Raw genomic sequence first — 67,037 nt, 5'->3', positions numbered from 1 at the left:
GCGTTCATCTACAACATCACCTTCCTGGGTAGTATTTTGGTCTAGAACGCGAAGAGCAGGGACAGAGGCCTTGAGGCTCTGAATGCGCGCGTTAAGATTTGTACGGTAACGGCGCTCGATAGTTGTATGACTAGTCTTTGGGCGGCTAATGACAGCAGCACCTGCCATCTGAGTATTAGATGCGGATGATCCAGAGTCGGAAGTGGGAGTAGTCGGACCGGGGGAAGGGGAGGATGACGCCGAAGATGAGAGATAAGGTTGAGATTCCGGCTTGTGTTTTGGTGGTTTGGAGGAAGGTAATGCCGGAATAGAGGATATGAGCCGGGGTATGGGCAATTTTGCCTGCATAATCACCCCAGAGAAGGGGTCTGTGATATTCCATGCATAAAAAAACAGCTAGTGAAAAGAAAAAAAATAGACCACGCATACCTGTACCCGAGCTAATCGGTACCATGACCGGGGACACGGACGTACCGGATGAGATGCCCATCCGGGGTGATTTCTCATCCGCCGAGCTGGAAGAAGCTGAGGCAGAGCTGAGGGTAGGTGATGAGAAAGTGAACGGAAAAGAGGAAAGTAAATCTTGGGGCTGGATATGAAGAGAATTCATGTCGAACATAGTCTGTGGAGATGTGTTATGATAGTGCAATGTACTTGGGTCGACAGCCATGGACAATGCAGCATTGAGATCAAGGTCCATAGGAAAAGAGAAGTTGAAAGAGCCGCCAAGATCAGGAAATTTGGAATTCTGGTCAGAATTCAAGTCCAAGGGCTGTTGCGGCCAGAGAGAGGAAAGCTGAGCCCAGTCTGGTGGAGATGATGCTTGGGACGAGGAGGTTTCTGAATCTGACAGATTATTTAAGAGCATGGTGAGCGAGTTACTGAGCTCATCGTTTGAAACGTCGTCAACGTGGAGTTCGCCGTCCATATTCATTGCTGCGCTACTGCCGGTAGGAGAGCAAAAGACTCACGGCACGCAACGTTCGGGCCAGTTATAAGAGCGTATTGTAATCGTGCCACTTTTCTGAATCACCAGTCGCACCATTTCTAAATTATTCCCAACTTAGGAAGTTTATTCTCACCGCACGGTTGACCGGCAATTACATATATAGATTGATATGACGTCAATTGCTATGTCTGTACATACTACCTGTTGCCCTCGAGCTCCTTTTTTGGTCTGGTCTTGGCCTTTCATAGTGCCCAACGCCTCGCAGAATCTCGCTCTGTAGTGCATACTATACGACCAAGAATAACGTCCTTCCTAACACTGGGTTTGAGGCAGACTTTATGCTTACGATGTGCAGCCTGAGGATGGGTGATCGTGAGTCCATTTATTTGTGCAGGTATTGATAGAATTACACAGCAACAGGCCTAACGTAATCACGAGTCTCACTTTGAAGCGGTCCCCTGAGAACATACGAGGTTCGTCCGAATCATCTACCAACTTGGTGCATCTGCGATTCATTTGATCGTATTTTTCGATGATGTTTTAGTGCGCACCTTGAGGATACGTGTTAGCTTCTGTCCTTGCTCTGTAACGATGCCTGACGTCTCGTGGACTCTCTGTCAGAATGTTATGTGGGCAAATACTGCCCCTGACTTGAAGACGCCGAACGAATTCTCGTCAATCAGTCTTCCCTGACCGTCGTGGACGAGTGGAGGGACGTCCCTCTTCTGGTAGTGTCGTCTCTTGGACTCATCATCGACGCAGTCAATGCATGTGTTGTTCCCCACTCAACTCGACAATAAATGCTTCGTATTTCCAGCCCCTCGATGCATGTATCTTTGAGTGCCTCAGGATCCGTGGCGGAAAATTCAGGGTTGATTCACCATGGCAGATCACGAACACCCCACTTATGTCAACTCGCCAAGTTGATTCTTAGCTCAATAGTAAGGTAAGAACCGTAGGTGTTCGAGTGGATGGCCAATATTAACGCACATGAATTGAGCAGGTCATGGACAGCACGGTTGATGCCCGACTTGAAGAGGATGCACTTTTTAGGTGTATCGCATTCACGATAGTATTGCCAAATATCCGCACCACCCCTAATACTCTCGCAGGTCCTTCAGACAAGGTTGGCTTGAGGTTGGTCTATCATTACAGCGAATATGACGATCTGCTACAGCTTCATCTGATCTGGTAGCCAACTAGCGGTCAATGGTGCAAAAAAAGCAAACATGTTTTGTCCACTTACTTCCCGCAGAGATGTTGTGCAGCATCCTTAAGGCTGCACTGGACAATATGGTCGAAGATGACATAAAAATAACTCCTCAAGCCGAACATGGGTGCTGCACTGCTGGGGCCGGCCTACCGTTTCCCTACACCACGGCATTAGTGTGGAGACATTGGTGAGATATCGCGTCTTCTGCATCCGAGTTGTTGATAGCATTTGTCACATCGGCAGTCACAAGCACAAATGGTGGCACTAACATGACGACCTCGCCGCATAATTTCTCTGGCTTCTTCTCTAGAGGTGTCAGAAAGGCGAATGCCTGGACAAATACGGCCGTAGGAAGGTCAAAGTGCTTCCCGCACTCCGAAGTGTTGTCAACCCATCGGCTTTCCAAGGCCACCTACTAGAAACAGCGATCGCCGCTGTCAAAAGTGTATCATCAAGCAAACGCGTTCACGCATCTTCAAACCAAGCGTCTACTAGTAGTCACTCGGAAGAAATCGAAGCTGCATCCAATTGACTGCAGCAAGCTGCAGTGGTGCAGCATTAAATATTAATCCACTGTCAGCTGGTCCTTAGAAACGGTGATTGTTTTTGCAGGGTCGATGCTCGCGTCGCGTTTTTCATAATATTCCCGGCATCTGCGGGTTAATCACGTTACCCTGCAGTCCCACTCAACCTCCACTTTCCCTAGTGTTGCTATAAAGCTTGTTTATCGATTATTTGAAACTGAGAAAGGTAGAGATTCGAAGCTAGGGAGGAGAGCCCTAGTTATCATGGGTCCTGTTGAACATCATTCGACGTCATGTGACCTGATACTTTCACAATGAATGGAATTTGAAAGTCTCAAATGCAATTGTCCCTAAAAGGAAATCAATTGACCTTCAAGAAATCGCGGTTTCGGTTGCTCAGCTTCGTGTTTTTCTTTCGTGCTCGACGTTTATCGAGAATTTCGGTTGTTGACAAGTCGTTGACTTGAGCTCGTTGCAACTGAAGTCAGTTCATTCACCTTCACTATATTGGCTGGTAAATTTGATTGTTGCAAGCACATCATATCCCAGGTACCGCTTTTCTCCTGCTGCTTACCGCATTCAAACTCTGCTCACATCCACTCAAGTTTCATCTTTTGTTGCGTTGACAGGCAAACAACGCATGGCCTTTGTCTGGTTCAAAGGCTAGATTTTGAACTCACTGCAGGAACCCAGTGATCTTTACTCCTTTTCGCCTTGACGCAGCGGCCGTCCTATTCATTTACTTCGAACTCTCTTTTACATTAACATGTCACACACAATCCCCCAAGTCCGCAGACGTCCCACGAAGCTCAGGCCGTCCGGAGTAAGACCAGATTCTAGTGTCGTTCGCGCGTCAGTTTTCGAGACTGCCCTTGAGCTTGGGATTCACAATTCCACCGTCGCGAATTGGATATTCAATAGCCCCTTGCCTGAGGAGGCAGAGGAACTGGAGGATATCCCTCCTGACACGGAGGTAGAAGAAGTACGTCGTCACCATCTCAGATATGGCTGAACGCTCAATCAAGTTCTTTTGCTCACTTCATCATTGCTGCGTTCACTCGCGCAGATTTTGACTGCCCTCACTTTTGGCTCGCATACTGCGAGCGACGAGTCGTCAATGACGTCCTCCCCGCAAAACAACGTTGCATCCGCAAGGCAAATACACATGCACAAGCCGAGCGTATTCGAACCTCTCCACGTGCACTTCAATGACTTTGCTTCCGCGCAGCTGACGCTATCATTGCCTCCGCTGAGTACGCCAGTCAATGAGAGGGAGAGGCTCGGAAGCATGTCCAATTCGTCTGGGAAGCCGTCAAATAATGTGGGACACCAATCAAGTGAGGATATCACACGTCAGACCGACCGCAAATGTGCCACACCGAATTCCGCAAAGTCTGAAGCGGGGTATGTGAGCGACGGTCAATATCTTTCTGACAGTGCTGGTCTCAAAAAGTCTGGCAAACTGAAAGGAAAAGGCAAGAAAGGAAAGCCGCCAGCCTTGGACTTGCGTTCCGGTTTTGATGAAGCGCCCGGCTATTCTTCGGATGGAGGTTATCTCTCTGCGTCATCAAGCAAGTCGCAAGGGAAGTCAAGTAAGGGTAAATCTCGCGCAATGGCCTTCTTTCGGAGGAAGCCAAAGAAGCAGCGAGCCAGCGATGAAGAAGATGATAACTACATACCACCAGTCCCTGCGATGCCTCCAATGGCCGTTCCTTCGAGTCCAAGACCTTTGAAGCATCTTGTCGCAACACCTTCATCCCCTTCACGATCTGGCTTCACTCCTCTGAAGCTGAACTTTAACACCTCAACTCGAGCGTCAAGTCCTGTCTTACACTCAAGAAAAGACCGCGCTAGTCCCCCACTTGCTCGAGTAGCAACACCATCCCCCACTCCCACTCCTCCTCGACCATCCGAGCAGACAGTAAATTCGATGCCGTCGCCTTCGCCTTCGCCTGTGCCTTCGTCTACGCCTGCTCCCGCTCTTCCATCCACGCCGATATCTCACGCACCAACTCCCAGTACGCCCCTTATTGTGGTATCACCTACTATCTCCCAGGCTCCTGCAACCCCCATTCGTTCATCCCCGATCACCTCTCCCCGGCATATCACTATTCGACCCGCGGCTCCTCCACCTACGCAGCCATTGCCACAGCCACCTCCAATTCCCATGCCATCCACGCCGTCACAAAGGGCTCCTGGACCACCACTTATGCAAGCACTGCCTCCGGTTCCAGTGCGTCCACTTCCCGTGCCACCATCTACGCCGACGACGCCCTCGCGGAAACTGCCACCTTTCCGACCGGTTGCAGTGGTATCTGGCTCTACAGCTCCATTAGTTCCTCGTCGGCATCCACAAACTCAGCCCCGCATTCTATTTTCGCCTCGCCCACAGCCGTCACATAGTGCATCTGACTCGGTTGTCCCGCAATACAAGCATGACAATGGTGAGGCATCACCGAGGAGGTACCAGAGCCACAGCGTTATTCCCAGTGATGACAGCTCTAAGACCCATCCTCCCGGACATGGCGGTACGGTACGGAGAAAGCATTCAGAGATATCACCACCTCCATTTCTTCAACGGCGCATGCATGGCATGCAGGGATCCCCGCGGCATCCACCCCCAGATTCACCTCTCCCACAAGTTCCGAATGCACGCCCTATGCATCCTCCAGCGTTCCCCTCGAAATTCCATGAACACTTTTCGTCCGTGTCGTCAGTAAGTCATACTTCGCCTGCTCTGCGCAGTACGAGTGGGTCTGGCTCCTCATCTGGCCCGTCTGTTCGCTCCTCCAACGCCCCGTCGGTATCTACTTCTGACAGTCACGGCAGCTCGAGTCATCACTCAGAAGGCGTCGTAAACATGCGTTCAGATACACGATCTTCCTCGCGGTCAGAGTCTGGCTACGGGAAGCAAATCACGGACAGCATCGCTTACTCACACTCACATTCGTCCATACTCGATACCCGGAGCGACATCAGTGCCAGCGTCTACAATGAGCGTTCGAGCACATATGACGAAGAGGGGGGGAAAGATCCCAAGGGCACACAAGCTGACGACGAGGACGAGGATGAGGCATCGATCTATCCCTCAGATGAGAAGACGGCTGGTAGGCGTACGATGTACCTGGTCGAAAATGGCCAGGCTCTGGATGAGGACGGAGATGTGTTCCCGCCCCCATTACCACCCCCGGTAGGAAGATACTTTTGACTGACGTTGGGGTATCAGTGACCGTTCGCTTTAATTTATCTGCTGTTTTTGGCTTTTTTGTAGTCGCTCTTTCGCTCGTTTTTTTTTTCGTCCGATGGTTGGCTTTTTTGATAATTTTGATGGCGCAAGCACTCGAGACATCTGCTCGATGCAGCTGTGGTAGTAGTAGATACGATCTTGATGTTATGGTAATAGGTTAATGGCCTAGCACTACTAGTATTTTCCATCAATGCATCACGCTGCAGGCTGGTAGAATGCAAGTAATTTAATTCAGCTCGTCATTGGCCCGGGGTCCGCCTTCACGCCTACTCTCACACTTTTGTCAGCGTTGACATCTCAGATCTCATGCATCATCTCCAGTACCGTACACCTTGCGGTATCTATACACTCACTGTAAACTCCTGGAACTCTCGTATGTCCTCCTCCGCTCCCGTTTGGGTCACTCGGGTGGCCTATCACCATTTCATCCGCAGTTCTTCTACCAACAGAGGCATATTCGGCCGCGGCTGCCTCCTGCCCTATGCCATGTACACCGTCACGACTTGAGAGTCCTTGTATCGTTATCCACACAAGCACTAGAGTCCTCCGGTACCAGTGCATCAGTAAACCGGTGAGTTCTTGCTGGGGATTATGCTGATTATGGTGCTTTTACATGGTCATATATTGCTTTATATCACTTTATATTACAATGTGACGAAAACCTTTCCTATATATTCCGATATATAACGATATATGACGATATCTTCTTCTCACAGGTTCTCTGATGGTGAATCTCAGGTTGCTCATTCCACCATCTACACTGACGATGCCCTTGCAGAAACTTCGATCGTTCCGACTGATTGTAGTGGTGCCTGCCAACCAGTAGCCAAATAGCTCAACTAGTTACTCGCAGGATTTCATCGGCGTGTACTATTTTGTCCCTGCGAGACCATCACTGAAATTCACTTAGCTCGGTATGACAATAATTAAATAAGTAGTACGTAGCGCCAGCTAAAGTGGCAAAGCCCGCTGCCCTGACTTGCCGAGGTGTATTAGTCATACGTTTGCCGTCAAGTCTTTTCATACTCCGTCCGAAGGCCACAGTGGACGTCTTATGTCCGTTGCATTTTCTCCAGATGGAGGTCGCGTCGTTTCGAATTTGTGCGACCAAACAGTCTCGGTGTGGGATGTGAAGCCCAGTGAAAATCGGTCCTAGCGATATCTACGGCAAACGATGATGATATAAAATATATGCCAGGAATATTGTAATAACTACGCAAATCGATAAATGTAAACAATATGTCAACAACGCTCGATCAATTATCAAATGGGTTTCAAATACACATTTGACAATGCACTCAGTAAATGTTGAACATGTTGAAATTCTTTCAACTTTGACTTGACTTTGCTCAATATTTCAACGTTTGAACATTCTTGCGCATCAGCTGTGCACGCACCATCACTTCACGCAATGACGTCAATGAGTCATATGCAGTGGACCAATATTGGGACATTCCATCCCTACTCGCTTCATCTCAGCTTTCTTCTTCCCCTCCATCATCTCGTCTTCCTCTCAGCAAAACCTTGCCGTTGACCTCAACCATCCTGGCATCATCTGACACATAACTTTCTCATGGCCACTAACAAGATAAGTATTAGGCTTTTTCATGGCTCAATCCATTTGCTGATCCCACCCACTCGACTGTCAGCCATTCTTGTGACAAGTATTACAGCGCTATTCACGGTGCATATATGCACATATTTTGAACATTGTGAGTTATTTGGCATTGTCAGGTTCATTCACTGACTGTTTTACATCATCGCTAGCTCAATACCATTGTCCTGATGATCGACACATCCAGCGGCTTCAACAGATACACTGTTACAAGACAGTCAATTGGTGAGTTCCATTAAAAGCTACCTAATGTACTTTAACTGATATCTATTGCTGTAGAATGAGGCAGCTGCCATCATTGTAAGTACTGTCTACTTGCCTGGCAAGTATACTCTGACAATGATTTGTTTCAGGTCAAGGACTCCCATGTGCCAGAAGCTAGTGGACTACGTCATCCTGATGCGCGGGTGGGGGTGCTATGGTATATAGAGTATTGTATTTGTAATTTTTCATAATACAATTATTTTTGGTTGATTTGCGTTGATGAGCAAATATGCACAAGTCAATTGGGAGCTATGGGAATATACTAGAATCTATGGTACACAAACACAATCGATGATACAATATCTCGCTCAATGCGAGTCACTAAAAATCGACTATAAGTCTCATTTTTCTCCGAAAATTGACGTGAATATTGTCACAATATTTCTGTCAGTTTTCCGGAGATATGGCTACGACCGTTTCTCACTGGGTGTGAAGATTGGCGAGGCATCAGTATTTCTTTTCCAACGCCACACTGACTGGCTTTGGTTTGTCGTAATCTCATTAAGTCCCAATATTTGGATGTGTGTTTATTTAGATTTGGCTTTCTTTGTCTCAACTTTATCTTTGACATTGCATCAGACTTACACTACTCGATATTGTATCGTACATTAGCGGTCCTCAAAGTTAAAATCAGTAGAAATTTCAAGAGGTAAGAAATTTGCGACTTGCCGATAATTAGAACTCCAACGATGACAAATCAAGCTCATATCTTACCACTGCCCATCATCATCGTACCTTACTGTGACCATCATATTGATAACATTCTGCAACGACATCGGAAGATGCCTCGAGAATCGGATCGCAAAAAACTACTTCGTAGTCTGAAGCAAACGACAAATGACCTTACGGTCGCGCAATACATGGAGTTGATTGAATTTATGGTGGATCAGCTCCTCGAGGAGGGCTCTGACAATAGCTCTGATAAGGGATTGGATGGTGATAGTGGGTCAGATGTCAGCATACGGACCGCATCGCCAACATGGCCAGAGTCCCTGACGTCATCCATCATATCCACGTTGTCCATCAGCTCTCTAGTAACCTCGCTTTCAACAGCGTATTCTGATGTCCTATCACTCGATATCCCGGACATGTGCAATCAAGTGTTTACGCACTTTATTTATGCGATTGGGGCACTGCATGATGAAGTGGAGAAGTGTCGGGTACTTGATGTGCATCCATCTCTGACTTGCGCACCGCAGTTACACCTGCTGCAAGAATGGGCACTGCTCTCACCTGAAAAGTTTCGCCGCAAGCTTCGTGTTGATGCAGAGGTATTCAACAAACTCACGACATTAATCCAAGCCCACCCCATTTTCCATAATAACTCGAATAATCCACAACTTCCTGTTGCTGTCCAGCTTGCAATCTTTCTCAATGGTGTCGGCCATTATGGCAATGCTGTGACTACCGAAGACATATCCGATTGGGCTGGAGTGTCCGTAGGGACCATCTACAACTGCTACAAGCGAGTCATGATCGCGATCTTGCAACTGCATGATCGCGCCATACATTTTGATCCACTCGATCGTGAGGACCAGATTGAGCGAGAGCGGGCAAAAGCGTATGTGGAGCAGAAGACATGTTGTGAGTGGCGCGGCGGTTTCCTTTGTGTAGATGGGACTCCGTCCCCTCTACACGAGAAGCCTGGTTGGCACGGCGAAGGGTTCTTTGACAAGAACTCTGACTACTCTCTAACAGCCCAGGTAAGTATCTACTATCGGCTCAGTGTGCAGCGCAGCGACTTACAATCCAAAAGGTTGTCATATTCCCTCATAATCTGCGTATCGTTGACTACGTCATTGGCGTACCTGGGAGTCTTCACGACTTGAACATATTTGCACGAACGAGGGTCTCCTGGCATCCTGAGTCGTTTTTTGGTGCGGGAGAGTGGTTGTGGGCGGACTCGGCGTATGCTGCATGAATTTGGTGTGTGCTGCCGTACAAACGGCCAGCGGGAGGGTCTTTGACGGCCGAGCAAAGGACATTCAATTATAACCTGTCAACAGTGAGCATCAGTACTAATATACTTTTGTTGTCCTCACTCAGTGTCTAGGTCCGCGTTCGTTCAGAGCACTTCTTCGGCTCTATCAAGGGCCGGTTCCAATCACTGCGGGAGCTTCGCATCCCAATCCAAAGCCAGAAGGACCTCGACTATGCGAACATGTAAATCCATTCGTGCTTCATTCTGCACAACTTAATTGTTGAAATTGAGGAAATAGAAAACCACGAAGACTCAAACATATGCTTCTATCAGCAAACTCGGAGATTGAGGCGAGCTGACGGTGATGGAGGAGAGGATGATCAGCAACAGGGTGGTGCAGTAGGTGATCAGACTTACATTGGAACTGTTGGGCAGGATTTTTGTAACACGTTAAAGATGCGATTGCTTTCGTTGTTGGAGCAAAGGTAGTTAGTATTATATTAAATGTAGTTGTACCTATACATATTCCTTTTGGCTCACAAGGTCATGCTTGAGATTTTCTCGAGAAAGGAGTGTTTTAGTGAGCTCTAGGAGGGGTCAGTAGCGCTTGAGATTTTCTCGAGAAAGGAGCATTTTGGTGAGCTCTAGGAGGGGTCAGTTGTGCTTGAGATTTTCTCAAGAAAGGAGCATTTTGGTGAGCTCTAGGAGGGGTCAGTTGTGCTTGAGATTTGCTCGAGAAAGGAGCATTTTAGTGAGCTCTCTGAGTTGGCACCATCGAGTACAACATGGAATGCATTTCCTGAAAACCTGTTACATGACAACATAGTGCAAACCTACTTAGTTTTGATCAAGACTGCGCTCCAAAGCAATACGATGAATTCGAGCCTCCTCCTCCTCCCGACATGCACGAGATAGCTCAATCTCAATTCTTGCAAATTCCATCTGTTGAGTCATCCTGCTGATGATCTTGGTCAGATAGATGCATCGCATGCTCCCGCTCATCACGAGCACTGCGGGCCTTGAGATCACGAGCCCAAATTTCGGTCTCAAGTTTCATGCGTTTATAGCATTTGTGCTCCACATGATCCTCACGTTTGCTGTTAAGGTGCGTCATTAGGGAATCTGCCGTCTGAGACATCCTATCTGCAGCAGCAGAGGTCTGATCGAGAGTGCTGCCACCAGGGCATTTGCATGATGAAGAGGGGGGGCGACTAGATTGAGGTGAAGCACTCTGAGTAGGTGCACGTGCACGAGACTGCTTTGTAGAAAGAGAGGGTGAACTTGCGCGACTTCCTTTGAGTGAGCTGACACGAAGAGACTGCAGCGCTCAGCTAGCACCAATGTCCGAATCTTCCGAGTCATTGGGTGTGGATTGAGGGCTAGCTGATGACTCCTTGAGATCAGAAAAGAAAGGTGAATTGTGGGTGGTGCTTTGATTGGGTACTGGTGAGCGCTCAGGAGAGTTCAGCAATATCATGCCGTGTGTGTTGGAAGTTGTGATGGGAGGAGGTTGGGGTCGTTGGTACCAGTGTGGTAATGGAGCGAGTGAGAATGAGTTGGGCATGTCGCTAGGACCATGGTCCGAAAATAACAGTGGGGATGGTGCTGACAATGGTGATTTGAATGACTCCATGGAGGGGGGCTGGTCAACCATCATATCATCTGGCGCATCTATAATGCCAGCATCACCTGTAGTATGAGCGCTGATCTCAACTATTTCTCCGTCCTCAGCATCCTCATCTGTGTGAGTGTCATTGTCGCCTGCGGCCGGTGCTTGTGGTTGCTTTGAGATAGCGAAATGTTCTAATGCAGTGGACGCAAAATCTTGCCCTGTATCCGCCAGTAGAGAAGGCGTAATTGAAAGCTGGGTTTGTGCGCCACCAGCCATGAAGCTCAGGCCACCAGGGAAATTTTTCGAGCTTTGTATCTAACAGAGATATGATTAAGACATGTGCAGTTCAACAGCGGCTAAAACTTACCAATCAACGACTTCATCGTTGGATCCTCTTGCAGCTCTGCATACGTCTTTCCGGCTCCTGACTGCTTGAGCTCCTTGTTGAACTCGTTATATTTTTTCTTGAGCCTAAAACATCTGATCAGTGATTCTAGTGGGAGGAGGGACAATGCAGGAACGGGATACATACGTGCCGAAACGAGTTGAAACTGGCTTGATAAATGCCTTTGGGTCCTCCTTGAAAAGTCGTTGGACCTCCGGATTCTCATCATTCGAAAATACGGCTTGTGCGACCTGTGAATAAAAGGTATCTCTCGAAGTTCCGCTCTGTTTCTTCTTCCAACCTTGCTCCTTTGCATCCTTTGCGGAATCGGAGAACAGCTTGATGCGTGCGTCTTCATTTTCCTTGCACCAGGCAAGGAGACGTTCCATACGAGCGCTACGAACCCCCTCCCAATGGATAGTGCATTTCTTCCCAGTGTCCATACTGGCGGACACACCGGCTCGAATTCCACCACCTTGACCTCTCTGTCCAGAGTGTGACATGATTCAGGGCATTTATTATGACAATGATTGATGATCAGATTGAATCTTTGGCACTGTCGATGCCAGTAATGACGATGTCGAGTGACAGGGCAGGGCGGAGTTTGAACATGCCATACCGGCAACACAAAATCTTGCTGTGAATTTTTTTCTATGTTCGACTTTGAGAACCGTTATTGCTCGCTGTTTGGTTCGGACCACATCTCAGCTTTCTCGTTCCTCATTCTTGTCTTCCCCTTTTTCCTAGTTGCACACTTGCCATCAGCGTCCGACACCCACAAATTGGAGGTCGACGAGCTTCCACTATTATCAAATCCATTAGGTTGCAAGCTCAACGGTTCCATCTCCAATTTCAAGGCATCTAATACACGAATGGTGTGTCCTGTTTAGCTGATATACCTAGTCATTATTTAGTTCAGCTGATTTATTTGTTGTGTAATGTGTAGCTGGACTTACTCGACGTTCTTTCCTAATTGAAGGCGTGGAGGGTCGCCCTGATCATGACCAGGGTTCCACACTTAAGGCTCATGTACCAGTCCTGAGGTGGGATCAATTCATTCTCCACATTTCTGATATCAAGCTGACGGAGTTTCACGTTGATATGCTGAAACAGGACACCACTCACTTTATTGTAACCCAAGATAGCGCTCAAGAACGACTTCATGTACAGATCAAACAACCTTGCAGCCACTACAGGATTGCGAGCAACCAAAATAGATTGTTGCCAAAAGTCAGGCACATCGTCAGGCAACATATCATTGACGTCAATTTCACCGCCTGCCAAAAACTTGACAATAGGATTGTATACATCTGCAGGATTGATTGTGATGTAAAAATTCGGCAAGCCTTTGTCAAACATTAAGCCTCTGATTTGACTACGCATCACAGCACGTGCAGAACCAGATCCCGGGACATGTGATGTCACACTGTTCACTTCCTTCAATAATCGGCACACTTTTTGTTCTTCTGGAGTATAAGCTGTAACAAAATCACCCTTCACAACTCGTTCAGCAACCGTATGAACCGCTGCTGATGACACAGACACAAAACTTTGTGACACTGTACCAAATGAAGTCCGTTTGAATTTTAAACTGGTATGTAAGAGCGATTTTCTACGTTGCAAAATGTTAAACACAATAAACAAAAAGGAGTAATGCTCCTGGAAACACCTATCAGCCAGACTAAAGAGAAGCTTCACATGGCTTTTAAACGATACTGGACTTGTACGATGAGGATGCTCAAACCCCCCAACTCCATACTGGAAACAGAGTGGGATAAACCTTTGGGAGTAACTCAGGATTAACATATTCGTTCATAGGATTCAGCCCATGCGGGACTTGTATAAAACCACCACACTGTTCTTTCACATGGCGAAGTGCAGCTGCATGCAATTCATGACCTGGAGCATTGCCATCCACATCAGTGACAACGACATGTTGAAAGACATCCTCAGCGGATGATGCTGTACTTGAGTCTGCAACCTTGTCACTAAAAATAGGTTCTTTGTCAAACAATGAATTTGCATCGCAATTATGATCGCCATCATATCAGTGAGGTCAATGCATCTTCGGCGCGTGCATCATCCTCAGGCACAGTTTCAATATGAACTGGCAAAATATCTTCCTCACTCATCAAATCCAAACAGTCATGATCGATGAGCATGTCGCTATAGAGTACGTTATGTTCACACAACCACACTAATGCTGACTGGACTTTCTCTTTATGCACGATCAACGGTTTAGCATGCTTGCGCAACCAATTGGTAGTTGGTGGAGATGAACCAACAAATAAAACCCATATCGGTGTTAATACATCTTCAATCGATGGAGGAAGTGTCTCCAACACTTTCGAAGGACGTTGCGGGAAAATGATCACATTGCCTTTCAAGCCTCTTTGAGCATTCGGTATATTGCACGACTCCTCTCGCAAATGTAGAATAAAACATTTGGCTCTGCACAGCGCAATCATCATCTCTTCTGCAACACTAAGGTCCTGCAACTCAAGAGGGAGAGGGCTGATGAAATTATGGTTTGCCACAGCCAATGCAGGAGACTTACTTTTTTTCAACAATGAAGTGCATCCCTTACAGCAATGTACACCAATAGGACGGTCAGACTGCATAGAATCAAACACCAAGCCTCGGCATTCATACATCACATTGTCAAGGAACTCCTGCACCAATAGTCGAGTCCACCGAGGCTTTATTGATATAACCCTCATCAACAACACGCCCTTTATGCAGGCGCACATCAGGGCGATTTAGAAGAGTAACATCGAAATCATCAAAAGACAGCTCTTGCCTCTCTTTGCAATTATACTCAGCAGCACAAGCAAAACAAACAAAGGTAGCTAGCGCTTCAGAACAAGTTTGTTCATGAAAAATCTCAATCACGCGCTTTTTCCGCTCCTCAGACACCATACGAGGCCATTCTGAAGTACATCGAGTCTTTTCCATCTCCATCGCAACATACTGATTCTGTTTACGAACATGAAAAGCTTGCACTCATTTCCCTTTCTGGAGGACACCAATGTATGATTTCAGACATTTTCTCAGCTGTGAAAGACTGTCACTGCCATCATGATCCACTTTATGGCAACACAATAAACACAGCAATGGCTTGCGTGCAATGGTTTTTCTCAATGAGCTTAAAAGATTGATCTGCACATCCATCATCTGCGAGCTTGAATCACCATTGCCATCCATGGCAACATCAGTGCTGACATCACATTGTCCTCCACTATCAACGGAGCACTCATCAACAATATGAGAACATGCCAATCAATGATCCTGTGCATTCAACACACATGTTCCCTTGGAAGTGTGATCAAAAATCCTATTGAGCAACTGATCTTTCGTACCCACATAGCACAAACCATGCCAAGACGCTATGGCCTCCAATGAGGACTTAGACATGCGTTCAACCTCAGCAAACAGTGACAGCAAAGACTTAGAAACAGCCTCATAGACCAAACGGTTATGAAAGGAATTCAATATGCAAATAGCTTTTCGCCTATGATGTTCTAGTGGCACACGTACATGGTCCAAATCACTGCAAATACTCCGAGCGACAATCCAAAGATGATCACCTGATATTGCAGATGCATGCGTCTCTGTCAATGCGCCAAGAATACAGTCAACCATATCTGAAGGCCCACCAAATCCTGCAGCAATTTCATGACAAGCAGTATAATCACCGTGCCGTAAATGGGCAGCTGGAACCACACACTCTCCATTAAGGAAATGTCGCAACAACAGATCGCGCAGCTCAGCCAGTGTATGAAAGTTCGTAAGATCTAAACCATGCAAGGCGCATGCATCAGAAAGCAACGTGACTTCAACAGAAAAAGGACTAATGCGAATACCAGCACGATACGACCCCAAAAATATGTCACGAATTATCAACTCTGAACATCTACGAGACGATGAAACCGCCCCGGCGAAGGACGAAGACTGACATGAATTGGACACCATATCAACAGGCGCAATATAATTGGTGCGAGTCGCAACCATACACTGAGATTCTTAAAACAAAAGTCAACGTAGTAGACTTCAAAATCAAAATTTCATCACCTTGTAAATAAGTACAGGAGCTAGATTCTGGGTCAGAAATCACGTCTTCAAGTCCAACATGGCGCCAGGCAGCGATCCAATTCATCCCAACAACCACATCAGAATCAAGAGCACACGTGACCACAAACTCGGCATTGGTGGTGAGCGAGCAACCTTCATAGGATGCCATGAGAACTTCGGAAAAAACTGAGCCCACACCCGAATGACTGAGCGAGCATGCAATCGAAGCAGAAACAAGACAACAACGCGATTCCAGGTTGAAAACAACAGATACGGGCAAGCAGCCGAGAAACGACATTGATGATTCGGGAGTTTGAAGAGAATATGAGATAACGAACAGGAAGAGGCTAGGTCTGTGATTGATCGATGAGCACAGCCCATTACTATATCAAGCGAAAAAGATAGGGTTGCCAGGAATGGACAAATTTACCGCCAAAACGTGAAAATCAAAACTGACAAGACCCACTCCCTAACGGTGTCTTGTTACTTAAGGGTCTTATATGAAAGTTGTGTATAATGACAACACAATTATACACGGTGAAGACTTCTTGCCAGTCCTTAAGTCCACGGTCTCCGACTTTTCTACTTCGTGGGAGGTAACATGGTGAGTTCTTGGGAGGATTTAGTTTGTTGTCCTCTTCTTGTGTAGTCTTATATGAAGTTGTTGTGGAATGTTCTGTGTTCTGGATAAATTTGTTAGGTTTGTTTCAGCCTAGTAGGTTGTGTTTCAACCTATGAAAGTCTGTTTCAACTTTGTCGTCCTTAGATGTGTCTCACTTTCCGTTGAAAGAGTGAGTCTTATGAATACACGTAAAGCTTAGAATGAGAGCTGTTCAATGGTTATATAGTCAACCCCTGTAAGGTAGTATATAACCTAAAGTAGAATAATGATAACGAAAGTTATATAGTCAACCCCTGTAAGGTAGTATACAACTTAGAGTAGATAATGATATCTTAGATTACCTCAAGGCACTTATGTTGGCCTGCACTTTAAGTCTTAGTGGTCTCACACGGTTTGAGATAAGAGTCAAGTGGGAGGATTGTATTTCATGGGTGAAAATGGGGTCCTTTTATACCTTTTGGGGACCCCCTTACTAAGCATGATTAATCAGATGGATTGGTAAGAATGTGGCTTACAAACCAGGTGATGAATCAGCTTATTACTAAGTACATTACAAATACAGTGTAATCTTACAAAGAAATTACAAACCATGACAAACCATGAGTGAACATGTTGAGTCATGTTAAATGTTGTTACAAAGCATGACCAATCATGACTAAACATGTTGAGTCAGCTTAAATAATGTTACAAACCAGATTATTTCCCAGTCACATGATGTGATGACAAATAAAATCTGGTGGCTGAAAGAAGCCAAATAAAAATAAACAGTCAGAAATAAATAGAGATACAAAACTTGGTGGCTGAAAGAAGCCAAATAACAATAAACAATGAGAAATAAACAGAAGGTCACATGCTTGATGCAAATACAAGTTAAAAATAAGTCTGAAAAGTGAGAAATAAAATACAAGACAATAAATCAAAGGAAAAATGGAGAAGTAACTCAGTGACAGAGGGCTAGACACTCTCTCATATCTTCCTTATCACTCTATATATATCTGACATGGTATGAATCACATACCATGCATGACAATGGTAGCGGGAATTATAATTTTAACCAATTTTGTTTGGTCATGGTAACATAGTACAATGGAATATAACAGTATATCAAGCACGTGTAATATTAGTGGGAATCAGAGTAGAGTTCTAAACTCGCTAGAGCACTCAGTAAAACACCGGCTAAGCACTCTAGCACAGCCAACAATGAAGAGTTGGCCAGCATGAAGTCGGAGTCCTAAATAACCATGCCTGCTGTCCGCCAATGTGTCCGCCGTTCTGCAAGGCTTCAAGCAAATGGTCGTACTCGCCCAAAGGCGATGGAGTTGCCCCCAAATCCATCTACATCCTGTGGAAGAGGGAAATCTCGAGGATGTGGGTCCAATCCCACTCGTAATCAGCCTCCTAAGGCTGCCGGACCAAAGATAATCGTCCATTGGACTAGGGCCCAAGATCTCCACCGCACAGACACTCTCGTGACCCACCTTACCACTAATCCTTCCGACGCATGCACTCTTTTCTACAAGGGGAAAAAGACTGCCAGTTCTAGCACTGAGGAGCATCCCTCTGGCAGGGACAAAGGGGACATTCATCGAATTTTGTCAAAGCTGATCTTCGAGAAGGACTCCGAATATTCAGCATTATATGCTGAGGACCCGAAAAAATTGACGTCAGTGAGCAACCTGCTGCACTGTGTAAGTGGCCTCCTTTATTCAGATTTGTTGCCACTAATTTAAATATTTAAAGTCTTAGGAAGTTGTTTAGGGATTGCCACAATAAGTTCAACAAGACTGGTGCTGGCATCACCCCGCTTGACGAACATGTGGCCGTCAATCTTCACAGTGAGCTTTTTGTCATTGTTTTTATATTTGTTTGATTTATTTGATTTAAAGAACAAGTATTACTTGAATTCCCTTGGTATGACCAGCTCCACCCATTCCTCTTCTCCAATCCAACAATCAGCGTGAAGATTTTCACCTCCCGGCTGGGAGTCGACCATGCCACAGATTACTACTCACTCATTCGTCCACATGGGGGGGCTGGTCCCTCCACGAATCTACCTGGTCCTCAGCTCCCTCAACCAGACCCTCAGCTCCCTCAGCTCCATCCTAAAAACCCTCAGCCCCCTCCCCCAGACCCCCAGCTGCTTCCCCCAGACCCTCAGCTCCCTCTCTGGAGCCCACCTGACACTAGCGCTCAGAGCACTCCTCCAAGCATTCAGCCCAGTCCCATGGGCGCTCAGCATACCCCTCCAAGTACTCTGCATCCCCCCCCTTCACAGCATCCCCCTCCTCATTTTCCTGGCACTGAGGGCAGTCCAATCGACGATCCAGATGGGGACCTCAACAACGACCCCCATGCCGACGACAACGATCCTTTTTTTGCCCCCCTTGGCAACACGCTGGGTATGTTGGGTGGGGGGGACGTTGACATGGACGATGACAATGGGATGGAGCTTGACTCCTCCTGTCATCATGTCATCAGCCTTGATAGTCCCCCCAGGTTGGTGGGACAGAAGCGGCCATACACGGCTTCCCCTTCTCCCCCTCCCATGGAAAAAAACACCTTCCTTCTCCCACAGAAGCCCCAGACGCCAACATACCACAGTCGCGAGGTGTTTGGCTCTGCCTCCCCTGGTGGCCAGGTGCCATGTAAACCTTCCTTGTTTGCATCGTCATTGGGGATATCGCACAGCCGTTCCACTCCCTCGTCCACAGCATCTTCGTCCTTTGTATCAACCAACTATCGTGTTTCACCAACGGCATCCCAGACATCACTGTCTGGGAAGCCGCAGAGCTCGGCCAACTTGAAGAAGAAGCGAGCCTCTGCAGCGGACATGGAGGACAACCTCAACATGCTCAACAAAGATATCTGGAGCATGCAGACTGACATCTCCGAGTGCTGGGAGTCGAGGAATGAGCACTATGCCATCAAGATGAATTATCAAGCCCAGAAGAAGGATCTTCAGTGGCACTGTGAAAATCTTTCACACAAAGTCCTCATTTCGGCCACCACGCATCAACACGAGCAGGAGGCCAAGGACAAGGAGATCCTGCGCCTTCAGGCTGCAGCTGCCCTCCAGGAAAGGGAGGCTGAGACCTGGCACCTTAAGATCCAATATGAGATGATGATCCATTCCAGCAGGTGCCAGTCCCTCATCCTCGTCACCATCAGTCTGAATATGTGTTGTGATTTTCAGCATTTTTTTTCATTGTTGTTGTCATGTTAACTTTAGCTGCTTGATTGTTTTTTTACATACATCTGTTGTTACATCTGTTAATCTCTTGTAGTAGTACATGTACCTTATGGTTGCCAATATGATTCTGGTCCTTTCAAGCTACCCTTCCCTGTGTTGAGCTCTTGAGTGAGGACTGTCAAACAATTGATCCATCATCCTCAAATGTGAAGCTTGCCCCAGAGTACCCTTATATGACCTATCACCCACACCTTCATCTCCATCAGGATCTTCCATCTCTTGAGCTGCAAATTCTCTGGCCTCCCTTTCAGCCCACCTCTGAGAACAAGGGAATTTCACATTCTGCTGGCAATGGTGTGCTTCAAATCGAATGATCATGTTGTGCAAGATGATGCAACACATAATCCAATGAACAGCAATCTGAAGCTCTCTTTCTGTGTGAATATTGAGGCGAAGCTCTCAGAGGGATTGAAACCGCCCCTTAAGAGCAGCAAATGCATGCTCAACACGTACATGAACCTAATAAAAATAAAAATCAGTCACCAAACCATCACAAAAAATCACAAAAAATATGAGCACACTATGGAAAGATGATAATTAAATGTCTTCTGGTCCTTAGTCAACCTTCCATTACGGGGCTTCTTGAAAGGGACTATGCACCACTTCTCAAGTGGGTATGCACTGTCAGCCCAAATCCAATGGTCATCTGGCAAAAGGGCTTCGTGCTGTTGATAGAGATGAGTTGATCGGAAAGCATAGGCATTGTGATGCTTCCAGGATGACCAAGAGCATAATCAACAATGATAAGGTTATGAGGCATAACAGCTGCCTAAAAATATTTAATTGTTGACCATGAGGGGAGGGGGGGGAAATACCTGACAGCCAAGGGAATAGTTAGATTTCCTGTCATATAATGTCTCACCAAAATGAGCAGGTTTGGCATAGAGATTAATTGTGGTGCCATCAACAGCTAGAATGCCATTGCGCCACTCAGGACAAGTCTTGGACTCTGCATATTGCCAAGCAAGCTCAGCATCCTCTGAATGATGGTGTGGGAAACCAACAAAATTATCATGCTGGTCAAGCAGTGCAATCATCACACGATTCGTGCAATTCACAACTGACCCAACACTTATACCTGCCCATTGGGCAACATCCTCGAGATAAATCACATTGCCATAGTGGCCAGCATGATTAAGGAAGATAGCAAGCTGGATGGAAATGGGAAGCTGGGGATTATTGGATTGGTTGAAAAATATGTGATGATCAGAGATTTGATCGAGGATATCGTCAAAAATGATAGGGTCGACACGTAGCTTCTGGCAAAATAAATAAGGGCGGTGTTTATCGTGATGAACAAGCATGTGCAGCTGGGGAGCTCGTGGGGGAGGTTCATCTGGCTTGTTAAGGACGTGAGCCCTTGCGACCTCATCACAGAGCATCGCAATTTGGTGCTGAAGATGATTATAATGTGTAGTGATATCATCAGAGTCATTGGACTCATCAGAAAATTCACTAGTGCTATTGGAGGAAAGGGTGAGTGAGGAGGTGATGTCCATGGTAGAATCAGAGTTGGAATCAGAGTCGGAATTGGAGCTGGAGTCAGAGTTTGACTCCTGAGCTTCCAACACCTGCTGATATTGGATTTTGGCTAATGACAGTGCAGCTTTATCAACTGTGCCAAGAAGATCTTGCCTGGTGGATGGGTGAGGCATGGTGAGAGCTCAAGATTGAGAGATGATTGCCTTATCATCCCCCCTAACTGATGTGCGATGATAAGTGGAGTTTGAATCGGAGTTTGAAATTTTACCACGGTCAGCGTGCTAAGTCTAGCTCATCTTGCATGACAGCGAGCAACCTACCATCCCCACTGTGCTGCCCATTGCCCTCAACAACTCCAGATATGAGGATGCCCCTCCCAGATCTTTCCCTGCTTTTTTATCATCCTATACCTCCTGATGGCCCAGCTCTTTCCCTGCTTCTTCATCATCCTATACGTTCTGATGGCACTGCAGATTTCCATGTACTTCCAGATCTTTCCCTGCATCTTCATCATCCTATACCTCCTGATGGCGCTGCAGATTTCTCTGCGCTTGTTCGTCCATGTGGGGGGGCTGGTCCCTCCATGAATCTACCTGGTCCTCAGCTCCCTCCCCAAAACCATCAGCCGCTTCCCCCAGACCCTCAGCTCCCTCTCTGGAGCCCACCTGACACTAGCGCTCAGCGCGCTCCTCCAAGCACTCTGCATCCCCCCCTTCCCAGCACCCCCCTCCTCATTTTCTGGCACTGGGGGCAGTCCAATCAATGATCCAGATGGGGACATCGACAACGACCCCCATGCCGATGACAACGGTCCTTTTTTGCCCCCCTTGGCAACGCGCTTGGTATGTTGAGTGGGGGGGATGTTGACATGGACAATGACAATGGGATGGAGCTTGACCCCTCCTGTCATTGTGTCATCAGCCTTGACAGTCCCCCTAGGGACAGAAGCAGCCATACACGGCTTCCCCTTCTCCCCCTCCCATGGAAAAAAATACCTTCCTTCTCCCGCGGAAGCCCCAGATGCTAACATACCACAGTTGCGGTGTTTGGCTCTGCTCCCTTCCCCTCTCCTCATGACACTTGTTCACTCGTGCAATTGTGGGATGGGTCCCGGTGCTCGTTCGTTGTTTGGAGGCTGACAGACTAATTACTTCAACATAGCTACGTATATCTACATATATCTACGTTCTCTATCATGCGCACTACCCCCAATATCTTCCATTATCTCTCAGAAATGCACAAGTATTGTTTTGAACTCCAATCTGTGCCGGCCATCTATGGCCGAGTTTTTTCAAAGTTTACCGAGTCTTAGTTATGTTTTAGTGAGTTTAAAAAATCTACTCTGAGTTCCACTATTATCACCCCTTGATAATTTTTGCCTTGATGCGACACTTGATATGCCATCATAAAGGTGTATCAAATGATACACAGATGCTTAGATTTTTACCATTCTTAGTCTAAACGGTTTCACAGTATCATTTCCTGCTCATTGGATAGTCTCATTAGATATGCAATATCAGGTAAGCATAAAACTGCACAAAGTTTATATCTTACTAGCAACAATGATCATGATTGTAGTGTCCACACACAAATTATCGCGAGCTATATCCATTATATGATAGATACAGATATGTTCTAGGATGTAGTGCCGTCTGCCTAAGTCCATCATGGGGCTTAGGAGATATAATGTCATACAATGACTTATAGCCGAATTCAATCATGTTAACTAGCACCAGACAACAAAATCAATTGTTGAGCAGCTAAGGAGTGTGGGATTTGAGCCCATCCAACTGTTAGTAGAATGTGGAAACGCTAGGCATTTCCAAACCAAATGGTGCGCTTACGGTTGGGTGCGGTTGAATGGAAAGGTGCTTGCAGAAGTTGGGAGGGGTGTTGAGTTTGAGTTAAATGTGGCTTGGCAGTGCTTACTTACTAGTAGGATGCTTCATAGGCTCAGCGTTCAAACATAACATTCTGATTTTGGGTGCCTATGTACTAGCAAATAAATGGACAGTAGGAGGAAGGATAATAATCATTAAAATTTGAATGCAGGTCCATCATCCTCAGAGTCCAAGTGGTTGCCATCATCATCCAAGTCATCAACATCACTGTCGCAATCTTCAGGAATCAATTCATCTTCATCTTCGTCTGCGGAGTCGTCCTGGTTGAAATCATTGTGTTCATCATCCAGGTCTCTATCACATTCATCTTCATGCCAACTTTCATCTCCGAGGTTAACATTAGCGTTGTCAAGCCCCTCCATGTCGGCTTCAAGGCCATCATCATCCAAGACTTCTCCATGACCAATGCTGGTACTTCTGCTCCCTACTGCACAATTGGGCTGGACAATATTCAATGAGTCATATTGAACTTCATGACTAACACCTATGCCTGTGAAATGACAAAACATGTCTGTCAGCAAAACTACACGAAGTTATGGTAAGGATATGAGTATATAGCAAGACAAAATCTCACATATTGACATAAAATGAAGCCCAGTCGTCAATCTCTCTAGGTAGTCTTGCCACAGAGGGACCATGTTTGAGAAGCTCATACGTGCAATGGTCAGTGAAAGCAGGGATAAGGTGGCATGCCCTGATCACTAGCGATGGATCAAGAAACCCGAAGGCAGCAGGTGAGTCAGGAATGAATCCAATTTTTGGGAGGTGGCCTTCTTGGAAGCCCCAATGGTACCATGGTACGACACCTAACCATTGCACCCACAAGACCTCTATGGACTGAGGTGAGTGGTTACCAGTGTTTGGGCCAACATGAAGAACATTAATACAAAACGCGCCCAATACCCATGCATACCAAAAAGGATGTGCACCCACACTGCTTTCTTGCGACAACACCATCACCATAGAGCCATGTCCAGGTCTGAGCATGTCTTGATCCCTACAGATATCATACATTGTATAGTTAATTTGGAAGTGTTTAGGTTGGAAAACAGTGTTCAGATGCATCTGTGAAGTCTCATTCGTCACCATCATATTCTAAACCTAGCAACCAGGAAAGGATATGGTCTTTCATTTTCAGAATGAAGTCCTGTCAGGTAGTATCATTAAATATGTCAGAACAGTCGCACAAGAACATATTTACTGCAACAGCTGGGTCACCTCGATGCTGCTCAAGATAAGAAGCTAAATTGATGGTAATGCCTGGATAGCTTGATAAACAATGGTGCGCTTCTGGCGGTAGTGAGTTTCCGGCAGGTTGGTTGTTGCTGGTGTTGCCAGATTCTTGCATACATCTGATACAAGTGCATCTCCTTTCTTGCTTAGCTAATTGCTTTGAAGGTTCTTGTTTATTTGTATTCCGGTAAAACATTTTCAAGAGCTTGTGTGTGACCTCGCCCTAGAAATTCAAAAAATCAAGTTGTTTACTTGTCATTCCACAAAGAACGTGCACATACTATTTGAGTAGTGTACAAGTCTGTGGTTCCGAACATTTTGATAGAGCTTACATAGTCACCAAGTGCATGTAACTTATAAGTTCGAATATTGAAGGCCTTGGGATGCACCCCAGATGACCCTGTTCCTGCAGACGTTGAGTTGAGATTAGCACTCTTCCTCTGACGGGAAGCTATTTCCTCTGGGAGCTCCACAGTGTGAAACACTGAGCAAGTGGAGTCCTGAAATTTTCGAAGCTGCTGTCCTAGATGTCTAAGAGCTTGACCAAGTAGGTCAAGAGAGTTGTCTGTGTGCAATCGAAGCTTTGCAATGGCGTGCCATTCAGCCAGACAAAAGAGGAGTACATGGACAACTTCATCATGCGAGTCTGGGAATAGACCCTCAAATGCCAGAATTGCACACTGGTCGATAATCAGATTATGATAATTCAAGAACAGTAGAGATCAAACTCACCTGTAAGATATCCTCAAAATGTTGTGCAGCTCTTTGCTTCATATAGGACACATCTGAAGGGAAACATCAGATAGCACCTTTTCCAAATGACGGAATTAAGCGAAAACTTAATATTGAGGGATTGTCAATGCCAGATGAGGCTGCTATGCTAATTAATACATACCATTCATTCAGTAAAGCTACTGATTCATGATTGATGGCATAAACAGCCTTATAAGATGCTTGAGGACGGATTTGAACACTCTGAGCTCAAATTCATGCAAGAGATTGACAACGAGTATAGGAAAGAAGTCAAGGCCTACAGGCCCAAGTCGCTCAGTGAAGGCATTCTAAGCGAAAAGTATACTTAAATCATTCAAAAGGTCCTATAGATAAGTGCACTCACTAATGTTGGTATCAGTGAGAATGATTTCAGAAGACGCTCGGCCGCAGCACCTTTGATTGGAGCACCTAGCATGTATATAGCCTCATGTGCCACAACAATCTTGTCTCTGAGGTATAAGTGCACACTATTGATGCGCGCCAACATATCAGCCTTGAGACCAAGCCAATTGAAGCATTATTTTGGCACAAAACACCAGGGACATGGGCAATCTCCTTTGTTGCGAATAACAGCAAGAAGTACTCTATTTGAAGGTTGTTAGTTAATGTGTGGAAGTTGAGGGGATAAATGAGCTCACTTCTCTGGATAATCCGCAGAGTAAGTAAAATCCTTGGAAAAACTTGTTGAAACACTCCATCGTGGCATTTAATCATGATCCCATTCCTATATGCATCTACAAATTCATCATCTAATAAAATGCGCCAAAGCGCATGGAACAATTCCTGTTTGCAATGGGCGAGAACGTCTTTGATGCTCTTGTTGTTGATAAATTTGTGGATGAAACCCACAATAGATTCTGGTAGCTAGAGACAAATCGTGTTAGGGTACTCACTGGTCTTCCAATGGGATGAGTACTTACAGAAGGGATAAATGCGATGGGGTAACAAGCATTGGTAGTCAGACAGGCACGGGCATATTTCAATCAGTTTCCAAAAAAAAGATAGATTGGCCATGCAGAAGCATTCCCAAACTGAGTCAGGTGTGTCGCATCAGACCAGAACATGAGTCCAGCAATCACCCATTCCAGTTTACACCCATTGTCCCTCTTTTGTTTCTGCAGCTCATTGTATACATGTTGTTCTTGGCCGGTCAATGGCGATTTCCAAAAGTGTTTGAAAGGGGTGAGGTGAAACCAGCGTGATGATGCCTCTGAGAAGGCTGCACGAATAACAGCCACAAGTGGCCAATGATGAAAACCTGGGACAGTAAATGATTGCCCATTCCCATCTGCATTTCTCTCCCTGGTTGGCACTAGTATTTCTGCTGTTGATTCCCTCCAGCTGTCTCTTCGAAAGATATCGTCAGGGTCCAGTGTTGCTTCAGAGGCAATAAAGCGCATCATTTCTGTATGCATATTGAAATCATCGGGCACATCATCCAGACTAAAATCCTTGGCCTTCAATACTTTGCAAATGAGGCAGGTTACTTGCGTTTCAGACGTCAGACTGCTATTACTAGTCATCTTCCAAGACATCAAGCGCCATATACTCATATTTCTCCATGGCCAAGGGGGTGACTGCGATGGAGGTGGGCTCCCAGAATGATTAGCTTGCTCATTGAGGGGAGGGGATCAGACACGATATTAGATAGCTGGTCAGCGGAGACAAAGGCATCTGGGTCATATGATGGTTGGTGGTGATAGTCCCTTCCAATCCCGAATTTATTAAGAGATGTACGAAAAGAATCGAAGACATAAAGAACTACCCGACGAATGGGTGCTGGAGGTGGTTCTGGAATGGCAGGTGGGGCTACTGGAAGTTCATCCCTGAATCATAAAGGCAGCCGATGCGATCAAGAGGGACAGCCAGCTCCACTTTCTGGCTGCACCTCCAGGTTTGGAATGCAAGTTGATGCATGCTGCTCCTCTTGTGGGATGTCAAATGCGGATGTGTTAGATGAGGACGCTACTGGATCATGGATGTTGGAGGGAGATACAGGAATATTGGATGAATCAGATGACATGGTGTTCATCGGTGGAGAGCTTGAGGCAGAAGTTGGCTAATATCCAAATGAGCAGAGATCAGGATATGGTTTACAATGAATGCACTTACTTGGGTACTAAGTTTTACTTTCTTCACAGCAGGAGCTTCCGAGTCTTGCAGAGATGCAGAGATGCGTTTGAAGTGTTGTGACTGTACCTGCTTCTGCCAGTGCTTGCAGTCCTGACGGTGACGGGTCAAAGTTCTTGGTGCTGAGAATGATCGGCTGCATTTGCCCCCACATCTGAGGGACATACTGATAAAAGCAATGAGTAGCAGAAAGGCCGTCAGATCCTTGAGAGTATAAATAAATTTCTTTGCCTCTTAATATGCGCCAGAGGGATTGGCGAACATTAAGTGCAACGGACATCAACAAAACACAATAACAGTGTTAACACCCGTAAGAAAAACTAGTCACGTGATTCCTTCGCACGTTCAAATGTTCAAGGCTAATAGCAGGTCACCCCTTGCGAAGTAGTAGTGTGACTATGAGTAAGTAACAAATGATAGTAGTGAAAAAATAAAACACAAGAGCTTGTTAGTAGACTTAGGATAGCACATACAGCTGTTAAATGATGCATCAATGAGCCCTTGTAGTTTTTAGAAATTAGAACTGAGCATCATCATTCAGGAAAATGCTGGTGACATACATTTGTCCAAATTGGGATGTATTTATGATACACAATAATTCAAACAATGAAGGTAAGCATTAACTCATTCTCAATTCAATTTTGAATCTACCAGTAGCTCTAGTACAATAATGAACAACTACACTAATGCTAATGGGGGTGGGAATTGAGATGGGGATGGAGACGGAAACCAAGGTCGCCAGGTATGTCAAGGAAGTTCTAATTACTACTAACATTCTACAGATCCCAGAGCACCTTCTGCGAGTTGCGCTGAGGCCTCACAACGTGACATTTATGTTGACTGAAAGGCAAATCGTAAGTAGCGACTCGTTTAGCAATTAAAATTCTAACATATCTGAAGGAAATGATGTATGTGAGATGGGACGCTGCGCAAATCCACATGCACCAACAAATATACAACCCCCACTTACCATTTCAACCCTACCCTCTGCCTCCAAACTGGACAGATGAGGCACGTGCAATGATGGTCCTTTGGATCACTAGGGAACACCAGATGTTTGAGCTGGAGATGCAAGAGTTGGAATATCTGCTGGGACTTAGAGGTGCACATTAGCGCTTCCAGGTGAGCCAGCAACTACAGTGGCTCAAAAAAGTGTCCCAATGTTTGTAGCTTTTCATGTAATTGCTATACCATGTGTCAAGACGTGGGAATATGACTAAGCTATATGGAGGTGTTGGAAAGGTCTGCTTCTCAGCTTTATTTCGGTTTCCTATACCGTGGGAAAATAATGACATTATGTGAAGATATGATCATTTTAATTTGATGACTCATTGGGACACTTTTTTGACTTTGAGTTTCACTAATGTAATCCTTAAAATTCTAGTACTTTGTGTAACCTCCTTCTGCCCCAATCACTTCTGCCACTCTTCTAGACATATTCTCTATCAATTTTGGGTATTCCTCTTTGGTATTTCCATCATACTCTGCTGTAACACTGTCTCATAGTTGGAATAGCCCCTATGGTGAATCTTGATATGCTACAAGCAATTTCTTGAGTGATTCTCAGAGGTATTCAATAGGGTTGATGTCTTGGGTCTATGCTGAACATGATAGAATAGTAATATCATGGTCTTTAAGTTATTTGGTAGCCAATCTAGAAGGTTGCTCTATAAGACTTAAGATCTCTTAATCACTATATTCTAATTGGAAAGGCCACTGATGCTAATAAAGTGACCAAATTGATTATTTCCATTATTTTTATGATTATCTCTACTCAAATAGTCAGACAGACTCTCAAGACAGCCCATCTTAAAGCTATAATCAAGAAAAACAGATTCTTCTGTCTCCAACCTATAAAAAGAAAAGACAAGATGCTACTTTCAAGTACAAATATTGGACTGCTAATAGCTGAAAGAGGTTTATCTAGTTAGATAAGCTTACAATCAATAGGATGAGATCATATGGCAAGGAATTTGTATTAAAATAGATAGGACAACCATTAAGATAAAGAAATTTTGAATAAACACTTAAGTTTCAAGACGAAAACTTGATGGTATAGGACTATATGAGATAAAATGGAGTGGGAATTTTCTATGAAGCAAAGGGGAGGATGAATACAGAATAGTAAATACTCATTTGAAAGGAGTGTCTGCTAAGAAGCATGCAGGAGTTATGAGTTAATGAAGAAGATACTGTTTTGTGATAAGACAATGATCCTAAGTATACCTCTAAATCAGCCACCAATAGCTTGCAGACCATGATATTACTATTCTATCATGTTCAGCATAGACCCAAGACATCAACCCTATTGAATACCCCTGAGAATCACTCAAGAAATTGCTTGTAAGATAGGCCTCAAGCAGTTTCCGCAAACATCACATGACAAAGTGTGATGAAACATGACAAAAGCAATGAATGTGTATAGGATGTCCGTGGCGACAAGGTATAAAAAAACGGAAACGGAAGAGTTGTAGTATACGTACTTTTCGACAAATCATCTGTTCCAGAATTACCATTTGTGTGAAATTGAAGGAGGAGATGGCAACACAAGCAAGATTTAAGGCATACATTGTACATAAAGCCCCCAAACACTCTGGACTCCGCTTCACCTACCATCGGCCTGATACTGAAACCTGCCAAAATGCCAAAACGGTCACGAAAAGTCCGGTCTGCGATCGAGAACCTAGGGAGTCAGGCAAAAAAGCGGAAAATATCAGTAGATAAAGAAAATGTGAGTTTTCAATTGTACTCACTTTTGAAATCAATGCTCATGCCTGTGCAGAGTCATCCAGTAGACATAGCTTCGAGTTCTGTAGTAGCTTCAGGCTGTGAAACCACTTTTCCATTCAATTCTACACCTTCGAAGTCTAAGCTCCCAGTTGAGATTTTTCTGTTAGCCTCAGGTCAGGTTTTTGTGCAACTCAAGAACAATGGTGCCGCTATGGACTCGGAGCGCAGCCACACTGCCGCTATGGTCTCAGAGCGCAGCCACACTACCGCTATGGACTCAGAGCACAACCACACAGCTACTATGGACTCGGAGCACAGTACCCACCTTCATTCATGGATGCTTATTATAAAGGACTTAATGGCAAACAAGCTGCCTGGGCTGCAAAGCAATACCGAGGCCATCGTGTACTCCCTTCAGCAATAATGTCAGAATTCGAGAGTGCACACTTAAATTAAACATAGTCTTCATATTAACATGTACCTACTAATTTTATTACATACTGTAAATCCTGCAAGTTTGTTCTGTATCACCGCTGCAGCGCTGCCAGTATGCTTCTGGAGTCCCGGTACCAAATGCAGTAATCACAAGTAGAGTCACAGCAAGTCACATCACGTGATGTTTGCGGAAACTGCTTGAGGCCTATCTTAGCATATCAAGATTCACCATAGGGGCTATTCCAACTATGAGACAGTGTTACAGCAGAGTATGATGGAAATACCAAAGAGGAATACCCAAAATTGATATAGAATATGTCTAGAAGAGTGGCAGAAGTGATTGGGGCAGAAGGAGGTTACACAAAGTACTAGAATTTTAAGGATTACATTAGTGAAACTCAAAGTCAAAAAAGTGTCCCAATGAGTCATCAAATTAAAATGATCATATCTTCACATAATGTCATTATTTTCCCACGGTATAGGAAACCGAAATAAAGCTGAGAAGCAGACCTTTCCAACACCTCCATATAGCTTAGTCATATTCCCACGTCTTGACACATGGTATAGCAATTACATGAAAAGCTACAAACATTGGGACACTTTTTTGAGCCACTGTATAAAATTCTGCATTGACTTACGAATGTTCGGTCATACACTGTCTTCTTAGATAGATGATCTATAGATAAACACCTATAAAAACAAATATCTCCATGGTCAGCGATTCAGACAAATACCAATGACTGATAACGTGGTCGTTCGTGGGTGGCTAGTTGTATACTACCCAAGGTATGTTCAGCTAAGGATACTTCTGCAAGATCAGTAATACGATGGTCAATCCAATCTTTGGACTTGACAGGAAAACAAACAAACAAACAATGGTCAGCCCGACAGTATGGCGATGACCAAAAGAATATACGGGTTTCTTCCTCAAGTTCCCTTTCAACAACAGTGCCTCGTGCCAACTATACTCCAAAAGAAATGGTGCGGAATTACAATGATAAACTCCCTCAGCACAAAACAGGTAGAATCAAAGGTCAAGACTAGTCAAATGCTTTATTGTAGAACTCTTAGCTCGATATTGAACCTGCTGTCAAGGAACTCTTCTTTGAGTATTCAAACAGACTCAGGAACGGACGTCCTTGGGTTTACTACCAAGTCCCCTCTTCAATGGCTAAAGCCTAGCAGGCACAGAATATCTTGGCTCAGTATCACTACTCAGATGAGTGAGGTCAAGCTTCACTATCAATTCCTAAAGTCTCCCCACTATGCTACTACTGAGTCTTAGGTGGACGTAGAGACAACACGAATATTTTGGATCAGTATTTTTTGGACAAAGAACACCAAAGGTCAGTGAAAGTAAAAGAAAAGAAAAAGAATAATAGAAATCAGAATAAAAGTGTGGCTGTACCTTGCTTGCTGGTTGTTGCACACAGTGAGCTCACAGCGGGTCATTCAGTATGATGGGCTTGCAGTATTACTGTCTCTTGAGAGTGTTCCTCTCAGTCTTGAAACAGTTCTTGACACTGGTACTGACACTTATCACACCTTACTTCACAACTTAGTGTTAGTTGGGCTGAGAAACACCCTACTACCTGCTGGTATCTGCTTTTTATTATTTCGAAAACTGAGGTCATTATATACACAATAAATGTGGCTGTGCTACTAGTGTATTCAAGAGTCATCAAGAGTCATAATGAGTCATATGTGCAAGGTGAGTCATAGTGAGTCATAGTAAGTATCTAGAGTGAGTCATAGTGAGTCATTGGGTATTTGCTAAGTCATGTGACCTGTCCAACCCCTGATGACAAATCCAGAAGGAGAGTAAGAAGTGTCACATGATATGAATCCTGTGTGTGGCTGTCTTTGCTTTGCTTTGTTTGAAGGGTGAGAATGACGCGAGCCTAGTATTTAGGGGTTTACTAATGTTTTTCCAGGACAACATATGTGGGAAATATTTTTCACAGTCACCTGACATGTGTGGGATTTTGTCTGAGTCATCACCATGGCTGACTAAGCAAAACTCATCGCAGAATTAAATGTACTAAAATATTCAGGCTGCTGGCATATAGACTTGAAAAATAAAAAAAATAAAAAGAAAAGCAAAAAATATTCCCTTAGCCTCAGTCCAACTTCAGATAAAAGGGAAAAGGGTTTCATAGTGGTATTTCAGGGTATATGACTCATGAGAGAGTATTGGTCGTCTATGCACCAAACCGGTTTGGTGCAGGTCAACGCATGAAGAGGCTGAGAATGAGGTTTTGTCATATCCCATATTCCAGACCTACATCCAACAATATTCCCACGCTTCATCCGGACCTTCGGACACCTTATCCATGTCTCCAGTCCTCTACCCATCCGGATCCCTGCACCTCTGCACATCCACATCTGCACATCCACATCTAGATCCCTTTACCTCCGTACATCAGACCTACATACCTCCACAGCTAGCCTGCTTCATTCATCCTTTGTCCTATTGCCCTCATGTCATATCCCATACATCCATGCATCTCGTCCAGACCATATCCGATCCGATCCGATATATGATAAGCTACTTAATTCATTTCCTGTGCATATAACGTTAACACAGCCTATCTGGTATTCCTTGTTCCTGGTACCTTGGTTATACTTACTACCGGTATGCTTGCTGATCTGTTAACCTATGCTTCATTTCCGACTCGCGTTTGATAACTTTGCTTATGCTTCATACATAGCCTTGGACCTTTGCTTATTGATCTTTCTGATAGTCACTTAGTATATAAACTCTTGTATATGTCCTGTAGTTCCTCAGTCTGAATATCATATTAGTCCTCACACTAGATCTCACTCTAAGTCCTCATATCAGTTCTAGTCTTCCAACTTAGTAGTTATCCATCTCAGGCCTAGGGAGTTTCTCCCTAGGCCGGAGCTCTACTTATCTGATACTCTGCTCATCTGCTCATCTGATCCTCCGTAGTTTCTGGAAGTTCATCCAGATCTTTCCTGCGGTCCTCCAGACCTATTCTGCTTCGGACCTTGTCCTTGCAGCCTTTCCTCTGTTTGCTTCTACTCAGGATTTGTCCTGAGTAGCCATTACACATATCTGTATCAGGACAAAACCTCATTGTAATTTCCAGAAGTTCCTCTGTAACTTTCCCGCACTCATCCAGACATTACTTGCATCCATCCAGAAAGTCCTTCTGAAGTTTCCCACACCTTCGGACATCTTTGGACGTCTTTGGACTTTCTTCAGACACCAATCTGAAATTAAGGGCACATACTTGGGTAAGGGGCGCAGCACATGAGCTGAAGCCAAGCCCCTCAGAATCAGTCCTACCCTCTGTGCACGGTCTTAACAGGTTTAGTGGCTGCACATATTGGACACACTTACTATATATGATGTAACACCATATGGACATTTCTGGGCTGCCCATACATGTATGACTAGTCGAAGAATTGGCAGATCTTCCATTGTATCAGTGAACGACACACTTGAATGGGGTGAAATTTAATGATCAGAGGTATTGGGGGAGAATTCGAGACTGATGTCAGACGCTGTTTCCAGCAGACTTGATTCGTGAAATTCGCAGCACCTAGCTTGGACTGCTTGTACTCCACGGGACTGAGCATGTAGTGAATTATATCCTGAATGAAAGTCTGTAAACCAGGAATCTGATGATAGGGTAAGCTCGAGTCGATGATAATTCATTATATTGTGACTTACATGACTATGTCAAGTCCAAGCAACTCACCAGCATGAAGGCTGTGGCAAGACCTTTGCCCAGGCGAACAGATTGAACAATTTTGGGATTGCGCTGCTTTACAGAGAGTTATGTCAGATACATGGTTGGGAATGAATGATATTCCCCAAACCATCATGGCAACATCATTAGCAGTCCTTGGAGATGTCCTAACTTTGTCTATGCGGGAAGTCTTCATCCCAAGGGTGAAGGTTGTGAGGTGCAAGGAGTCCGAGAAGGCAGGAATAGTGGTGCTCAGCATCTTATCAACAAAGGTGACAATAATAGCAGAAAGAACAGGCTTATAAATGAGCCAGAGACGGTCCAAGAACTTGTTCATCCAATCAGCGGATTTGTGCTTGGGTGCAGATGTGCCAATATCCTGAGTTTGACAATGCTGGGCCCTCTAATCAGCAAAACATGGATACTTTGAATCAAGTAGTCTGAACCTAAATGGATATGTAAGCTATGGCTCAAGGTTGAACAGATCGCATATCAAGTAGTGTTGCAATGTCACACACCAGTTAATTAACAAGCTGATGTGTGACCGATGCATTGCTAGATAAAATCTGTTGTGCATTGCAGTATGAGAATAATCAAAGTAGTGAACATCCCGAATGGTCTGTTTCAAACAATGGGTACTCACTTGAAATGTGGCACTAAGAGTGCATTGTGGTCATGGTTGCAAACCAAAAATTGAAGCAAGGTCACAGGTTGGCTAGACAAATTATCACATGGTCTCAATGTTTGTGATGTTGAACCTTTACTAGTAGGCAGCACTGCTCAGCAACCATCAAGGACGATACTGCTTGTTATTACACTGGTATGAAGAGTTAATACAACAAGTTACATCCCATGGTTCTCAATAGCATTACAGATTTCAAGAAGAACTCCATGATGCCTATCAATGATTGTTCCAATCCTACTGACAGCATCACACACTCCCACGACTTCCTGCATGATGGCTGCCATCTTGGCTAGCAATTCCCCTTCAAACGACTCAAATTTTCTTTCAACCTTCATGTGTTTTTCAGGCAGAAGCTCAACAATAGGTACTGATGTTGCCCCTATGTTAGTCACGCCCTGGCCAAAGTGAGTGTGTCAGTCAAAAAATTGAGCTGGGCATACTCACCCCATCATCTTCAGACCACTTTCGCTTCGAACAAGGTGCATAATCTGTGGGCTGAAATGCCTCCTCATCATCTGGAGATGAAGGTTTGGATTTGAACTGTCCAAAATTCTGCTGATAGCATCTACAGGAATATGCAGGGACACTTTTGCCATGGCCACACCCATGGCATCCAATATGACTTTCTGGAGTAGACCTCCCTAAGCAGTCCTCCAACCTGAAGTTAGCATCTGTTAAGATTAACTCAGCCTCATCATTGAAGTCAGAAGGGTGAGAGTTATTATGAGCATTGTAGTCAGACGACATGTTTCTTGCTTACTCCGTCAAGTGTAAGGGTATTTGTATCATGTCATGTTTTCAGGACTTAGACCCATGCCCTGTTACAGAAATTCTTTTGGTAACAAATCTTGGAATCTGATGCTCCTGCCATCATTGCCAAACAGATCTAAAGCTAGTCAACAATGGCCTCAAGTCTCATGTTCGGCACTGTGTTCATTGATGCTGATATCTAGGGACAATATTTCAGGGTAAAATGCAGCTCTAACTTGACGTCATGAAGCTCCGCCACACTCCAGGGTTGTTTCTATGTAATATTGAAAATTTTTATAACTCCTTACAGGACAGTCTAAAGTGCTTGACAGCTCCAAGCTCCTCATCAATTGTAACATGATCTGGCCGGTACCACCTAATCTTACTTATGCTGGTGAGTGGAACCAGATTACTAGTTAGATCTATCATTGATATGAAATACTGTTCTCAAAATATGTTTAAACTATGGAGTGGAGAAATGAAACAATCGACCTGATTCACCTTTCCATCACAAGAGCCTGGATAACCACATTTCGCCATATCCTATACCAGTACTGACTCAGACTCACACCCATCTGGCTTGACCAATGCTGAAGCTCTCCTCATAGTTGCTAGACTTGAGGAGTTGTGTGAAGGTGACACTATGACATCCAGCATTCCACATAGCCATGATTTTGAGCCATGCCTCAGTGGCCAAGCGCATGGCCAAGGTGCCCCTGTATACAGCTGTGGGTGCTACCGTCGCATGAAAGTTGAACCTGCACTTGCACTCGCAGATGCACTTGCAGATGTATCCGAACACCAGGAACTTGAAAGGGTACAATGGCCACCTCAAGATATTATACACTCGGTTCTAATGGTTATTGTTCCAGGATGTCGATAGTTCGAACACACAAATTGGAGGCCATAGTGGTGACTCAGAAATTTGGCCCCTGAAGCACAAGAGGTCAAAGACAGCCTCTGAGTCTGACCCCATGGTGAGCTTGACTCATCATTTCGTTTTTCACATCAGTTGTTAATGGCTATATTGATGTAGACACCACATCACTTTGGGCGAAACCTGAGCAATGTCCAACACGCTCAATCAGTACCAGCACTTGAAGTGCCAAAGTGTAGGAAGCTGGGAAAGGCCTTCGAATTGAATAGAAGCATGACCCATGAAACCTCAGAACTTAGTGTTGTGAAATGCCTCGAAGCTGCCATTGACAGGCAAACAGAGGTGCTGTCCAAGATTTATCGCATTCTGGAGGGCAGTGCCAAGTAAACTTATCATTTATGATACCTTCTGTTGTAAACCTATACTATCATGATGTACAGTGGCTCAAAAAAGTGTCCCAATGTTTGTAGCTTTTCATGTAATTGCTATATCATGAGTCAAGACGTGGAAATATGACTAAGCTATAGGAAGATGTCGGGAAGGTCTGCTTCTCAGCTTCATTTCGGTTCCCTATACCGTGGGAAAGTAATGACATTATGTGAAGATATGAGTATTTTAATTTGATGACTCATTGGGACACTTTTTTGACTTTGAGTTTAACTAATGTAATCTCTATAATTCTAGTACTATGTGTGACCTCCTTCTGCCCCAATCACTTCTGCCACTCTTCTAGACATATTGTCTATCAATTTTGGGTATTCCTCTTTGGTGATTCCATCATGCTCTGCTGTAACACTGTCTCATAGTTGGAATAACCCCTATGGTGAATCTTGATATGCTATAAGTAATTTCTTGAGTGATTCTCAGAGGTATTCAATAGGGTTGATGTCTTGGGTCTATGCTGAACATGATAGAATAGTAATATCATGGTCTTTAAGTTATTTGGTAGCCAATCTAGAAGGTTGCTCTATAAGACTTAAGATCTCTTAATCACTATATTCTAATTGGAAAGGCCACTGATGCTAATAAAGTGACCAAATTGATTATTTCCATCATTCCTATGACTATCTCTACTCAAATAGTCAGACAGACTCTCAAGACAGCCCATCTTAAAGCTATAATCAAGAAAAACAGATTCTTCTGTCTCCAACCTATAAAAAGAAAAGACAAGATGCTACTTTCAAGTACAAATATTAGACTGCTGATAGCCGAAAGAGGTTTATCTAGTTAGATATGGTTAAAATCAATAGGATGAGATCATATGGCAAGGAATTTGTATTAAAATAGATAGGACAATCATTAAGATAAAGAAAAGTTAAATAAACACCTTAAGTTTCAAGATGAAAACTTGATGGTATAGGACTATATGAGATAAAATGGAGTGGGAATTTTCTATGAAGCAAAGGGGAGTATGAATACAGAGTAGTAAATACTCATTTGACAGGAACGTCTGCTAAGAAGCATGCAGGAGTTATAAGTTAATGAAGAAGATACTGTTTTGTGATAAGACAATGACCCTAAGTATACCTCTAAATCAGCCACCAATAGCCTGCAGACCATGATATTACTATTCTATCATGTTCAACATAGACCCAAGACATCAACCCTATTGAATACCTCTGAGAATCACTCAAGAAATTACTTATAGCATATCAAGATTCACCATAGGGGTTATTCCAACTATGAGACAGTGTTACAGCAGAGCATGATGGAATCACCAAAGAGGAATACCCAAAATTGATAGACAATATGTCTAGAAGAGTGGCAGAAGTGATTGGGGCAGAAGGAGGTCACACATAGTACTAGAATTATAGAGATTACATTAGTTAAACTCAAAGTCAAAAAAGTGTCCCAATGAGTCATCAAATTAAAATACTCATATCTTCACATAATGTCATTAATTTCCCACGGTATAGGGAACCGAAATGAAGCTGAGAAGCAGACCTTTCCAACATCTTCCTATAGCTTAGTCATATTTTCACGTCTTGACTCATGATATAGCAATTACGTGAAAAGTTACAAACATTGGGACACTTTTTTGAGCCACTGTATATTCAAGCCCGATGGAAAGCATTTCACACAAGATTATGTACTAGTAGACTGCCATTGAAAAAATCCATTGCTCCAAATACCTGCAGCTTTGGCTTGACGTTGCATCAAAGCTTATCTCCTTTCATCACTCACTAGGCCACCGTTGGTTTAGTTTAACTTGAAACTCAGGCTGATGCTTCTGTTCTTCATGCAGTTATGATATGGTTGGATCTACAGGTGCAGGGTTGGCATCTCACATGCGACTCTGTTTGTTTGAGCTTTATGAGGTCACCAGCATTACACAAAACAACCACACTATGCATTCTGGTCGCAGAAGAATCAAGACTGACCATTAGGTCATCATGCATTATGGCTTATCTGCATAACGAGTTGTGGGTCCATTACTATTGACAAAGATTAATACTGCTGAAGAAACGTAATTGAATTTCTCAGGCTACGATTTGCACAGATTGATTACCAGTCCTAAATAGTGCCAAATGCCCTGCTGTACCTAGCACAGGCTACCTCTATGCACTCCATATCCTGCTTTGCGCAGTCCAGGACTGTGCAATCAATACGCAGGAATGAAATTGACAAATGGAGCATAGCTTCGTGACCAGGCGAGCAGAATAGTAAGTTGGTTTGACAAAATTAAGTAATCTCAGGCAATAATATAGTGAATGAACTTTGGCTCAGCGCGACTTGGGTTGCAGCCGCCGCACCGCCACACTGGCCAAGTGTTCAAACCTTCATGTCAGTGCCAGCGCTTCCCATCGAACTTGAGAGAGAGATCATCACTCTTGCTATTGATTGCATGCAGCAAGCTTACTCATTCTTGTTTGTTTCACAGAGGGTGCATTACTGGTGAGCAATTCCGAAGGGTTGAGGCAGAGCACAATGATACTGAATACTGCTGTAGGATCGAAAGGCTACTTTACCGAAAAATTGTTCTGTCAAGTGAAAGCATTGCTATCTCCTTTCTTTCATCACTTTATATTCGGTCCTGTCACTGTGACTTCACTCGAGGGGCAGTGAAATCATTGTGTATCGAGGGTGATGTATTTCTGAGTACAGCCACAGAGATCATTTCCCTGTGCAATGGTACCACCAATCTTGCATTATGGATCGCACCATCGGACTTCAAGAATGAAACAACAAATCCTCTGCTACAGCCCTTAGATGACCTCCCACTAATATTGTTATCACTTAGTATATCTCTGAATTTCCGTTACACCCAGTTGGTCTCCCTTTCTGCTTTCAAAGCCTTCAGTACCGTGACACACCTTGAAATTCTCAACGGCTGGGTGCTATGGAACTCTACAGTTGATCTGGAGTATCTTCATGGACTGGCGCACTTGTGTTTACATATCCATACACAGAGGACTAAACCAAAATTGGTGGTGTCCCTTCTCACTCTGCCACACCTCCAAGTAGTTGTCTTCCACATCTCAGAAGATATCAATACAGTCGAAACATTCCTGGAATCTAGTTCCCTTAGTGACCCTTGCATCGTGCTGGCATCTCAAGTTCCCACTGCCTGGGGTGAATTTGGAGGTGGCGACATGTCTCTCTGGAAGGGCGCTGATCAAGTAGTAGATTTGAGGCGCACCCAAGGCATGTCTTTTTATCCTGAAAATCCACTATGACCGGCTAATGCCTTCAATAGGAGGGCCTTTTAGCATACTGTCATCCGACATTTTGCATTGCTGAGTACCTCCGGGTCAGTTCTGTATTGTGATACATACTTTGTGGCTCTATAGATAATCATCTTCAGAGCGATGTATGGACTTTGATGTGCTACCTCAGAGTAGGGGATGCATTTACTTTTTTCCACAAGGATCTATGTACATATTCTGACCAAAAATCTTATTTGTCATACTGAGAATGGCGGGTCATCTTTTTGGTTTGTGACAGAGTTCAGTCGCACCAGTCACGGCAGAAGAAGATTAGACCAGGTCTGGCAAGGAGAAGCGAATGCGCAGCATCAAGAGACGGCGACCTCAAGTTCATTCATTACATGCCCATCTGCCACCTCCTGTACTCGAGTTCATGTTCATTGTGCTCCAAGTTTAGTATCATTAATTGTATGTAGCATTACACTTGAGACTTATACATGATGCTAAACTACATCTTATAGTAAACAGTACATCCTACGCAATGTCTCAAGGATCTGGGTATGCGTAATGATTTGTGTTCTCCTGTCTCTCGCCAAAGACATCTACTCCACCATGTACTAGATGTACTGCGGCAGATGATGACTCCGGGGCTGCTGAAAATAAAGGTTTGCCTTCTATACAGGCATTGAACAACGCTAAATTCTCACCTAGTATTGTTTCCAGCCGCTTTCCATGTTACGATCCAAAACTAGTACTCTGATGTGAATCGCCAGCTTCATCAAGATAACTGATGATGTGAATGAAGAAGTCCATGACCATAAGGGGACAGAGGCTGTGAAAAATGATAAGGCATTCAGGTGAAATGATTTCTATAAAAAAAAAGCCTGACTCCCAGTGATGTCAGTGGATGGAGAAATGTTTCAGTCCAACCGCATTGTGGCTCTGCCTTATCGAGTTTGGCCAGAAAATCACTGATAGAAGGATAAAAGATGCGGGGGTCAGTCTCAAGCTCCAAGTTGGTAAGTATAGATGACATGGAGTTGGCATTTTGGGGGCTATACAGAGGCCTTTAGCAGGGGTATTTTTACTTCATTCAAATGGTCTCAATTTGATTCAATGATGTTCTGATATTTGTTGTAGGGGCTTTCAAATCTGGTTTGCCCACCAGCGCAAATAGTGAACAAAGACCTGGCCGTACATTTGTTTTAGTCTCTATTTCATCCAGGTAGTTATAATCTGGTTTGGTTTGGTGTCCCCACCTCTCATTGGTTTAGTGTCCCTGCTCTTCCATTTTATTCAAGATTTTTTTTTCTTGTTCCACCCTTACTACTCCAGTTGACCACAATGTTTTATGTAATCACTGTGAGCACATTAACTTGATTAGGCTGCAGTCATCTTTAATCTAATCGTGTTGATCAATAGGATCACCTGGAGCAAACTCTACTAGTCAATCACGGACTCAACATGTACGCAATGCACTGTCCATGGAGATATGAAGAATGTATGGAGCCGAAACTCAAAAGGTGTCGGATCTTTGCTATATATGACGTTGTGATTGGTACATGTCATGAAACTAGCTGTTTTGAGGTCCATGCTTCATGTTTCCTCAGCTAAATTGACTTACATGCCCACTTCCAAATTCCCACTCAACATTCTTATCTGTGGGCAATGGCATCCTCATCCCAATCTCAATCTGAATCAGACAACAACAACATTCAACCTCTAGTCGCTCTTAAAAGATGAATTACTGCACTTGAGGAAGAAAATGCAGACCTTCAAGTCCGTCGGCTCCCTGGGAAGAAATAGTATGTCTAATATTTAAAAATACGGTACAACAGATTGATAATGCGATCAAAACAGTGAATCAAATGTATATTATGACCGAGCAATTCGAAGGCTCATGTGCCTAACCGAGCGCGTTGAAGATCTAGTGGTAGAATTTGATAGGCACATTGGACTGGGCGCTGCCAATGAATCTGATGCTGATATAATGGACTCAGATAACCCAGAGTAAGTGTTTTCCCGAATCTTACTGGTTAACTCTCAGGTTGTGTTTCAGAGAGAATAGACAGTATTGCTCCTTCAAGAAACTTATGACATGGTGTCCCTCGGTTCGTAAGTTGCTACAGTCATCTGCCAAGCATGAAACTCTTGCTTTTGCGTATAGTAAGGTGAGATTCCCCAAAACAAATCACTGATGAATCATCACTGTATCTTGCATCCAGCTGAATGAAAGCTCTGATGGGGCCAGAGGAGACGACTCTGCTGGTCTCAAGCGTGCTGTCGCTGATTGGCTAATGGAACGTACCCCCACGCCAAATCCCCCCATTCACAAGCAAAACAAATCTGGTCGAGGATTTTACCATGACGTGACGGGTGAACTCTTGTGCCCAGTTGATTATACAGTAACTGGAGCAATCCCATGTAAGTGCTCTTTTATGAGCTGCGCCACAGATAACTTATACCTTCAAAGTGTTTGAGCATCCATTCGAGACTACCATCCCGATTTTCACATCACTGCTTGCTCTTGGCCTTTGTTCCTGTACAAGGATGGATGTTACAACCCCCAGAACCCTACAAAGGATCTGTTTAAAGGCGAGCTACTAGTCAAGGTGAGATTAATATGTGTGACAGAAGTTATACCGAATGTTGTCTGCAGGTATTTAAATGTGTATTCACCTCTCCGAGTTCCACAGACGAGGAACAAGCTGTTGACTCGATGGGTCGTTCCACACTCGGCAGGAACAGTGGCAAGTGTCGCACTTGGTGTGACGTTTCAACACTAGTCAATATGTGATCTATCCAACCTCAAGCCATAGCTTACATATCTGTTCAGGTATCAGACTACTTGATTCAAAGTATCCATGTTTTGCTGATTAGAGGGTTTAGCTAAGATTTGCATTGTCAAGCTCAGGATCTTGGCGCGTCGTTGATGACGAATTCAACAATCAAGAGTTTTATGATAACATAGTTGACTATCTTGAACTTCCTCCAACACCTGAAGCAGCGAAAGAAGTGGATGATCTCTTACTTTGGTGGAATAGGTGAGTAGCCTTGGTGTCTTTACACTGCCTTCCATTGATGCATTGACACATTGGGATTCCATTTTTTAGAAAAGTTTTTGGTCAAAAACATGTTTCTGACTATCGCCCGCAGCAGGCAAACCACATGTCAGTTGCCATGACTTTGGCCAAGCGATGTTGCCCATAGCTTAGTTGGGTTGGAACCTACTAGTACTTATGTAAGTGGGAGTTCCTTGTATTAAACTTTATATTGTACAATTTCAGCTATGTTGTATAATGATCAATTTTGGCCACAACATCGTGCCGAGTGAGATCCGAGTAGTGCGATCAGGATTCAGTGCTCAGCAATGACATTAAGACCCTTTTCTGCGCAAATGTTGAATGATAGATAATTTGTTTAATCATTCTGCACCACCATATGGTTGAGACGAGTGGTTCACTTTCTTCACCCATCTAGTATTTAGCAGCCAACATGAATATGACACTTATGTGACTTCAGGTAACGAGTTGTGCGTGGTGTTGCAGTATTGAACATTGGTCGTGCTTGTGTCAAGAACGGTGTTGCGAGTGGTCAGGGACACATCCACCTGACTTGCAAGCTCTGGTAGCGCATACTGCGCTGATACATGTGGGCCACCAGCTCAATAATGACAATTTTGTCTCTAAGCACCTCATTTCGCAATGCAAGTCACATCAATATATTAGAACTTTAGAATAATATAGTGTGTCTGCTCATACCAATCCTGCAAGTATCTGCCTACAAAATCATTATGTAGATTGGCCACAAAGGCTACGTGTTTAAAGTCATATATGGTCTCTAATACAGTTCCTGTTGCTTAATGTCTGACTCCCAGTTGTGTAGTTTTAAGACAGTGTATTGCACAAAAAGAATTATAATTTCTTCACTTACATGCCATACTTGGTGGTCCCACAAATATGTATTATTATTATTTAAATTGGTCAAGGAGGCTACATGTTTAAAGGTAGATATGACATTATATAACCACTTGCCATATTTTACCTGATTGCAGACATTATGACCATTATAAGGTGGATATAACGGTTGGTAACATATCTTGATTTTCAGTGATGACATTGAGCCCCAGCGCTTATCACGAGTGCCAGGCCATGCAGGCTATATATGGCTATTCATGCCCCTCAGTAGGCTTGGGACCAGCCTGGCTTATATAACCACAGACAAGTCAAGTGGCATAGCCAGGCTGGTTGATCTCAGAGAGATTTGACAGGCGAAGCACGGAGTTTCAATTTAGCAGGTGCCAGTCATGCCAGTTGAAGTAATAGCACTACATAGTTACTATCAACTATCAATCACTCAGAAACTTTTATTCGCGCACGGCATAGAGTACTGCATTGCCAAAACTTCCTTTGAACATGCGCTGCATGGAAGATCATACAAATACTGCCCAATAGGCAACACTCATGTACACTCCAGAGAGTCTTGTCATGAGGAGTGTCATGATTAATTGTGATCGTGTTTGTAAAGTCCATTGGAAGGTTTTTGAGAGCATTCAAAGCTGATATAGACATAGGCAAATATTGAAACTCATGGTCATAACATAGAGATGTAGCAAAACAGTAGTGTCTGTACAATGTCTGAATGCATTATGTACGACAACACCCGGCACAACCGGCACCTGCTAAAATTCGAACTCCGTGCTTCGCCTGCCAAATTTCTCCGAGATCACGTCAAAAATTCTCCACTCTCATGTGACGTACGTCAGACTGGTCACGAGTCTAGCCCCTCAGCGCAGTACGCAATCGCCTGGGTCGTCATTACAATCACGGTCTTTGTTTTATTCCCTGACGGTGATGGTAGCTTTGGTATCTCCTGCATGTCCATTTCAGATGCCGGTATCGACGATATTGCACATGTTGCGCATTGACAGTAAAATTATTTTCCATTTCCAGCCTGGGTCAAAATCGCAAAGGTCCTACGTCCATGGTCGTTTTGACCTCCTGGTATCTTCAGCGGCTGGTAGAGCCAGTACACGGCAAGTTCCGTTTTCTTGAGCACAAACTTTGACCGTTTCTTGGAGTGCTGCAATCGGGGTTAGATGTGATCTGCTCCTTAGATGAAAATGGCAGACCTTCTGAGTCGAAGTGACCGTCATATATATCGTCACTCGAGGTGGCACGTGGCGCTATAATATCATATTCAGTGCAGGCGCTTGATCTCTCGCCAAGGAAGGCTACCAATGGGTCCGATAGGCCGTCATCGCAAAGTCTCCCGTAGAAGTGATTCAACGTATGGTAGTGACGCTGTCTTCGAAAGTAGGTAAGCGATCCCACCCAACCACTGAGTCGATTTCTACTTGTGCGCGTTTTTGAACATTTGGTAAGACACCATGGCGAGAGCAAAAACCATCAAGACTGAAATAATCTGTAAGAAACTTCAGCAGTTGACAAGCTGGGTCGGATATCGGCTAACCGTCTCGTATGAACCTGAATAGATATGTATCAATGAAGTATACCATCCCTTGTAAAAAGATTACGAACCCAGAATAGCAGTAGTAGCTGCTTTCTTTAAGGTACCCTCAAACAATGGTCTGGATGTCTGATCTTGCTTCTCGATTCGTTGGATATTTTCTGCTACCATCGAAAACTGACCAAGGGAAGTTTTCGGCCTTGACGACCATGTGATTGATAGCTAGAATGAGCTAATATCTTTCAAAACGAAAGATGCCCACCATATGCTCCTGTGCACATTGAAACGGCACGTCGGTCATTTCTCTCGTGCAATTGACCGAAGTGTGAGAGCATCGCGTTTGATTGAAGATCCCTAGCACCAGTCAGGTAACTTCAGTACTGCGTCAGAGTACAGAGTGTTAGTTATTTTCACGAGAAAAATAGCTTAGCTCACAGAAGGGAAAATTTTTGAGCAAAATTGCTCTCTAGGGATTCGAACCAGAGGATCATCACGAGGACTAGTTTGGCGGCCGTATGTCGTTGATATCGTAATTGATGTCGAGAATCCAGGTTAGTAGTTTACAAACACATAGACTGACGTTGCAAAGTGACAATGAGGGTCATTAATTAGATTGATCATCTCATGCGCGCGCTTGATCTGCATTGGACGAAACTTGGGTGCAGAGTCAGGACGGAAAGTTTGGTGCAAGAGTCGTCGGCAACGACGCCATTCATCACCATAGCCTGCAAACGCAAAAATGATCGACCAACCAAACCTGCCTATAATCTATAATGATTAAATGGAACAATGTTAGAAGAACGCGCAGCTCGAGTGCGGCTAGGTTAGAGCAGTGCATGGGTACGTATAGATACCAAAGGCGCAAAACAGACATTGAGTTATAACTGCACGAAAAGCGCCAGGAGCTTATTATGTCGTGTGGCACGGGGCATGACGGGGAGGATGACTAAGCGCACGTAGGCTTGGCGCTGACCCCAAATAGCGCGCGCTCGTCGTGGTCGGCGACGTGTGGAGTTCTGTGGGCAGTGAGGAACCCGGCGGGAAGGGAGATGAGGGCGGGGGTGCCTAAAATAGACAGCCGAGTAATATATTATCGGGTTGGACAAGCGATAAACGCCTGCCGTCATCGTGACCCAGCTCCATTTGCCCCCTGATACTATATCATAACGATTGGTAAAAGCCCAAACGACGCAGAGCAACCTTCTCCGGCAGTGAAAAAACCGCGTTTCTCAGGCCATTAACTAGGATCTGTCACCCAAGTGAAGTAACAAACGTTTCATGCACGATGAAGACGCAAGATTGTGCATTCAGTATGTTACAGCTAAAATCTATTATAAAGGAGAAATCAGCGGGGAAGGGCAGGTTGCAAATGTAATCTTGCCTTAACTCGAAAGTTCAGACCTTGGTGGGCTGTGTCTGGGACTGCTGTAGTTTAGCCTGCATTACATTAATGAGGTAGCTCATATTCTCCTGCTTCTTTTGTATCGTTTCTTGTAGCGTATCGAGATTAGTGCGAATATATTCCACTTTTGTTTCATAATATTTGGTGGCCTGTGCCCGAGACTGTACGGTCATCTAATCAGCGGTGGCCTGTAACATAAGATCTCACACATGCCTTCTTCACGTAATATCCTGTACCGACGTCGACGATCACATTCTCCGCATCACTTAAGTGACCAGGCACATATAGGGAGTTGGTCAAAGGAACAAGGATAGTCGTTCCTGCACAGATAGAATTAAGTTAGAGCCTGAAGATGAAAATTCCGGTGTACCTTTGTTTTGAGGTTTAATTTCTCTGACATTCTCAATGCATGACTTAAACTTCGCTTGTGCCTGCTTCAGCTGAGCGAATGAGTTTGTGAGGTGGTTCAATTCCTACAACACAATCAGAGACGCAGAAAAACAGTGATATCATTAAAGTACCTCCTCTAGCTGACGGCGCACATCAGATAGCTGTTGGAGGTCGAGATCAGCAACATTGATTTGTTGAGGCTGCGACGAAGTGGTTGAAGCCATCGCTGGATTGAGCGTGACAAGAGTGTGACCGATGGTCCCTTCAGCCGTGACATTAATAGTGTGAGACAATGCGAGACTCTAAATGGTTGCTGCCTGCAGTAGCCTGTGCATGCGGCTGCAACCATGTCCATCGATGCCATCGACTCAAGAGGAAGAATACCTCAGGATATAGGTCTGTTATTAAGTCTAAAGCCGCAAGAGTTCAACTGATACCCCGCTGTCCAGTTGCTATCTTCCACGCTTCGTTTCACCCAACGAAGGGTAATCTAGTGGACTGGTGTTTGAAGGCCAGCGATGGTCTGTTTGCAGTTTTCATATCGGTTAGCGACTTAAATGTGCTTCAGACCTTGAGCTCGATGGTGTTGAATTTAGCACCCTCCCCAGTGGTCTCCATCTTGTAGACCAGGATGTGGTGTATGTGCCCTGCACCCATACCACAGCTCTACTTATCAGAATTTAATAGATACTTCACGAAGGATGCCCATTCCGGCATATGTGTTTTCCGTCGGCGGAGGACCGCTGAACAAGGCCACCGCGGGTTCCGGCTGACGTCTCTTGGAATTCTATTGGCCAAATCTACCCGGTCTCGTCCATGGCGGCATGTCGCTGCCCTTCGGACTTTAGCTGACTCCATCTATCTCTCGTTAGAAACCAGAGGTGTTTTAGAGCCATCTGAAAGCGATTGGGAACCCGCTCGTATTTTTTTCGAAGAACGCAAGGTTCGACGAGCAGATCTCAGTGGTGCTGGCAAATGGTATGGTTGGAGTCATGAACTTGATAATGTGCGATGCAGCATGAGCGTTACCTTATGTTTCTCTGACCCCAATATACAGCCGGATTCAGAATTTAATCCTACCATCCACCTCTCACACTTGTTGCGCATCCTAGGACCTTCGGCATTGACGTTGTACAAGCATGTCCTTGGGCGTCAGAGGATACTTATATATACGCTCCCGCCGGTTGAAGCCGCATGCATACTGTGCCAAGTGGCCGCAGATATCTGTTACGCAGCTCAACTTGACCCATCAACTAATGACATCAATGAAAATGACCCGGCGACGCAGTATTATACGAGGCTTAAGGGTAAAACACAAGAGGCTATTCATGTGCTTGGCATGGTTACTCTCAATGACCTTGACAAGATGGATCGCGAGGGCAAAACTGGTCGAGGTTGGGTTGCTTGTAAGTGATGATAATATAGCTCTAGGCGTGCCCCTCATTCTTGTTTGAAAGGCACGACTGATGCCATTTTTCTGGACAAACCATCTTACTACGACCTTTTGATCGATCTAACGACATCTACACCCTCCAAAACTTCACGACCGACCTTATACCTCTCAAAGCCGCAGCCGCAGCCACCTGGTTCTAAAGGGCCCACACATCGTTTAGCCATTTTTCGTTTCACGTGGAGTGATATAAGGCTGGTACATATATTTGCAGTCATGTCTCCGTATACGTGTTGAACACACCTGACAGTGGAACGAGCTTGAACGCATTCTGCAGCTGGATGGCGATCAATGTGCACAGCCATGCTGCCGCCCCTCATCTGAAATCAATGCCAGAAATAAACCCTCATCTTCGTGGACAGACCCTTGGAGAATATATGAAGATGTGTGTATTGTATGTGCTGGGCTCTGGATGGGGTCCTGGCGTGGCAACTCAGTTGCGTCCTATTCCACTGGCAACGGATCCCTCGCCAACTGGGGCAGCATCAGATTAGAAGGTGACGATGATCTTACCGTTGACGGAACATTTGTGCGTAACCTGGGTATGGGGATTGAAGGGTGTCCTGGTGGAAGCCCAAACTCAAAGGGAATGAGAAGGACCAGCGGCATGACTTGGCCGGTTGGAAATACTGGCTTTGACCGTCGCCAGCCTTCGTCATCTTCCGCTGCTACGCGATCTATGCCACAGTTATGCAATAATGGTAATGACACAGATCCAGAAACCAACGAACGACATGATCGTCAGATTCTAACGACACTCGCCCTACTTCAAACATTTCACGCCAACACCAGCTTCCAACTCTCTCGCCTAGTTGATCTACTTCCTTCTGTCACCTCCGGTACACCAGAGACTTCGGTGATTTACATTACTCCAAAAGATATGATATCATTCGAGCTTGGCCCTCTAAGCTCTCTTGATGCCCGTTACCTAGAGTGGTTAGCTGACGAGTATGGTGCAGGGTCGCAGATAGTAGTGAAGAGGGGATGGAAGGATTTGTTTGGAATGATATTTGGCTTTGGTTGACTAACATCGACTCTCGCTGAGAAGACGCGGTGTTTTATATTTATCATTTTGCTTTGTTGGCGGCTTGATGCCCAACAGAAATGTAGTGCTAGACCCTATTAGACCAGTCCACTGCCTTGAGGCTTCATTAACATTAATTACTTATGCAGTCACTAAACTCCACAGTGTGCTGACTAAGTACAAGTCATGCCACGGCCGCACTAGAATTCCGAGCTGTATCTGTCCCACGACCGGCCAACAGCCTACATCAAAAGCTATCCTCTTCTTCTTTGTAATAATCATCTAGTCGCAAAGTGAATGGCAGAGAGCAAGGTAAGCTCAACGAGATTGCTAAGCATCTCCTCACCTTTTGTCACTGTGGCATATTGCAGGGTCCTACAACTACCGGCGGTTCAGTGAACAAGCTCGCCATGTCTCGAGCGCTCGGGGCTGCATTTCTAAGCCATCAAGTCGAACAGCTGGAAAAATCGGTTACACGTGGGCCAGCATCTGGAAACTGGAGAGACCGTCGTCATCCGCAAGCCGACTTGGGTAATACCAACCGTCGCGGTGTTATCAATCATACACCCAAGCAGCGCCCATCTTCAGGCAATAGGTCTGCGAAGAAGTCTGTCGCTGAAGCTGTACCTGAAAGAGAGCACAGTGAAGCCAGGGTGCAAAAGCCCAGGAAATCGAGCCAGGAGGCCAGGGGTGACAAGGATGCAGATATAGTAGTGGTCGATGCGAGCGTATTGGTACACGCCCTCCACCAGGTGAAGAAATGGTGCAGAGATGGACGTGATGAAATCGTTATTGTACCCCTTGAAGGTCAGTCGAGACGTTAGAAATGTTTTGTCGTCTGACGTGAGGTGGCTTAGCCTTGAATACTCTTGATTTACTCAAGAAGGGAACGAGTCCTCTCGCCCAGCGCGCGCGGTCAGCTTCACGAATTTTAGAGGCTCAAGTTGGCACAAATCCTCGTATCCGTGTCCAGCGGGATGATGCCTTCGTTCCGTGGGACCGCATCGAGTTCAAGGACATGTCACCTGATGATGCTAAGGACAAAGCTATGTTACAGTCGCTGCACCTCTCTGGTTCTCCAGAGTGGGTTCGGCGCATGATTTGTTGCGCCCGTTGGGAAGTTGATCACGTCTCTGAAACTCGTGCTTCAACGAGCGACAAACTGAAAGTCGTTCTTGCTATCCTTTCCCCTTCTGCTACTCCAGCTCAGGTCTGTCGAACTGATGCAATGCCCGAAGTATCATCTCCGGTACCCCTTCCAGCTCCAAGTCCACACACTCATAAATACGAGCCTCGTTCAGCTGGCCTGTTGATTGGACACTGGGCTACCCGGGCTGGTATCACTCTCTTAGAAGTGGAACCTTCCGCAGCACCACTCGTTCCACCTTCATCGAACCATCCTCGTAATCTTGATGATGACGATAGAGGAAAACGACAGGCCGGTCGAGGCAGACGTAATTCCCATACCGCTCAGGGGGGTCTTCCTGTCGCTCGAGGCACCGGGCTAGTGGAGCGCCCTGCTGCCGTTATGCAAATGATGGAAGTGATCTCTCAGCCTAGCAAGGTCGTCCGCGTTCTTGCTCGAGGCGAGAAACTAGAACCAGACCCATAATCCTGATTATGCGGCATCTTTGAGTACAAGGTGTGTTCAGTTTAACTTATGGATGTTGACTACTGACCAATACAGCCGAGATATAACTGTTCCTCGGTTCCAAGGCTGTTCCAGCTCCGTCTCGATCAACGACGTCATGGAAAGTATTGGAAGCCTCACAGATCACGCATATTCGCTCTGCCTCTCATTCCTCAGAGCATGGATTCTGCAGGAAATATCTCCAGGCATCTTTGTGTGGTCTCTTTGCTTCGAGTGTGCGGTCCTTATGAAGGTCTAACCACAGCAGTTACGGAACGAGTGTTCATGATAACTTTTTACTGGTTCCTATCATCCTACAAACACTTTGTTTCACTGTCTGCGGACTATCCGATGTGCCCCTACTGTGTATGTTCTATGTCCTTATGGTCCCATTTCTCGAAATAAACTATATATTCATTTCCGTGGCGGTTTGATTCGACATCTGTTCTTTCTGACTGGTTCCAAGGGGTGGAAGATAGTTCTTTCAACCCTACTGGAGGTTCACATCTATTCGCATCTCACCGTCTACAGTGGTCCACCAGTTATAGTCCTTTATTTCTGAAGCCTTTGGCCAAACATATAGTCAATGGTGACATATGTGGTGGGAACTATGATGACATGGGGCCATGGTTCATACACAATTAGCCAATAAACATAATTGTTATACGCTTTTATTTATCACCGGAGTCACCTCGTATTGGTCCTGCGTTTGTTGTTCGCCCATGTAAGTGGGACATCACTCACACTCATCACGGCTTGGTTCACCACCGCGTTCAAAGCGTTCTCGTACGACGCCAATATTCTTGCGCTTATCAGAATTTTGCTCATCGAAAACCGGCTCAGGGCGCGTCCAGTAACCGGATCATTATTTCAGTAAATAAATGAGACAGGTTCCGTGTTCTATATATATACATCATGATGAAGCTAGTTAACTCTTTTTGCTACTATATAGTAGTTATCGAGGGCAGCTGAAAGGCGACTCTCACGATGATACCCAAGGCTTTTGAGACAGTCTCCTCTGCACACTTGTCTTTAGAGACTAATTATACCATCAACATATATCCGCCAGCGAGTAATGCCATAAGACTAAGTCTTGATATCCTTAGTTTTCTGAAGCAGAACGGTTTGGTGAGTACTTTGAATTATCCTGCCTTGGCGCTCAACGACCCCGGTTAAATAGGATGCCCGTGAGCTCCTGAAACTTCCTGCTGTTCGTCTGCGGGTCGTCGATGACACCCGACCTTTGAGGGATTACTTCGTTTCGTATGTCAAGATCAATTCAGCGATGCATATATGCAATGTTACACATTTACCAGCTCTTCGCATAACACATATCTACTCGCATGGCAAGTCCTCGGTCGTGCGTCTTCCGAGTGCTACACACATGTTCTCTCCAAGAACGCACGCTGCGTTGAGATCGATGTTTGGTGGTCTTCCAAGGGTCCGATTGTCACCCACGGACATACGCTTAGTCGAAGCGTCACATTCAAGGCAGTCTGCGAGGCTATTGATGAAGCAATTCATGACGAAGACTGGCCTGTTATTATCAGTCTAGAGTGCCACGTGCCGATAGCCCACCAAGGCGAACTCGTGGATATCATGAAGGATACATGGGGCAATAAGTTGGTGCAGGAACCATTGGAAGGAGTCAGCGGTGATGGTATATCTCCAAGGGATCTGAAAGGAAAAATCTTACTAATGGTATGTAGAGTCTAGACGGTGTCGGTTTAGGTTATTTCTGACTGTCGTTTTCAGGTGGAGTATTATCCGGACGCATATTGCGAGGAGATCAGCGCAGATTCTAAGGCATTGGATCATGACTCGTGTACTAGCATCGAGTATGATGAGATTTCCGAACTTCATTATGAGATCGACCCTGTGCTTAAGATGGCGAATCATGCCCATGCAAAGATTGCAGATTCGCTGGCCGATCTGGGTTTCTACGCAAGAAGTATGAAACCGATCAAACACTGGCTTACTGAAGGCAAGTGCTCACCAGTCGCTTCATTCGTGCTTATATATCTTCCTCTAGAGTTACCAAGTCCCCCATATCCCCAAAATATCCTGATGAACATCAACGAATCGTGCATGCTATCTATGCTCCCGCACTCACTGTCAGAGTTGATCGAACATTCTCTGCATCGAATTCGACGTATCTATCCTCGTGGTGTACGTTTGAGCTCGAGTAATCTTGACCCGTTGAGGCAATGGCGCAACGGCTCCCAGATTGTGTGTCTCAATTGGCAGAACTTCGACTATGGTATGCAGCTTAATGAAGCCATGTTTGCTGGGACTCCTGGCTGGGTCGAGAAGCCAAGACGTTTGACAGGAGTCGAGCGCAATGTGAAGGTGACATGCAACGTTATCGGAATCAGTTCCTGTAAGTCATTTGGGTGAACCCTCAACTTTTTGACAATTATTCCCCTGTAGTGCCTCGCCCGAAAGAACACACGGAATTTACACCGTATGTTCATGCGGAACTTTTTAATTCTTCGAAGAACCAAGATTGGCAATCCGAGCACATTGAGTGCAAAGATGTTCCAGAGGATGGCGTAGACGTCACGTGGAATGGCTGTTTTGAATGGAAATTTGAGGAGGATGACTTGACATTTATCCGGTGAGCGAACGATAATAAAGTAATGTCAACCGGCAAGCTGATGTTGTACAGCTTACGTATCCTTTGCCATAGAGGACTCTTAAGGGATGAGGAAATGTTGGTTTTCTGTGCTCGTCTCCACGACCTTGAGGAGGGCTGGAGGTTCATTCACCTGCTATCGATGGATGGCAGACGCACTGGGGCAACGCTGCTAGTTCGATTTACAATCGGTGGAATATAGGAGACAATTAGTAGTATACAGCATAGTACGGCATATGTTAAAGTATTCAGCAGGTGGGATAACATCAAAATACAGAATGAATATACCAAGGACGCTAAGAGGAAGCGGCTCATTTAACATCCGATAGGTTACCCCCGGCTGCCCTTTCAATTGCTCCGTACACGTTCTTCAGCTTCTTGTCTCTACTACCATCCTCAGCCCCGGCTCTTCCCTTACCCCTGCTCCGCGCAGCTTTACCATCATCATCATCATCATCTTCGGCGTCATCATCACGGCTGCGTTCCACCATAAATTCAGCGATGAATGTAGCAATAGCCTGTTCTCCGATCTCGCTATATGAGCGATGGCCCCAATGCCATTCAAATGCTTGATTTTCATCTGGATTGGTTTGAGTCGCTGCAGGAGCGCGACTCCGTTTGCCGCCAGCCGCTTTCGTGTCGCCCAGCTTGATACGGTCTAGGTATCCTTGCTTCATCAGCTGGCCAAGATATGTGTCTATAGGAAGAGACTTGTGCGTAGACTGGGTGTTCATGGATATGGACTCGTTCGATGCGAGGCCGAGGCGTTTCAAGTGGGCACGTAAATCCACTGAGCGCATATTGCGTGATTTAGTTTGATGAATTACAAGATGAGCTATGGCACGCACAGTCGGTCATGGATCGTCCGCTGGCAAGAATTATTGCTAGAATGACATGCAAGACACCCAAGGCGCCGACCTGATCTGTAGTGCTCCAAGAGATTATGCATCCGTAGCTTCTTGGCATGTCATCGTCGTCATCGCCATTTTCTTGGCTGTCAGCAATCTGTTCTTCGTACAGCCGTTCATCCGTCCGTGCTGCCGCTTCTATAATGACGGGATCAAGAACAGAACGAAGAATATATGTCTTTGATCCTGCAGCCGCAGCTATGGAGAGAGAGAGAAATTGTCATGGCCATTAGGAGACATGGGAGACATGGCTGCAACATACTTTTCTTTTTTACTCCGATAGCATTGCGTGCCTCTTGAAGGTCGTCACCAGCTACGACATTATCTTGCTCCCGATAGTTTCGCGACTGAAGTTCTACGAGTTCCATCGCAAAAGTTTTCTTTAGGAGCTTCTGCGCTCTTTCAAACACGGAATTGAATGAACGCGAATTAGAGGCCAGCACTGATGTTTCTTTTCAGTATTCAAGTGGATGAGCTCTGCAAGTTCGGCGTACCCTTCTTGTTAATATCCTCTCGGCGTATAAGAGTCCGCCTCTGTTCCATAAAAAGAGCAAATCTTACGAGATCACTCGCTTTTCTGTCAAGTTGCTGAGAAGCGAATCAACGAGCGCTCTCCAATACCAGGAAATCACTACCGGAGATGCGAGCCACTTACTGCGTCTGCATCATCGAGCCTTCCGTTGATGTCCATGTCTTGGTCATCATCACCTTCCGCATCTTCGTCCTCGTCCTCTTCAACAGGTGCTCTTCTGCTACCTCGAGCAGGACGTTGCGACTGAGACTGGGAGGGCTGTGGGGCCCTTTGTGACCTCTGTGTTCTGCTTGGTCCTGCGCGTGCCATTTTGGTTCTGGTTATGAGATGAGCGTGACCGGAAACGCGACGTGTGACATAATGGAAGCGTGACTGTGACCGAGCGCGTTTCACCTTCTTTTACTTAGAACCTCCAGAGTCCAGGGTCGACAAGAACTCTTCGACCAGCTGTTACCCGGTTCTACAGGAAGCTGAGAACCTATAGGCGCTTCTGCTGCATGTGTACCATCTTCCTTGAATAAAAGTTCCATATCGATAGTGCTCCGTCGAGCAGGGTCCGGCCAACATAAATGTGGCCGTAGATATCCGATGTTTTGGCCCCGGCCGCCATCATACAGCTTTCAGCTATTGCGTATCACCAGGTTCGTCAGACCTGTCTGTCGCACTTCCTAAATCCTCCTTTCGTATCACCAACTGTGGCAAACATGATGCTCCAGGTTCAGCCTTGTCGAGGCATTAATGCTATCTTGCGAAACGTGGGGCATCCTTTGAATCGACAATTTACAGACCGTTTGATAACCGCGGCTCTTCCTCCATGCGCCACTGCTTTGCAAGTTGAATTTTCAAGCACGAATGAACGTAATTAAGATGACATTGATGCTGTGTGATGTTTGATCCGGGCCTCGCATACTGCTACACCTCAAGCAGATTTCCAATCAGCTTGAGCACGTCCGAGTTCCCAGGCGAATTGCTGGACGAATTGATTGAACACGAGGTCAAGTTCCTCTGCGACTCGTTCGGGATGACGTAGTTGTATCCCATTGTGGGCGCAAAAACCTAAAATAGATTCAAATGCCCGGGACTTTCGCCTAGGCCCCAGTCCTAGTCTCCATTAAAATACTTCGCGTAAGCATCTCTTCTTCTCCGTCTCTTCACAGCTACGCACACTTGCACAGTGGGCTAATCATACATCATGGCGTTCTACTTGTGAGCTCTCGCTGTACGATCAGGATCACAATTGTGTTAATTCCCCCTGTTTTACAGCCACGGACTGCCCATAGGATGGGTGGCCATCATGCTGGCACTTTTGGCGTCAATGGGTGGTTTTATCTTTGGAGTAAGTTGCATGATTACCCTAATCATCTGTGCTGACGTACGGATGTCAGTATGACACTGGTCAGATATCAGATATCCTGTTGATGGATGATTTCCTACTTCGCTTTGCCACCTGCTCCACACCTGGAGATGTATTGACTTGTTCATTTTCCACTGTACGGGAAGGTCTCATCGTATCCCTTCTCTCCATCGGAACCCTCGTCGGCGCGCTCCTGGGTGCACCGTAAGCAGCACGCGATATCTGTACCCGCATTTCGCTAAGGTCTCTTTTAGCATTGCTGACTTTCTAGGACGTCGTTATGCCATGTCCGTGGAGTGTGTGGTGTTCACTATCGGAGTCATCATTCAGATAACTTCGAACCATGTCTGGCAGCAATTTGCTGTCGGCCGGCTTGTTAGTGGCTTGGGTGTTGGGGCACTTAGTGCTGCCGTCCCGATGGTGATTATTCTGCGGCCATTCTTTTTGCTCACGTTCTGATTTTCTTAGTATCAAGCCGAGACAGCCCCATCTCAGATCCGTGGTACTTTGACGTATGATATCCACACACCTCTTCAGTGGCATACACGGCGCTGACGTTCCTTTAGTGCAACTTATCAACTGTTCATCACGTTCGGTATCCTGGTTGCTTGTAAGATCACGATACCAAGTTCCTTGTCAGCTGTTAACCTCCTGTATAGACTGTATCTCGATTGGAACCCGGGACATGTCGAATTCTGCTTCATGGCGCATCGTTGTTGGCATCGGCATCCTGTGGGCACTGATTCTCGGTATCGGCATCCTCTTCATGCCAGAGAGTCCTAGGTCGGTATTGGTAATCGATCTGGTCTCCTTCGTTTGTCTAATCATCCCTTTAGATGGCTTGCCGCGCATGACAGAATGGAGGACGCTCAGTTTTCTCTCGCGCGTTCTCGCGGTATTCCAAAGGAAGAGGCGAAGAGCCACTACATCATCACTCGCGAGGTCGAGGAAATCAAGTCTTCTGTCGAATACGAAAAGCAGATTCGTGGCGGGTGGATCGACTGCTTTAGGCCACAAAACAAGACTCTCTACCGTACTCTCCTTGGAATGAGTCTACAGAGCCTTCAACAGCTCACTGGGGCCAATTACTTCTTTTACTATGGTGCAACTGTGTTCGAAGCAGTAGGTCTCAGTGACTCGTTTGTGACTCAGATCATTCTTGGCACTGTCAACTTTGTCTGTACGTTCGGCGGAATGTATGTCCTCGAGAGGGTAAGCGACCTAGTTCGTTTATAAGTGGAGAGCGCCGTTTCTCACAGCGCATGTAGTTTGGGCGTCGCAGACCTCTGATCATTGGAGGAATCTGGCAATCAGCATGGCTTTTCGTGTTCGCCGCTGCTGGAACTGCTGTAGATCCTACGACTCATCCTGGCGTTGGGAAATGTGAGATGTCATTCTCTCTGGGTATCGTGTTGCTGACTAGGCATCTTAAGTGATGATCGTGTCGGCCTGCATGTTTATCTGGGGTTATGCGATGACCTGGGCTCCGTAAGAATCTGCATACTGGGTTTTTGTGATCGACTGACGTTCGACAGTGGTGTCTGGATTCTCATTGGAGAAACGTTCCCTACACGGACCCGTGCCAAACAAGGTAGTCTGTCGACCGCGGCAAACTGGATTTGGAATTTCCTATTGGCGTTCTTTACGCCCTTCATCAGTAGTGCCATAAGCTACCGCTACGGTTTTGTTTTTGCGGGTATGACATCTTCCATTAACAGTACAGCACGCAACTAATTTTTATTATTATCCAGCATGCAATTTGACGGGAGCCGTGGTCGTCTATTTCTTCCTTTACGAATCATCTAATCTCTCACTAGAAAGTGTGAACATGGTAGGTGTCTTTTCTTTGCGGGTGTATCGATCTAAACCTTGATATCAGATGTATACTGACCCTAATTGCAAACCTTGGACTTCCCGCGAATGGGCTCCACCTGGGTATTCTTCGCGCCAGGATCTTATCGATCGAACCAGAGCCGCGGAGGCGCATAAACCCCTCGCGTCCAGCGCACTTGAGAAAGGCAAGATCGAGGAATCCTCTGAGCCCTCTGCGAACGGATCATAGTCGAGATGAATGACATTGAGCAGACACACACTTCATTTATATGAGCTACATACTTAGTTTTCCGTGACCCCCATCGCAGATTTTAATTCCATACTTATTTTGATGCACCAGCATCCGTTCTTGACGTTTCCTGCCAGGTACACGACGCTTGACATGTGGTGTGGGACCGCCGCTTGGTATCACATGGACTCAAGTAAGCCTAGCCATGGCCGAGGTAAATAACGGACATGCCTCCAGGCACATCATTCGGTTAGAGCGAGCATCGCACTGATCAGACACTTGTTGGGTTTGCAGTTCGTCGAAACCTTCCATGCTTGGAAGTACGTCTGACAATTCCAAATTCACAAATGCATGTATCGATCGGTATACATTAGGAAATTGTCAAGCGCTCGTCAATCAAACAACGAAGAAGCTTCAAGCTTCCTTGAAGCATCGTACGTACTTGTACAGGCCAATCTAGGCCTTTACTTCGCCAAATTCAAAAAGTTTACCTCCTTGACGTACACTCTGCAGTGACGGCCGATAGTATAAAGGAAACCGCGGTAATAATTTTTCTTTTATCATTTACTTCGTCACTCATTTGTCCCAACCCACCCCCACAAATTTAAAATGTTCGCTCTTTCTCTCCCCCTCGTCTCTCTCCTCGCATTCGTCGTAGGAACCAGCGCTGTACCCACCCTATCTGCTCGTGACAACAGCACTTGCAGCAGTACGGGTGCGCAGTGCAACACCGGCACCGTCTCCTGCTGTGATACCACATATAAGGTGCGTGGTTCCTTTGTAACCTAGTCCTAGTCATGTCTGACTCCTGATTAGTCCAACAGCCATGAGTTGAGCAGGATCCTAAGCGTACTGAACATTGCCCTTGACCCTGTCGAGGGCAACGTTGCAATGGGTTGCAGTCCCATCAGCGTCATTGGTACTGGTAGCGGCGCGGAGTGTAACCAGGAGCCCGTTTGCTGCAGTGGCAACACATACGTGAGTGGTTTGCTGCTCCCGCATTAGTATGCACCTTGACCGACAAAATTTGTGTCTAGTACGGCCTCATCAACATTGGTTGCTCACCGATCAACATCTACCTGTAACCGTGATACCCGAATCTCTCGCCAAGAGCGATTTATTCCACTGTCGTTAACTCTTTGTGGCGTTTGGCCTAATTTATGTTCTATCGTAATTGAGGTCCCTTTGCGCGGTTTTACGTCCCACCACAGCTACTGTAATAAAATCGAAGGATGTAACCATCGAGTGTTCAGGTGTGATTCGGAGGAAGATACCAGCCAAGTAAAATGCATGCGGTGTGAATGTGTTACAGTACTTTGGAATCATCCTATTGCATCGATCGATATGGCGAGCCTCAAATAAACGGGGGCGCCAGTTTTGGATTCCTCGCAAAGGCAAAGACCAGTCCGAGATAGCACGAATCGCCGGTCAGGATCTTCATCGCCGAATGTAGCACCCAGTCACGGACAAACCGCGGTCAAGATATATAGCAGAGAGCTTGGCCAAGAACCATATTTCTATTATCAACGGCATCGATGGAGGCCAAGATGTTCCAGGAAATTTGAGCAGCGCGAAAAACTAAGGATATCAAGACTTAGTCTGATGACATCACTTGCTGGCGGATATATGTTGATGGTAGTCTCTACAGACAAGTGTGCAGAGGAGACTGTCTCAAAAGCCTAGGGTATCATCGCGTGAGAGTCGCCTTTCAGTTGATACTAGTTTCAGATAAAGACATGTGGTGATTACTACATACAAGCGTTCCGAAATCATCCATCTAAGAAGTAAAGTACGACGGTTTCGGGAGGTGTCGTGCGCTCGCGTGGCTTTCGCATACATCAGCGAATGGATGATTCCTTGATATTGTAGCCGTGAGAACTACAGTAGAATACAATTTTGCTTCTCCTAAATAATATCATTTATACGGGGAGAATTTTTGGTTGGGAATACAAGACCATTGATGTCTGTAAGTCCAGAGCAACATGAGCAGTTCACACAAATGTTGTTGCTTTCTTCTATTGCAGTAGATGAGGGGTAGTAGCACACTTCTGCCAATTATTTTGCGCATTGTCATTTTGCCTCATTTGTGCTCTGAATTACGGCCTCATTCAAGACATTCTCGCGAAAAGTAGCTTTGACACTGCTCAACGAAAGTAGAATAGCGTGGGACTTCTTAACAAAGTCGCGATATGCTGCAATCATAACACACAAGGGATAGCAGCGCATTCCTCTCAATGTTGTTGATTGTTCTCGTTCTTCATTAAAATTAAGATGCTATCTCAGATTATCCACGGCCTTCTCGTGAGAAGTAGCTTGGCCCTGCACAAAAAATGTAAGATGGCATTATACAGTACACCATAAAGTCGTGACACGGCGCCATCACAGTACACAAGGGATCGCAGCATACTCCCCTTGACGTTGTAAACTGTTCTCGTTCTGTCTTATTTTGGCGGGCTTTCCAAGGCTTTTTAGAGTCTCCTCAACAAACGGCCGGGCAAAGTCTAGATCTCTACTATCAGCGTCCAAGAGGCATAGTTCACTACTACATCATATTTGCACCGTTGGAGAGTCCATCTCTTCGATAGAACCATTGGTACTTTCCTGTATTGCCTGGCCTATATACTAATACATCAGATATCGACAAAACTGTCCGAGTTCACCGTGATAATCCGAGCCATCATGGCTGCTTTCGGGATATGCTGCTGGTTTACTGTCACGGTAGTACTGTGACAACTCAAACATCAATTTGAACGGTGTCCGAGTAAGTTAACGGCTGGCACCCCTGGTTATTATGAAGTAGATAAATTTCAGTATCTTGCTCCACGAGCCACTGTGACAAGCTCTCCCTCGCGTAAGCTTTGCTGGATCGCATCTTTACAAGTAGATGTCTAAGTCAAAACGTTTTGATTCCGTGAATTTCCCATCTGGTCCGGTCCATAAGCTAATAATATGACCGTGTAGTCGCCAGCTTTGCAAGATGAATTTGCAAGATGAAGAAAATAAGCCGCGTTTCCCTCGAGGTAAAAGGTCGACGTACGAGCAAGATAAGCGGCAATACGCGCATGCCCATATGTATGAGGCCCAGAATGAGCCACCACTTCTTTCTGACTTAGTTCTGATATACGCTCGCCCTGCGACCCCACTGCTGTGACGTTCAGCGAGATATCCCTAGTGCTCCGCGTGGTGAGTATGACTTGTGTCTTGTTGCGTCTGCCAACACATGTACTTGTGCTGGACCGTTTGTCGATACTTGTACTAGTATTGTGCACCCGCAGGTGATATTGCGGATTCACCATATACGTCGGATGCGTGCGATTACCCCCAGCCGTTTTATTAGTCCACACGCTGTCAAATCTGGCATCATCAGCATTTTCATTTTTGATCAAGTGGAACGAATGAGAGGACCTTCTGCATATCCCTCGTGGGGGGATCCCTCGTATTCCAAGACACCATCACATCCGACGAATAGGCATACGCAGTGACCGTGAATCCGACTTGTTCAAATTGACCGTCGTAGCAGGCTAATATGGAGCCTGAACTTTAGGTTTGGAGTTTGGAGGTTTTGATGCGTGAAAGGAGGTGTGTGCTGTTTGTGTAGTTGCTCTGTGCGTTGCGGTGTGCCTGTTGTATCGATCTGATATACTGCGGAGAGGAAGAAATGCACCTTGAGCGCAACATGTTCTGGATCTCTCAAAACTGTATCATCTTGAGCATTAATCGCGATGTATTCATTTGTGCGGCGGGTGTCGCAGAGGTGACGTGTTAAGAGTATCCATGTTTCTGTTTCTGTCGAGTCCCTTCCGTTCTTGTTGGTTTCGTTTGTGTGTGCATGAGGCGCGGAGTCATTGGTTTTTTGATCGTCCAGTCGGAGGTGGTGAGTAGAAGCTGTGTCCGACGTGCGTTAACGCTGCACCAAGTGATTTGAGAGAAGACGTACCTTGTGATAGATCTTCCACATTTTCAAGCTGCCAAGATCTGTGGATTCGTTGGAGTATGGCACACATGTGGGATTGAAGACGCACCCATGAAACGTAACACAACTCCCAAACAGACTCGGGTTCCAGCTGATATACAACCCCTCGAACGTTGCGCATATGTCGTCCAAGCGGATATTGAAAATCCCTGTTTACATCTGTTACATCTACGGGTAGAAAGGGAGGAGGGGACTTACTTAGACAGCTCCCACTACTGCTGCACTGGCAACGCTGGTATCATTGTGAACGAGCTGCTTTACTAGTCATGGTAAGCGTCCGATCTGGAAACTACGTACTTATTCACGGTAGCGTGTTCCTCACAGTAGTCCCAGAGCCCATGGTGTGAAGGTTGTCCTCCAACCCTTCTTCAATCGAAGCAGATTAGCTGGCGGAATCCGACACTTTAGAAACAGAGGAGTGGCGGCTTGTACGAGTTTAACTCCAAAGCTCAAGAGTTGGTCACAGGTCTCTATCGTGACCTGTGACCTGTGACCGCCTGATCAGACGCTCATATTTACCCATCTTGTGCAGTGACTGGTGCTGTGACTTTCTCCTACATTCAATCTGAAGTTGAAGACCTTCTAATTTGAAAATAAATTCAATTCGAGTAATAGAATGTGATTGGAAGGAAGTTTTAGAAAGAGAGATGATCCTCGAACTCGTCCTCATCGTCATGCCCCTCGCTGTCCGATGTTCCCTCTACTAAGTCCCCTTCTTCACTAATGTCATCCTCGAGTTCTTCCTCTTCGTCGAGTTCTTCCTCTTCGTCGAGTTCTTCCTCTTCGTCGAGTTCTTCATCATCCTCGTCACCGATGTCCTCTTGTTCATCTTCGCCAGCATCCATATCCTCCTCGCCGTCTACAACTTGAACATCCATGGCTTCGGTCCTTACAGTTGAATCTGCCATACCAAGAGCATCCCGTGTGATTCTCCAAATCGTGGCTGAATGACCGATACCAAAGTGAGTATAGCGAAAGAACATGTCTCTATCAATGAATCTAGATGAAAAGCTTCGTCAGGATTGATGCAAGGGCAAGTAAGGTTCACACTTGCATCCCGACATAGTGTTCCTCCCAATCGTCTAGTTCCCCCCAAGGACGTGCCAGTGAATTCCCATAGCGGAGCGAACTTATACCACGTCCAGATGCAAATGCCGGAATCAAATGCGCCCCTCTGATGACTTGCCCTGGATCGAGGAAGCCAAATGCATCTGGGTCCGATTCTTCCACGAATGCAAGCTTCGGAAGGCGAGCATGGTTCATGCCAGATTTATGGGTCCGTAGAGGTGCCAGCCATCTAACCCATAGAACGTCCAAGTGCCTCTTCACAGGTGGATGCTCGTCTTTAATCCATACCTCCATATGATAAATGCGTAATACTCGGGCATACCAGTATGGGTGCCTAGGGTTCCTCTCCCCTGACAGCACCATAACGTCCCCGTGAGTTCGGGGATTGATGACGTCATACTCACGCCTCAAGTCATAGGTGGTGTAATGCACCTGCATCGTTTGCACCGAGTACATCACATTGTTTGGGATGATCACCGAGTTACGTTCCTGGTCAGTGAAGACATGATCGCAATAACTAACGTCGAGCTTCCGCAGCCTATAGAGGATATGGTCCTTTAATTTTGGTATAAATTCCTGACAATCAATGTGAGCAAGGTGTACTAGGCATGTCCAACGTAACTTCTACCTTGACAGCTGGATCACCCTCGTGTTCCTGGATAAACGTGATTATTTGTACTGTGTTGTTCCGATTGGTCGCAATATAATGATGCTTTTCTGGGGACATTGAACAGGAGGCGTTGGCTCCTGATTGATTGCTAGAGGACGAGGTGCCTCCTACTGCTGCCCGCCGCAAAACCCGACGCCTACGTTCATGCTTTGCCAGCTGCGCTGGAGTATCTAATTTGTTAGTCAGCGGATAAAACGCCTTCAGGGCTCTGTGAGCGAGCTCTCCCTAGGTCAACTTAACTTCAGATACGTAGTGGAAATGTCAACGGTACGTACAATCTGAGTGGTGAAGGAATCTGTAGTGCCAAAGAACCGGATGGTTCTCACATAATCTCCCATCGCATGGAATTTATAGGTACCTAAATTAAACTTCTTCGGCCTAGCCCCACTCGATTCAGCTGACGTTGTGTTAGCTTCAGGATGTTGAGCAGCCTTTCGTTGGCGTGCTGCTCTCTCCCTGGGTAATTCCACGGCGTTGAATGCCGTGCAGGTATAGCGTTGGAACTTTCTCAGCATCCCAGACAACTTCTTGAAGGTTTCATCCAGGAAAGTGACAGGTGGACTCGGTGTGAAGCCTAAGCTTAGCGAGCGCATGCCATTGGGCAAATCGATACAGTAGAGGTTGTATTATCGCATCGTGGTGTTTGGGAAACAGCCCTTCAAAGGCCGGAATGGCACACTAGAAAGGCGTCAACTAGCATAAGGCAGGAAATAAATAACCAGCAAACTTGTAAGATATCTTCTAGGTCGCGCGCTGCTAATCTCTTCATGTCAGAGGTATTATTTGAAAACTTGCGGATTACACCATTGCCGAAAGTCGGAATCTCTCGAAACCTATGGAAGTTTGGGAGTCGACTACTAGTTAGCAGGTAACAAAGCTTCGTGTAAACTCTTCATACCTGCTGTCCAGGGCTGCCACCAACTGACTGCCGCCAGGGAGTACATAGAGCAACCTGATGAGGTGCGTAAATAGCGCTTTCCAGGTGCCTAATTCACACTCATGCATGAAGTCGACCACCAGCATGCCAAACGCATCGAGGCCAAGCGGTCCGAGCTTTTTGACAAACTGATTCTACAGTATATCACATGTAGTCAATATAAAATGTAAGGAAGTAGTTGCACTCACGACAACAGGCACCCACGAGCCCTCACCAAGACTATGTTCTACCTTTGTACCGTCAACAGTACTTCCATTACAGATAAACTCGCGAGCCTTTTCGACCTTCGCCAGAACATATACCCGAAGGTTTGTCATTCGGTTTTTCATGTCCCTCACGAGCCCAAGAGAATTGAACAAATTTTTCGGCGTGAGACACCGGGGGCAAGGGCACAATCCCATGTCCTTGATGGTGGCGATTAATACCCTGTGAATTAACAGCATTTCAGCATTCTTGAAGCGGGTGTGCGGAGGAACAGTACTTTTCAGGGTAATCCGCGGAATATGTGAAGATCCGGGGAAAGACCCTTCGCAGTACTCCGTCAGCACATTTAAGAATGATGCCATGACGATATGCGTGAATGAAGTCTTCATCCAATAAGATTTCCCAGCAGGACTGGAACACCTCCCGGCGGCAGTGGGCTTGAAGAGACGCCATGCCAGTCTTCGATATGCGAGATAAATTACTCAAAATGTCTTTGACGCTATCAGGAAGCTGACATCATCAGCAGCAAAAGGTGACTACGGCGAACACATGAAAACTCACTGACGGAAAAAATCCTACTAGGTGGCATGCTCCCGATTGGGGTGATGACCTTGCGTATTTGGTTAGGTTTCCGAAATACAAGTACAGTGGCCAAGCCTTGGCGGTCCCGAAGTTTGCCAGATGAGTGGTGTCTGAAAAGAACATCAGACCAGCAATGACGCGTTCCAGTGAACAACCGGGCTCCCTGGGTAGTTTCTGAATGTTGTCCTGAGCTTCCAGCCATGCATCGGAGGCATAGAGCTCGTCGAATACGCGTTCTTCGTGGCCATCCAAAGGATCTTTCCACAACCGTTTGAATGGGAGGAGATGAAACGCCCGAGCTTGAACATCTGCAAATGCAGCGCGTAATACTTCAACAAGTGGGCGATAGTGAAATCCAGGAATAGTATAGGGCTGAGGACCGTCCTCCTTTGATCTCGTTGGAATATTGATGGTAACACCGGTCTCGATCCAATCATCAGGAAAGATAATCCTTTTCCCATGCTCATCTCTATCCAGCTCTCGCAAGCTTCGCTTCACGGAGAAATTCTCAAGGTGCTTGGGGTCAAAATCTTCCGCCAAGATTACATCCTTAACCAAGCGCGAGACTTTAGTTTCAGACAAGAGAGCGCTCCCGGAATTCATCCAGGACATGAGTCGATGAATAGTCATATTAGGAAAGGGGTAAGGCGCTGAAAAACCTTGTTGTTGAGAATCGGTTTCTTCAAGTTGGCTAACCGATGGGGACGTCCT

General features: G+C 45.5%; 19 protein-coding genes across 19 annotated transcripts in view; 9 read left to right on the top strand and 10 right to left on the bottom strand.

Moving 5' to 3' along the window:
* The window catches only part of F5891DRAFT_1065629 (uncharacterized protein), a 3,187-nt gene extending 2,184 nt beyond the window's left edge, over positions 1 to 1,003 (bottom strand). The window contains exons 1-2 of the mRNA XM_041363088.1: positions 430 to 1,003; positions 1 to 368 (exon numbers count right to left, since the gene is read on the bottom strand). The exon at positions 1 to 368 is cut by the window's left edge and continues 77 nt beyond it. Of these exons, the coding sequence (XP_041219191.1) occupies positions 1 to 368; positions 430 to 934 (873 nt within the window). The 5' untranslated portion in view covers positions 935 to 1,003. The remainder of the gene's footprint in view (positions 369 to 429) is intronic.
* A 2,078-nt stretch (positions 1,004 to 3,081) lies between these two features.
* F5891DRAFT_1176359 (uncharacterized protein) lies at positions 3,082 to 6,170 on the top strand. Its single transcript, XM_041365760.1, has 3 exons — positions 3,082 to 3,235; positions 3,292 to 3,668; positions 3,753 to 6,170. Exons 2-3 carry the CDS (start codon positions 3,453 to 3,455, stop codon positions 5,892 to 5,894), a joined length of 2,358 nt encoding a protein of 785 aa, XP_041219190.1. The 5' UTR covers positions 3,082 to 3,235; positions 3,292 to 3,452; the 3' UTR covers positions 5,895 to 6,170.
* Positions 6,171 to 6,229: 59 nt separating this feature from the next.
* On the bottom strand, positions 6,230 to 6,559 carry F5891DRAFT_1065610 (uncharacterized protein; the record flags this gene model as incomplete). Its single annotated transcript, XM_041363087.1, has 1 exon — positions 6,230 to 6,559. The coding sequence occupies exon 1, from the start codon at positions 6,492 to 6,494 to the stop codon at positions 6,231 to 6,233; it is 264 nt and encodes an 87-aa protein (XP_041219189.1). The 5' UTR covers positions 6,495 to 6,559.
* A 6,909-nt stretch (positions 6,560 to 13,468) lies between these two features.
* On the bottom strand, positions 13,469 to 14,198 carry F5891DRAFT_1131202 (uncharacterized protein; the record flags this gene model as incomplete). The annotated part of the gene is made up of 2 exons (XM_041364639.1): positions 13,469 to 13,678; positions 13,824 to 14,198. The coding sequence occupies 2 exons, from the start codon at positions 14,196 to 14,198 to the stop codon at positions 13,469 to 13,471; spliced, it is 585 nt and encodes a 194-aa protein (XP_041219188.1).
* Positions 14,199 to 17,664: 3,466 nt separating this feature from the next.
* On the top strand, positions 17,665 to 19,072 carry F5891DRAFT_985673 (uncharacterized protein; the record flags this gene model as incomplete). Its single annotated transcript, XM_041377631.1, has 4 exons — positions 17,665 to 18,086; positions 18,164 to 18,258; positions 18,310 to 18,822; positions 18,999 to 19,072. 4 exons carry the CDS (start codon positions 17,665 to 17,667, stop codon positions 19,070 to 19,072), a joined length of 1,104 nt encoding a protein of 367 aa, XP_041219187.1.
* A 14,706-nt stretch (positions 19,073 to 33,778) lies between these two features.
* Positions 33,779 to 35,509, bottom strand: F5891DRAFT_1196138 (uncharacterized protein; the record flags this gene model as incomplete). The annotated part of the gene is made up of 5 exons (XM_041368257.1): positions 33,779 to 34,006; positions 34,087 to 34,152; positions 34,208 to 34,471; positions 35,017 to 35,157; positions 35,207 to 35,509. 5 exons carry the CDS (start codon positions 35,507 to 35,509, stop codon positions 33,779 to 33,781), a joined length of 1,002 nt encoding a protein of 333 aa, XP_041219186.1.
* A 646-nt stretch (positions 35,510 to 36,155) lies between these two features.
* On the top strand, positions 36,156 to 36,776 carry F5891DRAFT_1196137 (uncharacterized protein; the record flags this gene model as incomplete). Its single annotated transcript, XM_041368256.1, has 3 exons — positions 36,156 to 36,329; positions 36,385 to 36,489; positions 36,549 to 36,776. The coding sequence occupies 3 exons, from the start codon at positions 36,156 to 36,158 to the stop codon at positions 36,774 to 36,776; spliced, it is 507 nt and encodes a 168-aa protein (XP_041219185.1).
* A 5,112-nt stretch (positions 36,777 to 41,888) lies between these two features.
* Positions 41,889 to 43,246, top strand: F5891DRAFT_962684 (uncharacterized protein; the record flags this gene model as incomplete). Its single annotated transcript, XM_041375928.1, has 7 exons — positions 41,889 to 42,046; positions 42,096 to 42,207; positions 42,262 to 42,460; positions 42,518 to 42,648; positions 42,696 to 42,809; positions 42,926 to 43,080; positions 43,150 to 43,246. Coding segments are annotated over 7 exons (966 nt in total), but the record flags the coding sequence as incomplete, so codon positions are not given.
* A 1,471-nt stretch (positions 43,247 to 44,717) lies between these two features.
* F5891DRAFT_1065603 (uncharacterized protein) lies at positions 44,718 to 46,035 on the bottom strand. The gene is made up of 7 exons (XM_041363086.1): positions 45,941 to 46,035; positions 45,768 to 45,885; positions 45,577 to 45,704; positions 45,509 to 45,522; positions 45,393 to 45,460; positions 45,168 to 45,343; positions 44,718 to 45,118 (listed from the first exon to the last, which is right to left on the bottom strand). The coding sequence occupies exons 3-7, from the start codon at positions 45,674 to 45,676 to the stop codon at positions 45,012 to 45,014; spliced, it is 465 nt and encodes a 154-aa protein (XP_041219183.1). The 5' UTR covers positions 45,677 to 45,704; positions 45,768 to 45,885; positions 45,941 to 46,035; the 3' UTR covers positions 44,718 to 45,011.
* Positions 46,036 to 46,057: 22 nt separating this feature from the next.
* On the bottom strand, positions 46,058 to 46,258 carry F5891DRAFT_962710 (uncharacterized protein; the record flags this gene model as incomplete). The annotated part of the gene is made up of 1 exon (XM_041375934.1): positions 46,058 to 46,258. A coding segment is annotated over one exon (201 nt), but the record flags the coding sequence as incomplete, so codon positions are not given.
* Positions 46,259 to 46,900: 642 nt separating this feature from the next.
* On the bottom strand, positions 46,901 to 47,521 carry F5891DRAFT_962692 (Prefoldin subunit-domain-containing protein; the record flags this gene model as incomplete). The annotated part of the gene is made up of 4 exons (XM_041375930.1): positions 46,901 to 47,068; positions 47,115 to 47,227; positions 47,278 to 47,380; positions 47,429 to 47,521. The coding sequence occupies 4 exons, from the start codon at positions 47,519 to 47,521 to the stop codon at positions 46,901 to 46,903; spliced, it is 477 nt and encodes a 158-aa protein (XP_041219181.1).
* An 84-nt stretch (positions 47,522 to 47,605) lies between these two features.
* Positions 47,606 to 49,982, top strand: F5891DRAFT_1065599 (uncharacterized protein). Its single transcript, XM_041363085.1, has 7 exons — positions 47,606 to 47,693; positions 47,747 to 47,818; positions 47,866 to 47,935; positions 47,985 to 48,303; positions 48,355 to 48,703; positions 48,755 to 48,945; positions 48,998 to 49,982. Exons 1-7 carry the CDS (start codon positions 47,645 to 47,647, stop codon positions 49,769 to 49,771), a joined length of 1,824 nt encoding a protein of 607 aa, XP_041219180.1. The 5' UTR covers positions 47,606 to 47,644; the 3' UTR covers positions 49,772 to 49,982.
* Positions 49,983 to 50,181: 199 nt separating this feature from the next.
* F5891DRAFT_1196132 (uncharacterized protein) lies at positions 50,182 to 51,383 on the top strand (the record flags this gene model as incomplete). Its single annotated transcript, XM_041368255.1, has 2 exons — positions 50,182 to 50,578; positions 50,629 to 51,383. 2 exons carry the CDS (start codon positions 50,182 to 50,184, stop codon positions 51,381 to 51,383), a joined length of 1,152 nt encoding a protein of 383 aa, XP_041219179.1.
* Positions 51,384 to 52,388: 1,005 nt separating this feature from the next.
* Positions 52,389 to 54,238, top strand: F5891DRAFT_962700 (PLC-like phosphodiesterase; the record flags this gene model as incomplete). The annotated part of the gene is made up of 6 exons (XM_041375931.1): positions 52,389 to 52,529; positions 52,582 to 52,664; positions 52,718 to 53,102; positions 53,157 to 53,781; positions 53,832 to 54,018; positions 54,070 to 54,238. The coding sequence occupies 6 exons, from the start codon at positions 52,389 to 52,391 to the stop codon at positions 54,236 to 54,238; spliced, it is 1,590 nt and encodes a 529-aa protein (XP_041219178.1).
* Positions 54,239 to 54,347: 109 nt separating this feature from the next.
* Positions 54,348 to 55,785, bottom strand: F5891DRAFT_962701 (MAGE-domain-containing protein; the record flags this gene model as incomplete). The annotated part of the gene is made up of 5 exons (XM_041375932.1): positions 54,348 to 54,826; positions 54,885 to 55,142; positions 55,192 to 55,386; positions 55,439 to 55,532; positions 55,600 to 55,785. The coding sequence occupies 5 exons, from the start codon at positions 55,783 to 55,785 to the stop codon at positions 54,348 to 54,350; spliced, it is 1,212 nt and encodes a 403-aa protein (XP_041219177.1).
* Positions 55,786 to 56,510: 725 nt separating this feature from the next.
* On the top strand, positions 56,511 to 59,061 carry F5891DRAFT_765708 (general substrate transporter). The gene is made up of 13 exons (XM_041373185.1): positions 56,511 to 56,682; positions 56,740 to 56,812; positions 56,862 to 57,034; positions 57,085 to 57,250; positions 57,299 to 57,342; positions 57,397 to 57,440; positions 57,490 to 57,613; positions 57,667 to 58,042; positions 58,099 to 58,213; positions 58,264 to 58,318; positions 58,366 to 58,526; positions 58,582 to 58,661; positions 58,710 to 59,061. The coding sequence occupies exons 1-13, from the start codon at positions 56,669 to 56,671 to the stop codon at positions 58,890 to 58,892; spliced, it is 1,608 nt and encodes a 535-aa protein (XP_041219176.1). The 5' UTR covers positions 56,511 to 56,668; the 3' UTR covers positions 58,893 to 59,061.
* Positions 59,062 to 59,501: 440 nt separating this feature from the next.
* F5891DRAFT_1196128 (fungal hydrophobin) lies at positions 59,502 to 59,977 on the top strand (the record flags this gene model as incomplete). Its single annotated transcript, XM_041368254.1, has 3 exons — positions 59,502 to 59,657; positions 59,709 to 59,870; positions 59,930 to 59,977. The coding sequence occupies 3 exons, from the start codon at positions 59,502 to 59,504 to the stop codon at positions 59,975 to 59,977; spliced, it is 366 nt and encodes a 121-aa protein (XP_041219175.1).
* Positions 59,978 to 62,391: 2,414 nt separating this feature from the next.
* On the bottom strand, positions 62,392 to 63,205 carry F5891DRAFT_985662 (uncharacterized protein; the record flags this gene model as incomplete). The annotated part of the gene is made up of 5 exons (XM_041377630.1): positions 62,392 to 62,777; positions 62,830 to 62,867; positions 62,915 to 63,014; positions 63,064 to 63,088; positions 63,188 to 63,205. 5 exons carry the CDS (start codon positions 63,203 to 63,205, stop codon positions 62,392 to 62,394), a joined length of 567 nt encoding a protein of 188 aa, XP_041219174.1.
* Positions 63,206 to 63,500: 295 nt separating this feature from the next.
* On the bottom strand, positions 63,501 to 63,848 carry F5891DRAFT_1196127 (uncharacterized protein; the record flags this gene model as incomplete). Its single annotated transcript, XM_041368253.1, has 1 exon — positions 63,501 to 63,848. One exon carries the CDS (start codon positions 63,846 to 63,848, stop codon positions 63,501 to 63,503), a length of 348 nt encoding a protein of 115 aa, XP_041219173.1.
* Positions 63,849 to 67,037: the final 3,189 nt, after the last annotated feature.

This window comes from Suillus fuscotomentosus (genome assembly GCF_016647785.1).
Source record: "Suillus fuscotomentosus strain FC203 chromosome Unknown F5891scaffold_94, whole genome shotgun sequence".
Lineage (NCBI taxonomy): Eukaryota > Fungi > Basidiomycota > Agaricomycetes > Boletales > Suillaceae > Suillus > Suillus fuscotomentosus.
Note: the sequence above shows the minus strand (reverse complement) of the source record. Positions and strands in the feature narration are given on the sequence as shown.

Coding starts and splice junctions, on each gene's coding strand:
- F5891DRAFT_1065603 (XM_041363086.1), bottom strand. CDS start 45,676: ATGGTAGCAGAAAATATCCAACGAATCGAGAAGCAAGATCAGACATCC. Junction 45,344..45,392: donor ATGTTCAAAAACGCGCACAA/GTAGAAATCGAC, acceptor CTACTTTCGAAG/ACAGCGTCACTACCATACGT. Junction 45,119..45,167: donor CGGTCACTTCGACTCAGAAG/GTCTGCCATTTT, acceptor CCCCGATTGCAG/CACTCCAAGAAACGGTCAAA.
- F5891DRAFT_1065599 (XM_041363085.1), top strand. CDS start 47,645: ATGTCCATCGATGCCATCGACTCAAGAGGAAGAATACCTCAGGATATA. Junction 47,694..47,746: donor AAGAATACCTCAGGATATAG/GTCTGTTATTAA, acceptor CCCGCTGTCCAG/TTGCTATCTTCCACGCTTCG. Junction 47,936..47,984: donor CTTGTAGACCAGGATGTGGT/GTATGTGCCCTG, acceptor AGAATTTAATAG/ATACTTCACGAAGGATGCCC.
- F5891DRAFT_765708 (XM_041373185.1), top strand. Junction 57,251..57,298: donor TTAGTGCTGCCGTCCCGATG/GTGATTATTCTG, acceptor TGATTTTCTTAG/TATCAAGCCGAGACAGCCCC. Junction 57,614..57,666: donor TTCATGCCAGAGAGTCCTAG/GTCGGTATTGGT, acceptor TCATCCCTTTAG/ATGGCTTGCCGCGCATGACA.
- F5891DRAFT_1176359 (XM_041365760.1), top strand. CDS start 3,453: ATGTCACACACAATCCCCCAAGTCCGCAGACGTCCCACGAAGCTCAGG. Junction 3,669..3,752: donor CTGACACGGAGGTAGAAGAA/GTACGTCGTCAC, acceptor TCACTCGCGCAG/ATTTTGACTGCCCTCACTTT.